The 67740-nt window shown below is 41.3% G+C and overlaps 4 protein-coding genes across 15 annotated transcripts in view; 3 read left to right on the top strand and 1 right to left on the bottom strand.

The window, feature by feature from the left end:
• Nucleotides 1-7439: 7439 nt before the first annotated feature.
• LOC308073285 (G-protein coupled receptor 183) lies at nt 7440-9217 on the top strand (the record flags this gene model as incomplete). Its single annotated transcript, XM_080412163.1, has 3 exons — nt 7440-7797; nt 8307-8821; nt 9053-9217. The coding sequence occupies 3 exons, from the start codon at nt 7440-7442 to the stop codon at nt 9215-9217; spliced, it is 1038 nt and encodes a 345-aa protein (XP_080268289.1).
• A 22350-nt stretch (nt 9218-31567) lies between these two features.
• gpr183a (G protein-coupled receptor 183a) lies at nt 31568-37523 on the top strand. 2 transcript variants are annotated; one of them, XM_080456646.1, is made up of 2 exons: nt 31568-31723; nt 35670-37523. In XM_080456646.1, the coding sequence occupies exon 2, from the start codon at nt 35694-35696 to the stop codon at nt 36804-36806; it is 1113 nt and encodes a 370-aa protein (XP_080312772.1). In that variant the 5' UTR covers nt 31568-31723; nt 35670-35693; the 3' UTR covers nt 36807-37523. The 2 variants fall into 2 exon arrangements, with proteins under 2 accessions (XP_080312772.1, XP_080312773.1); XM_080456647.1 differs by lacking the exon at nt 31568-31723 and adding an exon at nt 32587-32686.
• Nucleotides 37524-40677: 3154 nt separating this feature from the next.
• On the top strand, nt 40678-45736 carry gpr18 (G protein-coupled receptor 18). Its single transcript, XM_080412674.1, has 3 exons — nt 40678-40889; nt 42485-42526; nt 43156-45736. Exon 3 carries the CDS (start codon nt 43163-43165, stop codon nt 44180-44182), a length of 1020 nt encoding a protein of 339 aa, XP_080268800.1. The 5' UTR covers nt 40678-40889; nt 42485-42526; nt 43156-43162; the 3' UTR covers nt 44183-45736.
• A 14734-nt stretch (nt 45737-60470) lies between these two features.
• The window catches only part of dachd (dachshund d), a 133441-nt gene continuing 126171 nt past the window's right edge, over nt 60471-67740 (bottom strand). For 9 of the 11 annotated variants that reach the window (XM_080412554.1, XM_080412553.1, XM_080412548.1 and 6 more), the window contains one exon: nt 60471-63334. In XM_080412554.1, the coding sequence (XP_080268680.1) occupies nt 63297-63334 (38 nt within the window). In that variant the 3' untranslated portion in view covers nt 60471-63296. Of the gene's footprint in view, nt 63335-63628; nt 66163-67740 lie in introns of those variants that run through there. The other 2 variants (XM_080412549.1, XM_080412552.1) reach the window with 2 other exon arrangements.

Raw genomic sequence — 67740 nt, 5'->3', positions numbered from 1 at the left:
AGTCTAATTAAAGGATATTTATTAAGAATAATGAACTGGAAACACAAAGATAAACTGGGAAACTAAACTATACTGGGAAACACTAAACTAATGACATGTAAACAGAACTGGACAGACACTCACAGATGACAATAACTATAATCTGACAAAGGGACACTGAACACAGGGAGGTTTAAATAGACACAGACTAACAAGACACAGGTGAAACATAACTACAATCAACACAGGGATTGGCTGGGAGACTAACAGGACACAGGTGGAGAAACAAGTAATCACAGGGAGGAGAGACAAGACAGGTAGCAAACACTAGGGCAGACCGGAAACACTAGGAACAATACTACACAATAAAAGTACAAGGATATCAGGAAATTATACACAAAATACAATGATCCTGACACTTTTAATGTATAAATGTACACATCTTTTTCTTTTGACCTGTTTCTTTCCAATGTTTTCTCCTTGCTCTCCCTCTCTCTGTCCCCCCTTTTTCCTGAGAACTACGAATGATGGAGCTTGCACAAAAAAACATTTCACCCACTTCGTCACCCCTGTAAACCTGTGATGATCATGTGACAATAAAATTATTCTGATTTTTTCGCCGTGATAAGTGAAAACCACCATTGCGTTTACATCTTATAGTTCTAGAAGAATCCAATAAAAACCTAACAAAGAATGAGTCAATAATTTAATATGAATAATGAAGGTAAATAAATGTTGACTGTCTTGGTAGAACAGTTTTATGCACATCAAACAATAATGGTAGATCAAAAAGAGGTGATTCCCCTGGTGTTGCTACAGTATTTCACAAAACATTAAGATGCTCTGTAAGTTTTTATTCATTATTTTGAGTATTATAACAACACCACTTTTCTGTGCTGCAGTAAGAAATGCACTCATAACTCTGTTTGCATCAGCAAAAATTCTCAGAAACTAAGGACGCTGAAGTGTTTTTGTGTTTAATTTGGTGGTTGGTGGTTGAGAAATAGACATGTCTTCGCACTGTCAATGATTCATCCACACATCACAGGATTGTGACATTTTCCACAGCGCTCTATAGCAACACTTCCTCCTATCTCCCATCAGATCCATCTTGGGCCTGCATGTACCTTCTCATCCACTGTGTGCATATCTTGTGAACCCACAGGCACCAAATAAAACCACAGACTTTATCGCTCACTCATTTGCTGTAACCTTTCTTTTCTGAAACAAGCTGCTCAACATTTCTGTGGAACAGTCCAACTGCATATTTTGCAAGTACTATGAATTGGAAGTTGCGATATGGGTTTGGTTGATTGAAAATAAAGATACTACGTGCATTCCCTTGGGGGGTGTGTGTGTGTGTGTGTGTGTGTGTGTGTGTGTGTGTGTGTCCACACAGGTCAAAACATTGTACTACTGTACTTAATAAATCGCACTTTGAGGGCGCAGAAATCAGTGATAATCCTTTCTTTTCTGGTACTATACATGCATTCCCTTGGTGTGTTCAAGCCAGACGCCACGTGTGTGTGTGTGCATGACATGTAGGTGCGCGCGTGCGTGTCTGTGCGCGTGTGTGCGCGCGTGTGTGCGTGTCTGTGCGTGCATGCGTGTCTGTGCGTGCATGCGTGCATGTGTATTTCTGTAGTCTGGAAAGCTGTGAGTCATACAAGTAATATGAATTACTGGACCAAAGCAGTTTGACCTGACCAACATTGCTATCCTTATGACTATGCACTCTGAGTCACTACTAGTGGGGCTAAGAATTAAAAGGAAAAAAGAAATGGCCTTTTGGCCCGAGGATGCTGCTACATGAAAGGCCATCGGGTCACCTAAATCACGGTTCATTCTCCAGGGAGAAGTTAGGCAAGTTTCATGGCAATCCACCCTTTTCATATTGAGATATACATTTATTTATTTTTTTTAAATATAATTTTTATCCCACGATTTTGTAACCCATATTTTTTCACCCAGTGCCAATTGCCAATGTAATCCTGGGCACTACTCTCCCTCTGCCAGCCTAGGGAGAGCCCAAGCTGAAGCTCATGCCTCCTTCAATGCATGAGGAGCAAGCAGGCCGCTTCTTATCACCCGACAGGGGGGAAAGATATACAGTATTGTATGCAACTACAGTAGATATTTTTGTCAAAAGGAGGTGCTAGAGGAAAGGCCATGTAACCAAAAGCAGTAGGGGCTGTCATGGGAACCATGAAGTCTCCACAAATTTCATGGCAATCCAGTTAGTAGAGGCCCTAGGAGGGGTCCACGCACGACTGCTTATTTTTTTTTCTAGTTTTGATTTTTGGCATCCATAGGACCTCTAATATTGGGATTTTGATGATCCCAAGAAAAAAAGTGGTCCCAAGTGTGTTTTTTTCAATGTTTTATTACCCCTATGAGACCTGGGAGATGGCTGGCTGGAACGCCGGCGAGAGTGTCTTTCGGAGACTGTGGAACGCTCAAATTTAGACGTAGCCCAAAGATAGAGATACCATTTGATTCCAGACAACCTCAGGTTTCCAATGAGACCAACCTTTTCATGCTACCTTGTCGGGAAGGGGGCTAAATACCTAATGATTCAAAGTTAAGACAACATTTTGGCGAGGGAAAAACGACCATCACCATTTTCCAAATGGTCCCTTGAGCTGTCACCTCAATATATGTGAATGGAAATGGGTTAAATGGATACCTACAAGCCTCCCCTGTACAGAAATGTCAAATGTATGCCAATCTCATGCAGTTTTGGGCAAGAACCATGCAGTGTTTTGCATGCAGTACAAATATGTAATTTCCGCCTATTGTAAAAAGGAGACCACTTTACTGCATCTATAGCTGTATGAGACCACTGTACTGTATCTATAGCTGCATGAGACCACTGAACTGTATCTATAGCTGCATGAGACCACTGTACTGTATCTATAGCTGCATGAGACCACTGTACTGTATCTATAGCTGTATGAGACCACTGTACTGTATCTATAGCTGTATGAGACCACTGTACTGTATCTATAGCTGCATGAGACCACTGTACTGTATCTATAGCTGTATGAGACCACTGTACTGTATCTATAGCTGTATGAGACCACTGTACTGTATCTATAGCTGCATGAGACCACTGTACTGTATCTATAGCTGAATGAGACCACTGTGCTGTATCTATAGCTGCATGAGACCACTGTACTGTATCTATAGCTGCATGAGACCACTGTACTGTATCTAGACCACTGTGCTGAATCTATAAACCACTGTACTGCATATATAGACCATTGTACTGCATTTATAGACCACATACATTGACCACTGTACTGTATCTAATATAGACCACTATACTGCAACTCAACACAACTTAAATCATTTATTTATAAAGCACATTTAACATGACCAGGTCACCCAAAGTGCTGCACAGGTCGCCACGAAGGCTCGGTAGATGCAGTACAGTGGTCCACAGATGCACTAGAGTAGTCTACAGATGCACTCGAGTGGTCTACAGATGCATTATGGGTGTCCACAGTGGTCTACAGATCACGACAGTGGTCTACAGATGCACTAGAGGGGTCTACAGATCACAACAGTGGTCTACAGATGCAGTATAGGGGTCTAAAGATGCACTAGAGTGGTCTACAGATGCACTAGAGTGGTCTACAGGTGCACTACAGTGGTCTATAGATGCACAACAGTGGTCTACAGACACACTAGAGTGGTCTACAGATGCACTAGAGTGGTCTACAGACACACTAGAGTGGTCTACAGACACACTAGAGTGGTCTACAGATGCACTAGAGTGGTCTACAGACACACTAGAGTGGTCTACAGATGCACGACAGTGGTCTACAGACACACTAGAGTGGTCTACAGACTACAGACGCATAGAGTGATCTACAGATGCACTAGAGTGGTCTACAGACTACAGACGCATAGAGTGATCTACAGATGCACTAGAGTGGTCTACAGACACACTAGAGTGGTCTACAGACGAACTAGAGTGATCTACAGACGCACTAGAGTGGTCTACAGACGCACTAGAGTGGTCTACAGACACACTAGAGTGGTCTACAGACGAACTAGAGTGATCTACAGACGCACTAGAGTGGTCTACAGACACACTAGAGTGGTCTACAGACACACTAGAGTGATCTACAGATGCACTAGAGTGGTCTACAGACACACTAGAGTGGTCTACAGACTACAGACGCATAGAGTGATCTACAGATGCACTAGAGTGGTCTACAGACACACTAGAGTGATCTACAGACGCACTAGAGTGGTCTACAGACACACTAGAGTGATCTACAGACGCACTAGAGTGGTCTACAGACGCACTAGAGTGGTCTACAGACACACTAGAGTGGTCTACAGACGCACTAGAGTGGTCTACAGACACACTAGAGTGGTCTACAGACACACTAGAGTGGTCTACAGATGCACTAGAGTGGTCTACAGACACACTAGAGTGGTCTACAGATGCACGATAGTGGTCTACAGACACACTAGAGTGGTCTACAGACACATTGTAGTGCATATGTAGACCATGTACTGCATCTGTAGACCACTGTCGTGCATCTGTAGACCACTCTAGTGCATCTGTAGACCACTCTAGTGTGTCTGTAGACCACTCTAGTGCATCTGTAGACCACTCTAGTGTGTCTGTAGACCACTGTCGTGCATCTGTAGACCACTCTAGTGTGTCTGTAGACCACTCTAGTGCATCTGTAGACCACTCTAGTGCATATTTAGACCCCTATACTGCATCTGTAGACCACTGTTGTGATCTGTAGACCCCTCTAGTGCATCTGTAGACCACTGTCGTGATCTGTAGACCACTGTGGACACCCATAATGCATCTGTAGACCACTCGAGTGCATCTGTAGACTACTCTAGTGCATCTGTGGACCACTGTACTGCATCTACCGAGCCTTCGTGGCGACCTGTGCAGCACTTTGGGTGACCTGGTCATGTTAAATGTGCTTTATAAATAAATGTTTTAAGTTGTGTTTAGTTGCAGTATAGTGGTCTATATTAGATACAGTACAGTGGTCAATGTATGTGGTCTATAAATGCAGTACAATGGTCTATATATGCAGTACAGTGGTTTATAGATTCAGCACAGTGGTCTAGATACAGTACAGTGGTCTCATACAGCTATAGATACATTACAGTGGTCTCATGTAGCTATAGATGCAGTACAGTGGTCTCATGCAGCTATAGATACAGTACAGTGGTCTCATGCAGCTATAGATACAGTACAGTGGTCTCATGCAGCTATAGATACAGTACAGTGGTCTCATGCAGCTATAGATACAGTACAGTGGTCTCATGCAGCTATAGATACAGTACAGTGGTCTCATACAGCTATAGATACAGTACAGTGGTCTCATGCAGCTATAGATACAGTACAGTGGTCTCATGCAGCTATAGATGCAGTACAGTGGTCTCATGCAGCTATAGATACAGTACAGTGGTCTCATGCAGCTATAGATACAGTACAGTGGTCTCATGCAGCTATAGATACAGTACAGTGGTCTCATGCAGCTATAGATACAGTACAGTGGTCTCATACAGCTATAGATGCAGTAAAGTGGTCTCCTTTTTACAATAGGCGGAAATTACATATTTGTACTGCATGCAAAACACTGCATGGTTCTTGCCCAAAACTGCATGAGATTGGCATAAATTTGACATTTCTGTACAGGGGAGGCTTGTAGGTATCCATTTAACCCATTTCCATTCACATATATTGAGGTGACAGCTCAAGGGACCATTTGGAAAATGGTGATGGTCGTTTTTCCCTCGCCAAAATGTTGTCTTAACTTTGAATCATTAGGTATTTAGCCCCCTTCCCGACAAGGTAGCATGAAAAAGTTGGTCTCATTGGAAACCTGAGGTTGTCTGGAATCAAATGGTATCTCTATCTTTGGGCTACGTCTAAATTTGAGCGTTCCACAGTCTCCGAAAGACACTCTCGCCGGCGTTCCAGCCAGCCATCTCCCAGGTCTCATAGGGGTAATAAAACATTGAAAAAAACACACTTGGGACCACTTTTTTTCTTGGGATCATCAAAATCCCAATATTAGAGGTCCTATGGATGCCAAAAATCTAAACTAGAAAAAAAAATAAGCAGTCGCGCGTGGACCCCTCCTAGGGCCTCTACTAAGTAGTTTTCAAGATGTTTCGGACCAAAGTCAATGGTGCATTTATATGCTTTTATCCAAAGCGCTTTACATAGATAGTGCATTACATTCACCGATTCACACACACGTTACTACACCGATGGTGGAGGAAACCATGCAAGGCACCAACCTGCTCATAGGGAGCAATTTGGAGTTCAGCGTCTTGCTCAAGGACACTTCGACACTAAGAGGGAGCCCGGGATCGAACTGGCCACTCTACTGGCCACTCTACCCCTGAGCCACTGCCGCCCCCACTGACTATAGAGATACCGTGGACCGATTTGCGAAAGTATTGGATGGACAGACTGACCAACACAGCCATCCTCAGAGCCCCTCGCTAGGGTGGCTCAAAAGCAACTACAATCTATACTGTAAATAATAGATCTTTAGAAATCAAATTATAAAATGAAGCATAAACTATTTATTCTAAAGGTAAATGAAGGCTCACATTTTAATGAAAAGACTGGTGCAAGTGTGTTAAATTTAATGTCATGTCATATCTAACCCAGCAAGCACAGTCAGGACCCGGACCAATCAGTGACGTCTCGATTGGGGCTAGATCAAGTCAAACCAAGACAAGTCAGATCTGGCCCAGAATATCACCTGATTTCAACCAAAATTAATCCTGACCACAGGACGTCCAGGACGTCATCTAACTTCCAGGACGTCTTCCAGGACGTCATCTAAACACATTTCTCATCACCCAAAATTGCTGTCCAAATGTCCATATGATGTCCCGGTGATGACGTCCTGTAAATGACGTAAAGATCATCCCCATATGGGCTGTGATCTGGCCTAGTCCTGAACGTCACCGGGGTGATGACCGGGCGTCATCATAACGTCATCATGACGTCATTGTGCTTGCTGGGAAACTGTGTAAAATAACCTCTGCAGAAACCTGCCGGTACCTTATCTGTATCTACAATATCTTACGTAGACACTCCAGTGTCACACATCATGTGCGGGGGTGGCACTTGACACACTTTAGAATAATTTCAGGTGTCTCAAGCCTCCCAGCTCAATTCAGCATCAACACTGACACGTGTTGACAACAAAAGAACACAAACAGTGCAGCCTGCACCGTAGTACCCTCTAGTGAAGTGTAGCACCTACAGCATATCTCCTGTGAGTATGGTTACATTACACTATGATCTTACACAATCTTAATTTACAGATTGCCACAGTACTCTTTCTCAGCTTCTTATTTACTGTACTGAACAACTGTGCTGTTCACTCTTCTCTTCAGTATGTATGCATTTGCATTTACAGAGCTTATTTTCTTAAATGACAGGAGAAATGGCTGGAGACAACATCACACGGGAGGCCATTTATTCACATGGCTCTTCAACCAACGAGAGCAACTGTGATGTGTTTGTCTACCAGAGTGCTGCAGTGGTCATCTTCCCCATTTTCTACTCTCTGGTGTTCCTCATCAGTGTCTGCGGCAACGGCCTGGTTCTCTATGTGATCTGCCAGAAGAGGCAAAAGTTCAACTCCACATCCATTTACCTGCTCAACCTGGCACTCTCTGACACCCTGTTCACTCTGGCGTTGCCAGGCAGAATCATATACTACATTCGTCAGTTTGACTGGCCCTTTGGTGACATGCTCTGCAGGCTGACCAGTCTTCTCTTCTTTGCAAACACCTATGCAGGTAAAGTTAAGGTTATGCTTTGTCTCTGTCTGTTTCTCCACCTATGCATGTTTTCTTTTTCTCTGAAACTCTCTCTTTGTGTGTGCTTGCTTGTCATTGTAATGTTACATGCATGCATTGCAGTGGTGTAAAGTATGCATTGCAGTGGTGTAAAGTAACCAAGTACATTTACTCAAGTACTGTACTATAATTTTGAGGTATTGTTTTACTTTACTTCCAATTTTCAATACTTTTACTTCTACTCCACTACATCTCAGAGGCAAATATTGTACCTTTACTCCATTACAATTATTTGAACACTTTAGTTACTAGTTACTTTGTAGATTACTTTTGTACTTTCACTCAAGTACATTTTGAATTCCGGACTTTTACTTGTAACAGAGTATTTCCATATTGCAGTATTGATACTTTCACTTAAGTAAAACATGTGAGTACTTCTTCCACCACTGATGCATGGTAGCCTACAGTATATATTCGTCAAGTCTACCGTGTGTGTCTGTCATCATCAGGCATCGCCTTCATGACCTGCATCAGTCTGGACCGGTACCTGGCCATGGTGCATCCAAATCGGCTGCAGTGTCTCCGGAGCGTGGGGGTGGTCCGGGGGGTCTGCTGCCTCGCGTGGGCCCTTGTGTCACTGGAGACGGCCCCGCTGCTGTTCCGCAGCATGCTCCACGAGCGCCAGGGCAGACGCACTTGCATGGAGTACCTCAACTTCGATGGGTCCCCTGCCACCCCCTACCTCCTGCTCCTGGCCTGCACCATCTCCTTCGTCTGTCCGCTGACGGTCATCCTGAGCTGCTACGCCAGGATCAACCTGACACTTCGAGCCACGGCCAAGAAGAGCTCTCTCAGCGGCCGCTCGCGGAGGAATCACAGGGCCAACACCATCATCCTCCTCATCCTCCTCACCTTCGTCGTGTGCTTCAGCCCGTACCATCTGAACGTGATACAGTTCATGCTGAGGAAGATGCACCATCAGCCGACCTGCCGGGAGCTGAGGGCTTTTAAAGTGTCCCTACAGGTAGGATCCTTGAAGGGGTTCCAGCAGGGGGTCCCCAGCAACATTGGTTAATATATCATCAAAATCATTTGAACCACTTTAACCCTCCCTATTTTATCCTTCGGCCATTCAAAAATAGCCGATCTACAAGCTTACAACACGTCGCTTGTAGAGCTTGTGAGCTAGTAGATCTGCTATTTCTTAACATTTCTGAAAGATTTTGAATGATTCTGAACAGTTTTCCTCCTGCAGGTGACAGTTTCATTAATGAACATCAACTCCTGCTTGGATCCAGTCATCTACTTCTTTGCCATTAAGACGTACAAGCAGAGGGTGTTGAGACTGTTTAAGGGCTATCTGTCTCCCTCCAGTGCCTCCACCAAGAACACCACAGACAACAGTAGCAGCAACACCTGAGAGAGAGACACCACGGCTGAACTCAACAGGAGAAATGTACTACAGAAGCCTAACTGAGCCGTGGCCTTGAAAACAGCTTATTCCAAGACACGCCAAATGTGCTGTTTTGTTCTTGACTGGGGTTTGAAGACAATTGTGCCGCAATCGTACAGTCAGTCAGACAGACATTTGTTTTCGGGTTAAACACAGTAATGACTAATATACAGTAGATGTCTATAGCATTTTAATTTAAATAGAATTGTAGACGTGTAGACGACAATCTTTAGATTAAACTTGGGAAAATATGTGTCACATTATGTAAATACTGACAGGGAGTGGTGGTGATTAGAGATGGGTAGTATTTTCAAATACATGTATTTGAAATACATATTTCAAATATGTTTTTGTATTTTGTAATTTGTATTTGGCTGGGATGGATTTTTTTTTAAATGTAATTTGTAGCAAGATACTTTCAGATCTTGTATTTTCTGTATTTTAAATACATAAAACATATGTTATGTCATTTTATTCACAAATTGATACATTTTAAACATTTACACAGGTTTATACTGTGGAATAAATAAATAAAACACAAGGTGAGATCACTTCTACTGTTCTACTGCTCTAAGCCTTGACAAATCCAACAAATTCAACCACAAAGGAGAGGCAGAGTCCATATCACCTTGCCTCAACTGGCAAATGAAGCCTCAAGGAATTTTCCTTATGCATTAAATATATCCTGGTCAGTATCCTGGTGTCTGTGAAGTACAGGTGTAAAGGAAGCTCTAGGATTGTGTATTCAGTCTCATGCTATAGTTCTTGTCTAGCTTTTGACGATAACAAGGTCACTCTGGCCTGCGCTCTCATACACAGTGGTACATTTAGGCTGGCAGAGATCACATTCAGCATTTTATTTGACACGGACCTATTGAGTATGTCTACTTGGCAGCGAAACTTGCTGTCAACAGTGTATTTGTGAAACCATGGCCATTAAATAAGGTCGCCTACAATAATGGTTGTTTTTCATTTGGTGTAGAAATGAATGTGTGGGCAAACTAAGGCAAGCGAAAACAATTATACCCAGCAAAGCATGTAATTGGATGTCATTAGTTTCTATTTGGACACTATAAATACCCCTTATTTTCAAAGAGGGATAGACCGCAAAGTCAGACATAATATTTTACGATCAAACACGGCTTCCTGAATATCAGCGTAAAGGTGATTGTGATTGGTGTGCAATGTGATGTGATGATTACTCAGTTTGGGGTAATTAAACAGCATTGCACACACACTATCAAACATTCGCGTCCCCACAGATGTCTGTCTGGGAAAAGATGTGGAGACCGTGGCTCTGTCTGCATCTATGTTAGAGAGTGGTCTGTGTCTGTCTGCGTGTCCAGAGCTAATCTTACAAACAACCGCTGGACGGTCCGATCAGCAGTCAGCATTCAATGTCTTGTGCACACTGCCAGCAGGCCATAGAAGTACCTTCACTAATGTTTCTTTCACACATGTTTTATACCAGTGGTTCCCAAACTTTTTCAAGTCAAGGACCTCCAAATTGATATGTATTTGGTTGCGGACCCCCATCAGAAAAGGTTGTGCGCCAGGGACCCCAGAGAAGATTTTTTTTTTTAAATCAAAAATAGCAGGTGAGTTTGTACATCTGCCGTTTCTAAATAACCAACATAAATGGATAAAGTGATTAAAATTATTGTGACGCTATACTAACTCCTTTAGCTGGGGACCCCCTGGAACCCCCCCCCAAGGACCCCTGGGGGACCCCACTTTCAGAACCACTGTTTGGAATATTTAACTTTACTTTTATCATAGAAGTTAAAAGGGGTTGTAACAGGCTGAAACTTTGCCCAAGTTTGAAGTCATACGTCACTCATAAATAGACAGTTGACATCACAGGCTGGTCACATGAAGTCTGAGATCCATCACTGGAGCCACTCCTTTCCCCTGTGGATCCCGAGATCCACATGATTCGATTTTTAATACACGCATTTACTGTACATATCACCAACGAGTGTGGGTGTGTATGCATTGTACATGAAACCGCCACCACTTCCTCACCCATTTGTCCTACTCCTCCTCACACAGGCCCCATTCCTGCTCACTTCCACATCTTGCGGTGCGCTGCTGCATGGTCTAAGCAGGTGCACAGTGTCAGTTACAGTGCACTGTGTATCTCTGAGCCCCATCTCTAAATTTAACCCTGAACACATCCTGAGTGGGCGGAAACACTTTTTCCAGTACTTACTAAAGTAAAGTGTATGAAAACAGTAGTGATGTGGTTGTACAACAATACTGCAGAAATTTGCTGAAAAAATCTTATTTTTTCATATTACATTACATTATTTACTGAACATTTTAAAGATTTGTAGGCCTACTGTAAATGGTGTATCCTTCTTCAAAATGTTTTTAAAAAAAAATCTAATCCACAAGTTGGTCAAACCTACGGACCTGTTCTAAAATGTCACTCACTCGGTTAACGGTTAACGGTTATCGGTTGGCCATCACTAGTTACTTTCTACAGTCAGGTTACCAAGTCTACTTATTATTGATTCTCTCTGCTCACTAGTACCAATTATGAGAACTTCTGTTTTATCCTCATTTAGCTTAAGAAAGTTCTCACTCATCCAGCATTTTATACTGGACACGACAGACAGGTCAACAATGGGTCTAGAGCACAGGGGTCGTCTGGAGCTACAGAAAGATATAGCTGGGTATCATCAGCATAGAAATGGAAGTTCACTCCGTGATCGGCGATGAGTTCTCCCAGAGGCAGTATATACAGGGAGAACAATAAAGGACCCAGAATTGAGCCCTGTGGAATACCAGAACAGATGTCGTGTTTGTCTGAATCAAAGTCAGCTAGACTGACAAAATAGCTTCTGCCTGTTAGGTAGGAGTAAAACCAAGACAAGGCTGTGCCTGACAAACCAATCCAATACTCCAGGCGTTGTATTAAAATTGTGTGATCGATCGTATCAAAAGCAGCGGTTAAATCAAGGAGTAGGACAACGGATACATTTTTGTCGTCAGCGGACACCCTAAGATCATTAATAACTTTTACAAGTGCCGTTTCTGTGCTGTGACCTTTCCTGAAGCCAGATTGGAATTTGTTATGAACCTTATTGTTCTGTAGGAACACCAGCTGATGAAAGATTTTTTCTAAGACCTTGCCCAGGAAAGGCAGATTAGAAATTGGTCTATAGTTACCATGCACCGATGGATCAAGTTTGTGTTTCTTGAGTAAGGGCCTGACTACAGCCGTTTTCAGTGAGTCTGGAAAGACCCCCGATTGCAGAGAGCTGTTTACAATTTAAGGTGCATGATATATACATAGGGTGTGTGCTTAAAAATAGCAGTGGAAAGAGGCAGTTAAATAGCAGATTTAATAACAGATATGCATCGTGCATTTATAAATATTTTATAGTTCACCAAGGTTTTTGTTAAGAAAGAAATCAAGAGTTCTTCGGGTGACAGAATTTTAATTGAAAAGTGTCTTGGTGATATTTACATACTAGTCCATATAGACAACAATATAATCTGATTAAAAACATAACAAGTATATGGAAATGACTTAAAATTTGAAAAGTTACCCATAACTGCTGGAAAAAGCAGCTTTATGGAGAATCATGACATCATGTGTGGGGGAGTTAATGTATTGGTTGACTGTACTTATATTATACACACCCATGACTCATTCTGAAGCTTAATACAACCCTTGCCATGCCCCGAGCTTTGCGACCAGCATAACACGCAGTCTAACTAGCAAAATTGGCGTGGATACACCCAATTTGTGTTTTAGACCGTGCACCTACAGTAGATTATCTAAATAGAGCCCTCTGACTCTGAAACCAACACAGGTCAATAGAGACTCCACTTAATGACATGAACAGAGCATTGGAGCAAACCCTGCTGGCAAGTGACTTCATTAGCATCATCCATAGCTTAAAGGTTAGAGAGTCTGGTAAGAAGAAAGTCACAGATTCGCCTCCCTATTCGCCTCCCAATCACCGGTTCACCTTCTTCAACCATGTGTCGAAGTGTCTCTGAGCAAGACGCTTAACGCTTAACAGCACTCATCATGACCACCTGGGCAGCCTTCCCCCGCAGGATTAACAAAAGTTTCTGTTTTCTTTCCCTATCATTGAAACAGTAAGCATAACAGTAACAACTAGAAAAAGTGCTCCTCGGAGCACAGGTCTCCGCCAGGTCAGGTAGGTTATTGTGGGCCAACAATGTTCGGAATTTGCCAATCAGGATGGAATATGAAAAATCGGACAGAACCATCTTGATCACTTGACTATAGAGATAATGGGTACCGATTTGCATGATGATTGGACAACATTTGTACGAGTAATACAACAAAGAAAAGTTTTGAAAAAATCGGCCTCCTGGTGGCGCTATAATAGGGCAATGTTAAAGGGTGGCATTTGTTCTTCAACTTAGTGCGAATGTGCTTGTAAAGTGTCACCTCAATCGGACGCTGCGTTCATGATTTGTGGCATTTTGTTCAAAATGGGCCACTTCTGCAAACTTTAGATGTCATTGTTAGCCTAATCTCTCAAGAACAGATTCTGCACTGCGTTGGAATCTGTCGGGGAGGTTCGTCATAACGTGTGCGCATTCAGATCAGGAAGCAGGCCGCGCTTTACCCAATCAAATGTAGTGGGCGGGATTCACATGTCCGTCGATCTTTCCCCCTCGAAACAAACCCAAACTAATTTAACAATAGCGTCCGCGGAGCAGACAAAACCACGGAAAGATATTCACATTTTAACTTACTCTTTCATCATAGAAACAAGTGGGCTTATAACCAAAACGATCCATGTTCTCTGGGAGAAGTGGTGTTAGTGTTCCGTGTAGAAATATTGTTAGTGGGAATGAAAACATAGTGGCACCCACCGGAAGTGAAAGCTGAAGGCAGACCTCTAAACCCCGGTTTCCTTGCGCACTGGTGTCACGTTTTCTTCCGCCCAGAGCCAACAGACATAGAACAAACAGCAGAGGGCGCTGTTTTTCATTTTCAGTTGGCGATGGGTTCCCAGATTGTTGTTAGCCAATCAGGATGAAATATGAAAATCAAACAGTTCCATCTTGATCACATGACTATAGAGATCATGTGTACCGATTTGTGTGAAATTTGGATAAAATGCTATAAAAGGCAAATGTGAAAAATGCAGGGCGGATGTTTTTCCTTGGCCTCTAGGGAGTGTGCGTGCAAAGTTTCACGCAGATCGGTGCAGTTAGTTAAAAACACAAATCAGCCTTTTATAGCGCCACCATGAGGCTGATGTGAAAAATATCAGGTGGCATTTCTTCCTCTACCTAGTGGGAATGTGTTTGTGAAATTTCACGGAAATCACAAGCTGCGTTCATGATTTGAGGCATTTTGTTCAAAACGGACCAATCCTGCAAATTTTGGAAGGCAACCTTAGCCAATGAGGATGGAATATGGGAAATCGGACAGATCCGTGTTGATCACATGACTATAGAGATACTGTGTACCGATTTGCATGACGTTTGGATAAAATCTGTAGGAGTAATATAAAAAATGGGTTTTGCACAAATCGGCCTCCAGGTGGCGCTATAACAATATATTTGAGGCAGAGGTTCTGAATTGGCATCCAGGGAGTGTGTGTGCACAGTTTCGCAGCAACCGGGCCAACGGTGCCGGAGATTAGCTGGTAACACACGGACAGGACACACACACGGACACACGGACGGACGGACGGAAGGACGGACAGGGGGTAAAACATACTCTCTCGCCATGCCTTTCGGCCTGGCGGAGACAACAAAGATGCTTATGTACATAATAGTCTGAAAAGTGTTTCTTAGCTTTGTTTTTAACAACTTTCAACCTAATATCCCTATTTTGGGCAAGTCATTGAAAGGTTTCAAAAACATTTTTTTTAATGTCAACAAATGTAATTTTTTACAAAAATATCATACGTACAATCCCACGTGTTGCAATGTGAGTTTGAAGATGTGATATTTACACTATTCGTCGTACAAATTACATGGGGATTAAGTGGTTAAACATATTTTTGCACACCACACCCATGTACTCTAACTGCATTACACACGCATGTGTATTATGGCCTTAACATTTTACATTTCATCGGTTAATTAGAATCTTATCAGCCACGTTGGCCAGCTTAAAAATGGCTACTGGAAACTTCATGAAGCTTTCACTTACTGTTCCATTGTAAAGTTGCTGTTTTAAAAATATCTTTGTCTCATCGAGGATTCTGCCAGCCCTGCTATGTTTTACCCGTTTCAGACCATTATTCCTGACCATCTCTGCCTGCACCTCCAAAACGTAAATTTAGATCGTTTTAATGGTGACTTTGCAGTTTGCACTGCTGAGCTCCATTTTCATTTTAACTAAAGGGTTGTGTGTTTGCCAGTCAGTTCCATAATGGCCAAAAACTTGCCTTTTTTGTCAGACTCCTCTGATTCATGGTGGTCATGTCGAGCAATGTTTTGTGTTGCTGTGCACAGTAGCACATCAGCAACTGTCTTGACATACTTTCTGTTTGTTTAAGTAAGGATGAGTTGTTGTCAACACCCCTTTTAAACTCATCCCTCCATCGCATTAAGATGGTGCTCTGCTTTGGTATGCCTCTAGAATCCTTCACCTTTTTCTAAAGCTTTTTTAGGCCTATCAGAGGCGTTGTCTCCAGAGCAGAGGGCAGTGAAAACGCCTGCACAAAAACAATCTGTGGCATTCTGGCTTTGAGAATACTCATGCCAATTAAACTGCCTTTCCTAGAGGGTTTTTTTTCCTGCCATGTCCCTACTGACTTTTGGGGAAGACCTTAGGGCAGGTTGTGCAGTGTCTACAGCTCTTTTCTGAAAAGTGTCTGTAAATTAAAAAAGATTCAAAATGAGTCTGTGTTAACTAATCTTGACCTACTCACAAGGTTTGGAAAGAAAAAGTGAACTGACCTACTGACCTACTTTTACCAAAGTTCTCGGAACTTTGGTAAAAGGGCAAAGTTCAGAGAAATGTGTTGAGTTGGTGATTATGAAGTGAGATTTCTCCAATTTAATTTGGTGCTGTAAAATGTTACCTAATGTTTACCAGTGATAGATAATAACCTTCTCAAATGGTTTGAAAAGAAAAAGTTAACGGACCTACTGGGGTATTTCTCTGGTTGTAGTTCCCTCTTATGTAATGATCAGACAGTCAGCAACACGTTCTTAATATTACTGGTAGGATTTATTCCAATCCGGACCGTGAGAACTGAGAAAGTGATACAAACATAAACAAAATGCAGAAAATCACAGATCAAACAATAAACCATAAATCAATATCTACTTGTCTTAGTGTTAAACAAATAAACGTAATCACATACAAAACACATTAACCTTAGCAAAACAAGTTAGACAAATAAACGTAATCACATACAAACATTTGGTTGGCAATTTAGCTACCTAGCTTGGGCCTATAGCTGACAACATGGGTTAAAGACGGGGTGCCGTGATTTTCAGTGATTCCCCCCCCCCCTAAAACATAATCATCAGGTATTATGGTTATACTAGGAGGAAAAAGTGTACAGAAATTGTTAAAATTATGTTTTTATGTGGACACGCCTCCAGTTCATTAAGTATACCTGGTTCTCACCTTAGCACCTCCTCCACCACCTTAGCACCACCCACCTGTCCTAGTCCCTCCTCCTCCTCATGCCCACACCTGTTGTGTTATGATAATGAGGGGGAGGGCATGTTTTTACTATGTCACTAAAGCGCTGTTTTTCTATTGGCACGTTTGACCCTCAAGGTTTCAGCCTCCAGGTAGAAACTCAAAATAGTCAGAGAAGACATAAAACACCATAAAAACACCACCAGGGGGCTTAATGAAGTTCTATCAACCTCATAGACACATGAAAAACAGAAAAAGTGCAAAGCCATGGCACCACCTCTTTAACATTACTTAACACTAAAATCAAAGTAATTCTCATTTGCACAAAACAACACAAAACATCATCATACTGTACCTTATTGGCTGCATTACAAAACAAGAGGAAATTAGGGGAACTTTGGGATCTTCTTGATAACACTGTAACATTATGACAACAAATCCGCGGAGGATATAAAATGTCCCCGGAAACACTGATAATAGGAACAAGTAGTTCCGCCACCATTTATTTAGCAGCAGGTTAACCTCGCGTCACCAGTCTTTCCACCTCGGAGGAAAGCCTGGTATGCGTTACTAAAGAGTAAAGACCCATGTGATCCGGTCTAGGCCACGCCTACTGAAAAAAAAAAAAATCTCTTTCCGGATTGTGCCGTTCCGGTTTTGCGGAGCCGCTTTGTTTTGGTTCCCCAATCCTTATTTAAATGGAATCGAATTTCCCCGTGGGATAATGCAGACGCTAAATAGTCTCAGAAAAGTAAACTAACATTTATATTTAAAAAATACGCTAAACTACGCCGCATCAAGGATTTTATTAGGACAGACCTATTTTGGGGTGAAGTCTTTCTAGATTTGCAGTTCCGGCCACCTGATGACGCGGATGACGCGCCTGGTGACGTAGGGTTACTTCCGCTCCCGACCGGATCATAGACCGGAAAAGGTATGCTTCCCAGGCTAGCAGCAGGTAGGTAGGAACCAAACTCTGATAGGTACCAAAAACTTAAACTGAACACAGAGGCAGTTATACTGGTGAAAGGTCAAAGTTCATAGTACGCCAACTATAAAGAAAAACATCACATGGATGCGCCTGGGACGTATCATCAGTGTTATAGCCTGGGGTCATAGGGTGTTTCGGGTCTCGCAACAACATACACCCTCGCCCAGGTGACCAAGCCGGGGTTGATCAAGCCCCGACTTACGTCCCAGTACCACGGTCAGTCCTATAGGGTGTACCAACGTCGCGTCACCAAACGTTCGCCACGCCCCCTTTTCGACGCTACAGCCCGTGAGGGGTCAGACTGTGCATAGAGACGCGCTTAAGACTAGAGAGTGACGGTGGTTTGTGATGGTGAAAATTAACTTCTTTGCCGACTACATAGTGATCAGTGCACACTGCACATGTGTGGCTGGTCTATGAGAAAGCTGTTCACATGTCGCAGCTCTCCTCTTCAAGATTGAATACAGTGTGAGGCTAACAATGTATTCAAGAGACGTAGTATGGCTTGGATCTCAGCTGTACCACACAAAGATTTAACGTTCAACAACCTACCCAAGTACAGCCGTGTTTGTTCACGTCATTTTCTCAAAGGTACATTTTTACCAAAATGGCCACCGCTACCAAGTTACACATGTTGACGCCCCCTTTAGGATTTTTTGGTATCCAATCCAATCCAATCCACTTTATTTATAGAGCACATTTAAAAACAACAGTGGTACACCCTATAGGGAAAGACAGGGCCACTCAGTCCGCTTCTCCGGAACTACTCTGCCGGGACTCGGGGAGGCTCTGGCACGTGGAGGGACTAGGCTATGTGGTCATCATCAACTATCATCAATTATCAACTACGGTTTGATAATACTTTTTATTATAACACCACCACCATTACACTATTAATGTCATGCACCCCCTAGAGGCAGCTTGCAAATCCCTGGGGGATAATGTGTACCGATTTGTGGGAATTTTGAACAAAATCTATAGGAGTAGTAGCATAAAGTGTGTTTTGAAGAAAACGCTTAATGACGGATGGAAATGGGAGTGGCATTTCGTGCATTTTCAGAGCCTATTTTAATCATGAATCAATCGATTGTGTTCTGGCTTGGATCGATGGAACGAGTAGTATAATTTAAGTTGTTATTCATCTGTATCACAATGAAAACACTTTTTTAGGACGGCGCAGGGGTAAAGTCCCTGCCCACCACCACGGAGGTTGTGGGTTCGAATCCATCCGGCTCTGTCGGGCGTCTATGCAAAGTAGGACGAAGTAGGATGAAGGTCCTATACGTCCTCCCGGTGGGGGCTCCTCACTGGCAGGTGAGTCAGTAGGATACAACAGAAGTGACAACACATAAATGTGTGTGGGGAGGAATTCATTGGCCTAACGACTAAATTGGGGAGAAAAAGGGGGCACAAATAATTGGCTACTCTAAATAATGTATACCTTTGCCAATGCCAATACCTTTGCAAGACTATTATTTGTAACAGAGTATTTTAATATGTATTGCTAGTGCTACACACACACACACACACACACACACACACACACACACACACACACACACACACACACGCACACGCACACACAGCACACGGCACACTAAATACATGTCATATAATAATGTCATATAATATTATATTAGGATAATACTGTAATAATGACACCTTCATACACTTTATAACTTGACATATATTTGTGTTGTTAAAACATTCAATAATGCAGTAGCCTATTAATACATTATTAATGTGTAATTAATCATGAACTGCTGTCCCTTATAAAGAGTAAACCCCCATCCATATTTGGGTCTATAAGAAACAAGAATCACTTTATTTGTCACTTTCCCCATGTACTTACATACGTAAAGAATATGAAATACCGTTCGCCCTCAGCCACTTGCAGTGCAACATAAAACATCAAGCCTATCTAAGAAGGCTCATGTTGTAAGTGGATAGCTATTATTCTATGTCTTTGAAAAAGGCACCTGCCAGGCTGCCACTGAACCGAGGTAGTAAAGGCACTACTGCCATCCGGTGTCTTACTGAGGTTACAACACAATTACCAATACACTGCAAGTCATGGGGAAAAAAAGAGGAAAAAAAGAAAGAACGAAATTGCAGTACTTGTCTCCTGCCAGCAGATGGAACTATATATTCAATTCAAGATGGTTTATTATTCAGGATCATACAGAAGTGAAATTAATATGGTACATGATGAACACGAGGAAAGAAGACTGTGATTTATACCAAGATTGTATTTTAAATCAACCTACTGTTCAAAGTAGTTCCAAAACTAAATGTTAAGTACAATTTTAAGATTAAGTTAAAGAGTTTGATTTATCGTTTGAAGAGGCAGAGACGTGAGCCGTGAATATGTGGAATGTGTTTTTGTATTTGTACAGTAAAAATACACATGTACCGTATATAACACTATAATAATAGAACCTCTCAAGAAGGTCTAATGATAAGTTAAAAGATGCAGAGATTGTAGAATGATGTTTGCATTCAAACAGATAACCCATAAAGTGTAAACAGTATGGAGATTTTGATAATTCATTCTGTTACTCAACCTGTTGAGTTTTGAAGAAGTCAGTGAGAACGAGGGAAGTTTCCTGCACTTCTGTTGAAATGTTATCTTACCACAACCACCACAGCCATGGCCTCTCCTCCACAAGTGTCAGCATATTATTTTGCTGCCATGTTGCATACATTATCCAGTGATTTGTCAACAACTATTACCGTAAAATACAATTCAGTGTATCCAGAAATCATGATAGATTAGATGAGTTAGCTGTTAACATCACATCAAACGTGTGTGCCATTATTACCTTGGCTGCAAAACCGTATTGTTTCCTTGTGGAATCTGTTCCTTGAGGTTTTCATCTTGTTACGTTATTCTGAATGTACCCATCGTTATTGTTCAAATAACCAATCACTTTATAGGCTAGTTGTCATCAATCCTTAGATATGAGAATAAACATACAGTATACAGTATTAGTAGATGTAAGTGTATTATTTTAACACAACTATTACAATAACAGCCCAATAAAAGTGACCTCTGCTATCTGCCTCTGGTGTACTCACTATAAACAGTTGCTGCTTAACACATGCAGTCACACATCAACAAGCTGTCAGAACCTTCGCTAAGACATCCGGGACAACGCTCCACACGTCCCAGACTCTTCTCCCTTCTGGCTCCCAAACTATGGAATGAACTCCCCATTGCAATTAGAACTGCAGACTCACTCCCAATCTTCTGCTGTAATCTGAAGATTCACCTCTTCAGACTCCACCTCAGCCCCAGAGTGTAGAAGAGAGAGTAACGTCACACTTTGATCTCGCCGCAAAGCGGGCCTCTATGGGCTATAGTTCCAAACATTGGAACTATGTCATTGACGTAGACAGAGCACTTCCGCATTCCATTCTTACAATGGGAGTCGACGCTACTGTCATTACTCTCTTTCTAAATTACTCTGCTCAGCCCGTAGCACTTACCCTAGCCTTGACGACCGTGCAGGATTATGCAAAGGCTAAAATGTAACTTAGATAGCATGTTATGTAGACAGATGCCAGGTCATTGTTGACCTGGCATCCTATAGTGTGTATAGTTTCAATGTAGGCTGATGATAGGTTCATGGTTTACGTATGTATTAGTTATTATTAGATTATTGGTTTACTTATGTATTACTTTATTATTAGATTACTATTTATATGCATTTGATGTATTATGATGTATAATCTTGTGTCCTTGCTTATTGTAAATCGCTCTGGATTAAGAGCGTCTGCTAAATGCCTAAACTGTAAACAACGTTTCTCATCTTTCACACATCAGTACATTTCAACATACAACTGCTCAAGAGGATATCCTTTTTGAAATTTCTCCTTCATAACTTCCTATCCTATGTACAATAGCAACTGTGAATAGCTCCAAATGGTGTCTGAGCAACAACACAATAAAAGTGTTAACATTCTACAGTATGAGCACAAAACGTTTGTCAGTGCTGATTCAGTTTATCCTTTAGAGACGCACAAAAACTCTAAACAGCTTACAAAAATGTACTTTCCAATCTACTTTTAAGCGGAAACTGGTATAACATACTGCACAACAATTAGAGAACACACAAGGGTTGTGAGTGACTGATTCTATAGTTTTAGCCCCTCTGTGTCCTATGAATAGCCTTGGCAGAGCCCCATGTCGGTTGTCATTCGGCCCTGGGTGTGACCTGAGTTCCAGTGAGTCAGACCCACAAGGTCGGCACATGAGGAAGTTAGAGCTCTTCCCCTACCACAAAACTATTTGTTGTTAACACTTACAACTACTCCCTACTGTAAGTGTGAACTGGGTGCCATGAATAATAATAATAATACTACATACGATTTATATAGCGCTTTTCTATGTACTCAAAGTCGCTTTACAGAAACAAGATATAAAAACAACTTTATTAGAGAGAACTAGTTAAAAAAAAGGTTAAAAAACTATAAAAGAAAGAAAAAAGAAAAGAAGAAAAGAAAGATTTCATGTAGGGAATGCGAGTCGGAAAAGGTGGGTTTTGAGTGTGGTTTTAAACGTGGTGAAGGTGGGGGCAGTTCTGATGTAATAGAAAATGCATTGTAGAACTCGCTTTTTGTCATCGTTCATTGAGATCATCCTCAACGCTTTCGGATATGTTCACATGCATCCTTTAATGGCATACTTAGTACGGAAAACTTGAATTAGATTAACCAGATTTTAATTTAAGAACAACGGATATACACAAAATTATGCATATTCTACACAAGCCAACGATTGTAATTACAATATAAAAAATAAACAGATCAGCACCTAGCAGAAAGAGCAAGGTCAGACAACAAGAGGGTGCACTGCACAAGCCATGTAGCCAGTTATCACATTAACTATGACTGCGTTTACATGGACAATATTTATTAGTTCAGAATTAAATCATTCCGATCATAGATTCCAACGGTATGGTACTGTAACTGTTGGATGGATAATACATACATGGATAATAATGTATGTATAGTAAAGTACAAATAATAATACAAAAAAAAAGCAATCCTCATTTACATGCCTCAAAGCATTTAATCGGAATATAACTTTTGACATGCACAAAGTGGTTCTGCCTGTTATTTCTGTCAACTTTCTTGATGGACTCACACCGTGTCCTCGGCTATTTGTGTTTCTGCTGTTCTTTCTCACTAAGCAAATGTCCGAACAACACACGCAATGGTCATTCATGAAATTCTGCACGTAAGGATAAACAGTCCAAGAGGAGATGACCAAGAAGAACTCAAGTTATCATGTAAATAGGGCATAGCAGTGGTGGCCATTTTGTTGTTCCACAGATAGAAAGCCCATTAATTTTCCCCATAGAGATTTCCGAACCAAGCCATCCAGGCTCCTGGTGAATCATGACCATAAAACATTTTATTCTCTGTCAAAAAAGATTTGAATATTTTATTATATTATATACTATATTTAATAAATACCATTTTTTGTTTTCTTTCTCTTTTTTTGACACAGAATCAAATGTTTTATGGTCATGATTCACCAGGAGCCTGGATGGCTTGGTTCTACGCTTAAAATAATCAATATATATACCCTAGGTGGGGTTGGCGAAAGGGCCTACTCTGTGTGGAGTTTGCATGTTCTCCCCGTGTCTCCTAGGGTAGTTAATACCCTCACAAAAACATGTAGTAATCCTGGTCACTATACCGCCTCCCCCATGACAGCCGGGGCGCCTGATGGAGGGGAAGGGAACTGTTTGGAATATCGTGTTCCTTCCACGCGCTACGTCCAACCAGGGAAACTCCCCCCTGTCAGGTGACAAGAAGGTCAGTTGGCTCTCATGCCTGAAGGAAGCATGAGCTCGGCCCTGGCCTCCCTACTGTGGGGGACTGGTGTAATGCTGGTGTAGGGCTGGTGTAGCGCCCAGGATCACTTAGGAAATTGGCACCGGGTGAAAAAAATGGGTTACAAAAATCGCGGGATAATTTTTTTTTTAAATAAAATAATCAATATAAATATTTTAGAAGTCTCTATGGGGAAAATGTATGGGCTTTCTATCTGTGGAACCACACAATGGCCGCCACTGCTATGCCCTACATTGTGAATGTACTCTATGGGACTAAGGAAGCTGTGTTATACTGACTATGATATATTATTCTAGTAGACTACTTTAATTTTACATTATTAACAGACATGCAGCAATGCACAAAATAATGAAGTAATACCAATCAGAGAGAAAAGATCGGAGTAAGTATAAATATTTTCCCGTTGATCTGAATATCAAAAGGTTTACATGAGGCATATTTATTCTGATTGAGCTATCATTCTATTTATAAGTGTAGGGCAAGAATATTAGGGTCCATGTAAGCATGAAACTCACTTTTAATGCTCCAAACATTATTCAGCAGCAGAAACAGAAACAACTTTTTCGACCTTGCAGTCTTCTATAGGTCCATGTCAACACAGTCACTGTTAGGAATTAAATATGGGCACATACTGATGACATCAGGGATCACCAGGTATGGACATAAAAGGGACAAGGACAGATATAGATATCCCCATATTTGGGCATAAACGAGACACAGACATACAGACAGGCATATGCGCCGAGTGGGGGGCTGGTGTCAGAAGGCCTGAATCACTGATCAGAAATTCGCCAAAGCGACTCGCCTGGTTTAAGGAGTACCAAGGCAAAGACGCACCGTCTTTGAGACTGTGCCCCACACGCTGCTCTGTGAAAACGGCCTCGTTAAAATCCATTGATTCTAACTACAATGCAATAATGGACTTTCTAGAGGACCTGATTGCACGAGAGAAAAGTGATGCAGGATGTAGCCGTCTGCTTTCGCACCTACAAAAGTTTACCACCTTTTTCTCTTTGCAACTGAAATTTGTCTCGCGCAGAAAGTCTGGGAGTGCATAAACAAACTGACAGGGAAATACTACAAACAGAACAATAATAGCTTAGAACTACAAATAGACAACGCCCTGGTGAAAGATCCCCAAACCCTTGCTAGTACCCTAATTATGTTTTTTCTAAATTCTGTTAAAGAAATAACACAAATGTTTAATCCATCAAAGTTTGTACCCCGCCCTGTCCAAAAAGACCTCCCCATCTTCAATCTGGAGGAAATTACGGAAACCGAGGTGGCAAACATCATCAAATCACTAAAAGCATCAAAAGCCAAGGATGCCTATGGGCTCGATACAAACTTTTTAAAAACAAATGCAGATGCTCTGGTGGCACCGATCACACATCTGGTAAATCTGTCCATCAGACAACGCACTGTTCCTCCTCAATGGAAAGTTGCTGTAATAACACCAATCTACAAATCTGGTGCTAAAACTGAAATATCAAACTATAGACCCATAAGCATCCTACCAGTTATATCAAAGGTGGCTGAAAAGTGGATTGTCAAATCTATCATCAAACATCTAGACAAAGGCTACACCCCACTGCATCCCATGCAGTTTGGGTTTCGGGCCTTTCACTCCACTGAATCAGCAAACTACCTATTCATAGAAAAATTGAAATGTGATTTGAACAGAGCTCCCTGTGCAATGGCGGTGTTCCTGGACTTCAAGAAGGCGTTTGACACCGTCTGTCACCAGGTCCTCCTGTCCAAATTAACACATTTTAATTTTTCCCCAGAAGCTATACAATGGTTTAGTTCCTATCTATCCACCAGAAAACAGTGTGTAAGTGTAAACAGTGTTAAATCCCCCTACCACACCTGTTCGGTCGGTGTCCCCCAGGGCTCAATACTGGGTCCAATTCTGTTCTCACTGTACATAAATGACCTACCTGAAGTATGTAATAAACTACATGTCCAGATGTATGCAGATGATGCCGTTGTACTTGCCCATGGTAAAAGCTATGCAGAGGTGTCAATAATCTTAACCTCAGCTCTGACAAGCATTCAAGACTGGCTTATAGATTCATGTCTGCTCTTGAATGCCAAAAAGACAGTCTGCATGGCCTTCTCCAAAAGACCAGTTGTGTTGGAGTCCTCAAATGTGTTTCTGGGTGGGGAGGAACTTGAACTTGTCCCAGAGTTCAAGTACCTCGGAGTCATACTAGACTCAACCCTAACTTTTAAAAAACATGTGAAGAAAGTCACAAATACGATTAAATTCAACCTTCAAAATTTTAAACAAATTAGACCCTTCCTGACAGTTGGAGCTGCCAGATCGTATCTTCACTGTATGATCCTATCACACATTGAGTACCAGTGGCGGAGCGTCCGGGGAGGCCAGGGAGGCGGCCGCCTCCCGGCCCGCGACCCTCGCGGGCCCGTGCCGTCAGATAATAAATCGGTAAAATCAGGCAAAAATAAGAATTAAACAACATAACCCTAACCTAACCCTATACCCTAACCCTAGAACCGAAATAAAGTGACAAAAAGCCCCCCAAAAAGTGACCGAATCCGACCGAATCCGACCGAATCCGCACGCGCGCGGGATGTGCACCCACGCACGCTGATTTGATGTTTTCTGATGTTATTGTTTTTCTGTTTTTCTGTTTTGTGTGAGGACTGCGGATGAAAATTAGCATATTTGCTAAATCCGGTGTATTTACGTTCATGTGACGTTCATTAATATGCTCTGTCCTGTCTAAATAAACAAATAAAGTAAAGTAAAGCATGGAAGCGGTCAATGCTGCACTCCAAGGCCACCAGTTGCACCTTCAGCAAGCAAGCTAATAAAGTTGTTTTTATTTGTTGTTTTCTCATGCCCCCCATGTAAAGCGTCTTTGGGTAGAAAAGCGCTGTATAAATTTGAGATATTATTATAATTAATAATAGTAGTATTCTATTAACCAAATTATTCTATTCAAGTCATGTTGTAGGAATAATCATGATGTGACAAAGATAGAAAACAACTGAGACGTGTATCTTACACTCCCATCTTGAGATGTTGTATTAGCTGTGTGCACATGTACTAGGGAAGGGCACATGCAAAGGTGTGAAAACCACAGAGAACATCGCGTGTTCTCTCTCTGCAATGAAAAACAACTAGTTTATTCAGCTCACAGTCATCAGCCAATAATGCTGCTGCTTCATCAGGAACAACTGCTGTACAACAGTTGTACAACAGTTGCTCATACAGCCTTCATTGGGTTGATGCTAATTTGGACAGACAAAAGAAAGCCACATTATGAAATGTTTGGTCATACTCTAGCTTAACAAGAAGCTGGGAGATTTCAAGGCACACAAAGCAGCAACTGTTGCTGTTGCCCTTTCACACTCTCTCTATAGTGTTGTTCCTCTTTGACCTTACATAATAAAGTGCCATCTAGTGTATAGTACGCTGAGTACAATTTGCATTTGTTTTTACTTGGAAGCATGAACATTCAAATTGAGATATGAGATGCCTTTAAGTGATACATATTTGTATTATTGTACATACTTGCATATTGCACATACAGTATTTACCCATACCACTGGGGATTATTCACATACTGTACACTTTGACTACATCTACATCTATACCTGTTAATATCTCATACACCATGCAAATCCCAGTCTGTCCAAAGTGTAGATGGCCGGGCAAGACCTTGACTAAATCTCCTTTTTATTTCTAATCACTGTACTGTATGTTCCGACTTGTTTACTCCTTTCTTATATATATTTTTTTACTCTTGAAGCTTACAGTAGATGTATATCTGTACCCCTATCTGTATCTGTCCTGTGTTTCATACTGCGATCTATCATTTAATGTAACATTTTATTAATCCTTCCTGATAACATAACATAAAACAGGCAGTCAGAGTCCCATGATACAAATCAAAACAGTACATGATTTTGAACACTTTACGAGTATTTCCTTTCTGTGAGCAATTTCAAAACCACCAAAACAAGTGTTACTGTAGGTACTGCAGGTACTGGGGCAAAGGGGAACTTCCTCATTTGCAGTGTCTCATAGGTTAAGGCAAAGGAAACATCCATGCTTTACTGAAATAAAACTATTATTTCAATCAGAAGGGCCGAGATAGAGATCCCTATAAACCACCTGGTGTACGTCACAGAAACCACAATATGACATTTTATGATGTTAAGGGAAAGACTGGATGGCACGCATGTGCAACTGAGCCACTTCCTCCCACATGGCACATGGTACAGCATGTTAATAAACTCTGAATGACAATACAAATGTAAAAACAAATGTGCTGTGAGCTTGTAGATCTGCTATTTTCACTATATTTGAAATATGGCTTAAGAAGTTAATTCATAATGTACTTTTTCCCTTCCTAGACATGTAGTGTAGTAAAACAAAAACAATTATATTAAGTATTCAAAGTCATTAAGTATCCAAAAAATACACAAGTTAAAGTACGGATACTGAAATTATTTTTTACTTAAGTGCAGTACTCAATTGAATTTACTTTGTTACTGTCCACCATTGCCTACGGTACAATAATATCATATCATATATCAAACTATAGACCCATAAGCATCCTACCAGTTATATCAAAGGTGGCTGAAAAGTGGATTGTCAAATCTATCATCAAACATCTAGACAAAGGCTACACCCCACTGCATCCCATGCAGTTTGGGTTTCGGGCCTTTCACTCCACTGAATCAGCAAACTACCTATTCATAGAAAAATTGAAATGTGATTTGAACAGAGCTCCCTGTGCAATGGCGGTGTTCCTGGACTTCAAGAAGGCGTTTGACACCGTCTGTCACCAGGTCCTCCTGTCCAAATTAACACATTTTAATTTTTCCCCAGAAGCTATACAATGGTTTAGTTCCTATCTATCCACCAGAAAACAGTGTGTAAGTGTAAACAGTGTTAAATCCCCCTACCACACCTGTTCGGTCGGTGTCCCCCAGGGCTCAATACTGGGTCCAATTCTGTTCTCACTGTACATAAATGACCTACCTGAAGTATGTAATAAACTACATGTCCAGATGTATGCAGATGATGCCGTTGTACTTGCCCATGGTAAAAGCTATGCAGAGGTGTCAATAATCTTAACCTCAGCTCTGACAAGCATTCAAGACTGGCTTATAGATTCATGTCTGCTCTTGAATGCCAAAAAGACAGTCTGCATGGCCTTCTCCAAAAGACCAGTTGTGTTGGAGTCCTCAAATGTGTTTCTGGGTGGGGAGGAACTTGAACTTGTCCCAGAGTTCAAGTACCTCGGAGTCATACTAGACTCAACCCTAACTTTTAAAAAACATGTGAAGAAAGTCACAAATACGATTAAATTCAACCTTCAAAATTTTAAACAAATTAGACCCTTCCTGACAGTTGGAGCTGCCAGATCGTATCTTCACTGTATGATCCTATCACACATTGAGTACCAGTGGCGGAGCGTCCGGGGAGGCCAGGGAGGCGGCCGCCTCCCGGCCCGCGACCCTCGCGGGCCCGTGCCGTCAGATAATAAATCGGTAAAATCAGGCAAAAATAAGAATTAAACAACATAACCCTAACCTAACCCTATACCCTAACCCTAGAACCGAAATAAAGTGACAAAAAGCCCCCCAAAAAGTGACCGAATCCGACCGAATCCGACCGAATCCGCACGCGCGCGGGATGTGCACCCACGCACGCTGATTTGATGTTTTCTGATGTTATTGTTTTTCTGTTTTTCTGTTTTGTGTGAGGACTGCGGATGAAAATTAGCATATTTGCTAAATCCGGTGTATTTACGTTCATGTGACGTTCATTAATATGCTCTGTCCTGTCTAAATAAACAAATAAAGTAAAGTAAAGCATGGAAGCGGTCAATGCTGCACTCCAAGGCCACCAGTTGCACCTTCAGCAAGCAAGCTAATAAAGTTGTTTTTATTTGTTGTTTTCTCATGCCCCCCATGTAAAGCGTCTTTGGGTAGAAAAGCGCTGTATAAATTTGAGATATTATTATAATTAATAATAGTAGTATTCTATTAACCAAATTATTCTATTCAAGTCATGTTGTAGGAATAATCATGATGTGACAAAGATAGAAAACAACTGAGACGTGTATCTTACACTCCCATCTTGAGATGTTGTATTAGCTGTGTGCACATGTACTAGGGAAGGGCACATGCAAAGGTGTGAAAACCACAGAGAACATCGCGTGTTCTCTCTCTGCAATGAAAAACAACTAGTTTATTCAGCTCACAGTCATCAGCCAATAATGCTGCTGCTTCATCAGGAACAACTGCTGTACAACAGTTGTACAACAGTTGCTCATACAGCCTTCATTGGGTTGATGCTAATTTGGACAGACAAAAGAAAGCCACATTATGAAATGTTTGGTCATACTCTAGCTTAACAAGAAGCTGGGAGATTTCAAGGCACACAAAGCAGCAACTGTTGCTGTTGCCCTTTCACACTCTCTCTATAGTGTTGTTCCTCTTTGACCTTACATAATAAAGTGCCATCTAGTGTATAGTACGCTGAGTACAATTTGCATTTGTTTTTACTTGGAAGCATGAACATTCAAATTGAGATATGAGATGCCTTTAAGTGATACATATTTGTATTATTGTACATACTTGCATATTGCACATACAGTATTTACCCATACCACTGGGGATTATTCACATACTGTACACTTTGACTACATCTACATCTATACCTGTTAATATCTCATACACCATGCAAATCCCAGTCTGTCCAAAGTGTAGATGGCCGGGCAAGACCTTGACTAAATCTCCTTTTTATTTCTAATCACTGTACTGTATGTTCCGACTTGTTTACTCCTTTCTTATATATATTTTTTTACTCTTGAAGCTTACAGTAGATGTATATCTGTACCCCTATCTGTATCTGTCCTGTGTTTCATACTGCGATCTATCATTTAATGTAACATTTTATTAATCCTTCCTGATAACATAACATAAAACAGGCAGTCAGAGTCCCATGATACAAATCAAAACAGTACATGATTTTGAACACTTTACGAGTATTTCCTTTCTGTGAGCAATTTCAAAACCACCAAAACAAGTGTTACTGTAGGTACTGCAGGTACTGGGGCAAAGGGGAACTTCCTCATTTGCAGTGTCTCATAGGTTAAGGCAAAGGAAACATCCATGCTTTACTGAAATAAAACTATTATTTCAATCAGAAGGGCCGAGATAGAGATCCCTATAAACCACCTGGTGTACGTCACAGAAACCACAATATGACATTTTATGATGTTAAGGGAAAGACTGGATGGCACGCATGTGCAACTGAGCCACTTCCTCCCACATGGCACATGGTACAGCATGTTAATAAACTCTGAATGACAATACAAATGTAAAAACAAATGTGCTGTGAGCTTGTAGATCTGCTATTTTCACTATATTTGAAATATGGCTTAAGAAGTTAATTCATAATGTACTTTTTCCCTTCCTAGACATGTAGTGTAGTAAAACAAAAACAATTATATTAAGTATTCAAAGTCATTAAGTATCCAAAAAATACACAAGTTAAAGTACGGATACTGAAATTATTTTTTACTTAAGTGCAGTACTCAATTGAATTTACTTTGTTACTGTCCACCATTGCCTACGGTACAATAATAATTCAATTCATTTTCTGAATTCTGCCATCAATGTCTGGATTGTAAGCAATAACAGCCCAGGAGAACATTCATAAATAGAGTGAGTAGATATATATATGAGAGAGAGAGAGAGAGAGAGAGAGAGAGAGAGAGAGAGAGAGAGAGAGAGAGAGAGAGAGAGAGAGTACAACAGGAAATGTTGTCTCTATGGTTACAGGCAGCCATAGCACAAGAGACTTGCGCGTCTGTCACACTACCCTCAGCAATGCCAACGTGGTCATTGCTATCAGCCCAGATACCGAATCAAAAGTAACCCTCATAGGAAAAACGTCATGCCAAGCGGACCGATACAACTCAGATTACATTGAAGATCATTACACTGCTTGCATCTGGTAAGTTCTCTCTCATAAGCATGCCTTTAATTGATCTTTGGCACAGATGAAAATAGGGCTGGAAAAATTAAAGATGAAATGTCAAATATATGGTCTAGAAGAAATCCTGCAGAACCTTAAATTATGACAGTTATGACAGGTGACGATACAAAATAAGTAAGTTGTTGTTGCATAACATATCTTTGGCCGGTTGCACAAACCCGCTTAGTTTTTCTGCTCACCATTTCACATACTGTAAGTTCATATTGAACATAATGTAAGCAAGATATTTATTCTAAGGGCATCTAAAGTTATTTATTTTATTTTATGGAAATGTTTGCTTAAGATACCTTCATGTGACTGTCTGTGACTATCCTCTTATTTGAAGTGCTTTGAAGAACTCAGTTCCAAAATGAACCAATAATTTAAAAAAAAATGCAGTCAATCCTTTTTGAATCAGGGTTTATCAACATGTGTTTTATTTGTCAGCATGATGACACTTTTACAGGTTGGTTAATCTCTTATAGAGATATTGACAAAGATGTAATTTTCATAATTGATTTAATATTTTAGAAATGTATAAAAGTCAACACATTACCACAGTTGGATATATCAGTTCCAGGGTTCTCATTTCAAAAGGAGCCCTTATCCATAAAAAAAAAAGTCCATAAAGTATACTTGACATGGCATACTATTCTAATTATATGAAAAGAAAATAGTCTTTCTTTGAAAGAAAGATGTAAAAATATTGTTTTGTGATATGCCCCAATGAGAGTCCTTCAATAGTGTTAATGAGTCAGGAAACATATTTTTTTTCCCTCTGCCTGTGCTCCAGCAGATTGCTGTGTCTGAGGTGGGTCATGATTTAGGCCAAGACAATATAACTTTCCTACTGACGACGGTTCTATCATAGAGCACCCCAGGGAAGCCGACTTCCTCATATACAAGGCTGTCGCTCAACACTCTGTTTTCTGGGGTGTGAGAGTGAGTGTTGCAGCTGTATTCATAATCACAGCAAAGCCCTGGAATTGTTCACAGACTTCCGTCATGGCACTTTTAGCTACAAACAAGGCCATGGATGAACAGTTATGTCCTGTAGGCAGACATAAGTCAAATAGGTTAGTGACTGTACAAGGGCTTGGAAATGATGTATGGTCATCTCTCCTAACCAGACTAATGCTCACATCATAATTGATTTCCTGTTATCATGTCTGACAAGGTATAAAACAAGTTCAAGTCAGTTTTATATAATATTTCCCAATCTGTATGTTGCCACATCTTAAAACAGCAGACCAAAGAGTCTTGAGAAATGAGATATTTAACAGCTGTTGATGAACTGATGAGAACATTACTAAGGAAGTCAACATCAGCTGTTATGCAGTCTCACATCAGATATTAGTCTATAGCAGGTGCACCTTACTGACTTGTGGAAAATATACTGTTGTTGCAAGGCTTGACTGGTAATTTAATGGGCTAGTCTAAAACAAGGGTATATGTAATAATACAACAACAACAACAACAACAACAACGAGACATTTATTTACATTGCAAAAACAAAGTTTACAAAGTGCTGAACAGTAATATACTATATAATAAAACAATGCATGTTTTATTTATTGTACAATTGCAATAAAAAAACAAGTTAAGTTAAGTTTTTAGAAAAGATCCGTGATCTACAAGCATACAAAGATTCAGTCCCTATGATCCACACTTATTTGGTGGGACAACTAAAAGACCTTGGTCTGACATATTTAAGTAGGGTTTGGAAGCCCTGCCATGCAACTGATGTAGCCATTGTGCTCCTTAATTCCTTCTTAAGCAATTAAACAATTGTAAAAAATTATTCTAAAACATACTGGGAGTAAGGAGGCTAAAATAGCAGACCTCCTACAGTAGAGGAGTCTGGCAGCAGCATTGTGGATGAACTAGTCATAAAAAGGCTATTATAACGTGTGGTGCTTACTATTTCGCCACAAGATGGCACTATACACCATGCAGCAGTATTCATTTGCAGACATCCATTTAGAAAGCCAAATGACCTTTATAGTTACAACAAAATTATAATAAAAAATAACAATAAAAATAAAATAATATTAATAATAATAATAATACACTCCGTCTATCCTTTGAAATGTACTTTATTTTGTCTGTACTTACAAATTAGGGCATGGAAAGTGTTTCTGTTTCTGTTACAGTAGCCTTTTTATTCTGTATATTGCAGATGTCTTTCTTTTTTACAGAATACTACTGTACAGTATATCATTTACAATTTTGGCATTTAGCAGACGCTCTTAATCCAGAGTGATTTACAGTAAGCAAGGACAACACAAGGTAATACATCAAATGCATAGGAATAGTAATCTAATAATAAAGTAATACATAAGTAAACCAATAATCTGATAATAACTAATACATACGTAAACCAAGAACCTATCATCAGCCTGTACAGTACATTGAAACTACTTACACTATAGGATGCCAGGTCAACAATGACCTGGCATCTGTCTACATTCAGCCTTTGCATAAGCCTGCAAGGTCGTCAAGGCTAGGGCAAGTGCTATCAGGCCTTGCTGACATGTGAGCAATAGGAAAATAACTCAGAACATAATAAGTGTGACTGGAAGTTTTTGAACTTCCCCATTATAACCATTTGTAGCAACTAATAATGTAATAACGGTTCATAATGTAATAAAAGCTCATAATACAATAACAAGCTCATCATGGTCAGTATCAAGTCAGTATCAAGTCAGTATCATGGTCAGTATAATGTCAGTATTATGGTCAATATCATGGTCAGTATCAAGTCAGTATCATGTCAGTATCATCATGTTGAGTATAATGTCAGTATTATGGTCAATATCATGGTCAGTATCAAGTCAGCATCATTGTCAATATCATAAGTATAATGTCAGTAAAATATAGTCTCAGCCTCCCAGCCTTTCACCTTGGCGGAGATAAAAGTGTTTACGATGTAACACTTTATTTATTTATTTATAAGTATAACCACGGGAACATATAGCCTCAAATCTACAGATTATTACAGATAAATGTTAAATGAATCAACATTCAGATTGGCAGTTCAATTACTGATGTTTCTTTTTAACAAACTTTTTAATATAACATTTAAATGTACTTCTCCCCTGGCCCTGCTAAGAGAAAGGTTGATGAAGAGAAGACAGAATGAGGCAGCGCAGTAATGATATATTACTACTACAAATGAACAAACCACATTTAACCTACAGTATATGCAATGTCTCCACACACCACCAAACCACAGCAAAGCACTGCGAATAGATATGTGCCACACCAAAGAAATAAATCCAGTGCACCTCCTGGCTGCCATACAAAGAGACAGAAGAAACTATCAAAAAAGGGCAGCCTAGAGTACTGGTTTTCCTTTCCATGTCAAGGACCCCCAAATGAATATGGCTGTGGATTGCCATCTGATAATATTTAGTGCCAGGCACCCCCCTACAAGATTTGTGTTAAAATGTTTCAAACACTTACTTACTTATTTACTTACTTACCCTTGGCTAGTGCAGATTCCTCTTTGACTGAGAGGTAGATGTTGGGTTTACCACACAGGACACCAGAGTTTAGCGCTACTGAAGTAAAACCACCGAAAGTGTGCAAGTCTCACAAGAGCGTCAACAAAAGCCTTCCTTTTTCATCGAGTAGTAGGGGAATCCTGCTATACCAGAGGTTGCAGCACTCATTTGTGTACATGAATTGTCAGCTATATTGTCAGCTATCTAGGTCCTAATAGGCCCACCACTACTTACAAAAAGCAACACTCCAGTATCAGACACAGATTAGGAAGCTTGATGAGAATCAAATCTGTTCTTTAATAGTAAAAAAAACCTGATTAAAACGATCTCGATGTGCCAAGAAAGATCTCCAAGAACATCAACTGAAGTAAAATGCATTAACATTTACACTTTTGTGTTTCTCTCTCTCTCTTCTGCAGTTACTGCACCCCTAAATACCAAAAATGGAGATGACCTCTTCTATGGTACCTGCAAGCGTTACCCCTACACTCACTACCAATGACTCTGCCATGAACAAGACGTTGTGTCTCACTCTGTACGCCCATAGGAAATACGCTCAGGTCCTCATCCCTCTTTTCTATTCTATTGTGTTCGTTGTGGGGCTGCTGGGTAATGCCCTCGCTCTGTATGTCATCCGTCCCAATCTGAGGAAGATAAACTCGACCACCATGTACTCCCTCAACCTGGTCGTTTCTGACATCCTCTTCACCCTCTCCCTCCCCTTGAGGCTGGTGTACTATGCTCAGGGCTTCCACTGGCCCTTGGGTGACGCACTCTGTAAGATATCCGGGATGATCTTTTACATCAACACCTACGCCGGGGTCAATTTCATGACTTGCCTCAGTATAGACCGCTTCATCGCCGTGGTCCTGCCGCGCTTTAACCGCTTCCGCAACGTCAGTCACGTGCGCTACGTTTGTGCTGGCGTGTGGCTGCTGGTCCTCTTCCAGACCTTACCCCTCCTTGGAATGCCCATGACCAATAAGGAGCACGACGGCTACATCAGTTGCCTGGAGTACCCCAACTTTGAGAACGTGCCCAACATTGCCACCATCCTGATCGGTGCCGTCTTCCTGGGTTATGTGATCCCTTTGGTCACCATCCTGGTGTGTTACTCCATCCTGTGCTTCAAGCTCCAACGCACTGCCAAGAAAAATGTTATTACCGAAAAGTCCGGACGTAGCCGCAAGGTCATCGGAGTGATCTGCTGTGTGTCCCTGGTGTTTGTCATCTGCTACAGCCCGTACCACATAAACCTCCTGCAGTATATGATTCGCAAGCTGGTGTCCGAGCCCAGCTGCATGGAACTCACTGCATTCCAGGTGTCTCTGCATATCACAGTGTGTCTGATGAACCTCAACGCCTGCCTGGATCCCTTCATCTATTTCTTTGCCTGTAAGGGCTACAAGAGGAAGGTGCTGAAGCTGCTAAGGCGGCAGGTGAGTGTGTCCTTCTCCAGCGCTGTGAGGACCTCGGCAGACGGCAACTCCAGGGACGTCGTCGACGGCAATAGAATGCGCCTCAACAGCTCCACAAGGTCCACACACAATCAATGAACAGGGGAAGAGCAGACTTTTCTGGGCCTGCATGGGTCACACAGGATCAGAGAGGATTTCATCTCTGAGAGGCCACCATAATCAACACAACTTTGGTGTTCTTGATATCTCAGAAATAGAGGACCTTATTTAATGGAGGACATACTCTAACCACTTTGGATAAGGTGACAATTATTAGATCTCCCTAATATTCAACACATTGGTACAGTGACAGAGACTGGCACCCAAGTCAGCTTTTACATAGGAATGTATTTTTCTTCTCATGGAAAAGGACACTGAAAAACACACCACTCTCCCCGTTCGAGGCGTAGCTGAGGTGCTGGTAATAGTTCCTGAAAAAAGAGCATCCACACACACTGTGCAAAAGTTGTTTAAAAGCTGATCTTGAAGAGGTTTGAATGCTGTAAATATGAAAAAAGATGTTACAGTACTTCCTGTTTTTATATATTGTTTTTATATGAGGATAAAGACTGTTTACAATTTATATTTTTTGCATTATAGGCTACTGTCAAGCTAACAATGCAACATGTCACATTGTTATTGCAGGTTATATGATAATAAAGTATAAATTTGGCTTTATTGTATGCAATATGCTCTGGAATACAACTATAGAAATGGAGAAGGAAGTATACTGTTTGATAAAACAGTATTGCTATTATCTGTAGATAGTTTGAGAGAACACACATGGGAAAACTTTCATCTTAAAATGTCCCATCATATTCTCTTTATTTGGAAATTAAAAACTCAAGTGTGACTTAAGTTAGGCCTACTTTTTGTTGATCGTGTGGAATTTGGTTTAATTGAAACAATCAGACCTGTCTCACTGCCTATTACTAAAGGTCTAAATATGATATCCTGCAGTGATATGTTTCAGCCTCCAGAGGACAGTGATGCACTAAAAGACCAAAAGACTGAATTAGTACAAAAAAAGTCACCTGGATGCCTCACAGGAATTGAATTAATATAATCCGGTATATACTGTACATACAATAAAGAAAAGAAATAACAAAATAATTAAATTATGCCTTCGCCAATAACTATGAAGTTGTACCGAATAATTTTCTCTAGCAGATGAACTGTGAAATTGCACAGATTAGATAGAAGGCAAGGGAAATGCAGTAAGAGGCAAAATAGGAAGTCACTCATTACGACATTGTCCCAGACCCATAAGGAAAAAAACATTCATTTATACTGTGGAAGCCACACTCATTATGACAGGCATCGTCCCAGACCCATAAGGAAAAAAAAGTCCATTGCTATACCGTGTATGAGACATGATTTGATTAATAAAGACCAGAGGTTCATTATGGAGGGGAAGCCTTACAGAGGCAACTGCATGATGGGTATCAAAGAGACGAAAACATCACACAGACTGTTGTCATAACAACATATTGCGATAAACACAAAGTGCCATCTGGCACTGAGATTTTTAAGACACATTGAGAGGACGAGCAGATAGATAATTATTTCTCAGGAATAAGAATTAGATTAAATACACGGCTTCCATGCAAGAGCTGTGCCAATAATACCCCATGTTTTACAGAGAGAGTGAGACAGATGCCATCTACTTATTGACACTACAATGAAGCTCTTCGAACACAATGCATCAACTAGAAAAGTGCACTCCTCGGACTGCAGATCCCCGCCAGGCCAGGTTGCCTACACAGGGGCCGCAAAGTTTGGAAGGCAGTCATAGCCAATTGGAATGGAACCTGCTAAATCTGACTGATACATCCTGATCACATGACTGCAGATATAATATGTAGGCCTACCGATTTGTGTGATGTTTGAACAGAATTTGTAGGAGTAGTAGCAAAAAGTGTGTTTTGAAGAAAACGTGAAATGGCAGAAATCTAGTCCGGCACAAATGGCTGGAGCCTATATGTGGAGTTGCGTCATGATCCAAGGAATCCAGGGGAAAAAATATTTTGATTGTACAACCTATGATTCAAGAGTTGTAGGCCAAAACTTGAAGTGGCTGTTATAGCGCCACCATCTGGCGTATTTGAAAACGTTGGCCTACAGGCAGTTTGTGAGCAAAGTAACCTTGAATCACCAGGCTTTCCACCATGCCTGGTATTCATTCTAAAACTGAATCGTGTGATCCGGTTTAGAAAAAATAAAAAAAGAATTGGGTTGGTAGGTTCAGGTTGGCGTCACAATGTTTTTGTTCCCCATATAATAATTGGTTCCGGTCGTGTGTTCCGGCCACCTGATGACGTAAAATTATTTCCGCTCCAGACCGGATCAGAAAACCAAAAATGGTATTGATGGCAGGCTATGTGCAAAGTGTTATGGCAATCAGACGCTGCATTCATGATTTGTGACATTATGTGCAAAACGGGCCCCTCCTGCAAACTTTGAAAGCCAATCGTAGCCAATCAGAAGGGAATCTGAGAAAGCTGACAGACACATCGTGATCAAAGAGATTATGTGTACCGTTTTGCGTGTGTTTTGGACAAAATCTGTAGGAGTAGTATAGTAACAAGTGTGTGCGCAAAGTTTGGAAGGCAGTCATAGCCAATTGGAATAGAGCCTGCTAAATCTGACTGATACAGCTTCATCACATGACTGTAGAGATAATATGTACCGATTTGTGTGATGTTTGGATAGAATAGCAAAAAGTGTGTTTTGAAGAAAACGTGAAATGGCGTAAAATCTTGTCAGGCCATTGTGGGAAGTTGTGCCGTGATCCAAGGAATCCAGAGGAAAAAAGAATTATCTACCACCAGATCTGATATCATCAGGAATGTACCCCAGCTAACCAACTGAGAAATCTGGCTCATCAAAACAAAATAGGTGACAAATAGATGTAACCTTTGTGGAGATGAAATGGACTGTGGAGAGCAGTCACATGGCACAGTAGGGGAAATGTCAAAAGGTCGGGGGAAATGTGACAGAGTTTGTGTGCAGAAGACAATGTTCTAGACTCTAGAACTAAAAAAGATTAGTTAACAGAGCAACCATGAATTTATGCTGAATTCAGTTTGGCCTTTGCACCTTATGTTATGACTGTAATTCATAGCTGTTCGCGCACACACACACACACACACACACACACACACACACACACACACACACACACACACACACACACACACACACACACACACACACACACACACACACACACACACACACACACACACACACACACACACACACACACACACACACACACACACACACACACACACACACACACACACACACACACACACACACACACACACACACACACACACACACAGTAAGTGTGATTGCACCACTGTATATGTACCCACGACACGTACGTGCTTTCCATGCACCCACACACATCATGCATGCACACAATCATGTGGAAGTTTGTGCGTGGACACACGTACAGTACACACAAACAAAAACAGACGCACAAGCACTTTAATCTGTATTCAATCCAGGTCCGGTGTGACCTTGAGTGTTTCACCTGAGGTATGCGCTTTGCATCCATTAAGTCGACGCGGTGTAAAAACCATCTCACAGCATCAGCGTGAAGTGTCTATTACCACCGTCTTATTTCCTGTTTATATGGCAACTGCCTCAACATCCTGTTTTTAATTACTTCTCTCCGGCAGCAGATGCTTCTCACAGCAACCTGCTGTGGATTACTCCCCTGAGAACTAATGTGCTGTGACAGACCCCACTTTTCCAATCAATAACTCGCCCTAAATCTGCCATCTCTCTGCCTGCCAAACACACTCCCACTTCTAATGGCACATCATTTTCTTTAAGGGGGTGTAATTGCAGAATGCGGAAAGCTGTAGCACTTTTTTGTGTTCTACTTTGCAGATACTGTGGGTGCACCTATAGTATACGCCACTGAAACCAAAGAATTGTCACGAGTGTCACACAGGAAGTACTGTGAGAGGCTTCAGTCTCATTCTCCATCTCACCAACTCTTCCATCAATAGAAATCATCTAAACAAAGCTTTCAGTTCCTCCTATCTGAACAAAAGCAGAGAGACGGCTGCTGGCCCATGCCACTTTTTAAACCTATTGGTGAGGGCTCGTTGTCAGGATTCTGATCACTAGGAGATGATACAAAATAAAAACTAAATCTTTGTGGTAAGTGTGGTTATTTATTTGTGTAAGCAATGCTATCTGATCTCTTTGATTGCTGAGATGAAAAGCAATATTTAAGCACGTTACATATTGCATAGCCAGTACTTTGAATGATATTGTCACACTGAGATTGGGATGAAATGTGTGTGAGAACAACAGGTTCTTTACTTAATTTTAAAATAATTGTAAAAAAAAATATTTATAATTGTTTTGGCATGGTTTCAGTAATTGTTTTTAAACATTCCTCTACATCTAATTACCTAAAACATACATACAGAATTAAATCTGTATACATCTTTGTATGAAAATGTGCTATATAAATCAAATTGACTTCCACACATAATATTTAACATCCTTTCTCAAAGCAAAAGTGGAGGCATCAAGCTACTTGAAAAGAAGTCATGTGATTTCCAATAAAAGATGATCAATGCTGCTAATTTTCACTTCACTTTTATTTTGTACACTTCCCATCTTACTCACTCTGTTCTGATTCACAGTAGACACAGATTCAAATAATGTTTAACATGCCATGATCAGATATCATGGACATTCTTGTTTCATACTGAGCTTCAGCTGAGGTAAAACATTCAGACAGAAATAGACGCACAGGTTTCCGCCTTTCAAACTGCAGCTGCACATTCGGAACAAAAATAAGTATTCAAATGACTTACCAACCAGGGGGTTACGCAAACAGCAATTTATAGACACATCCAGAAATACCCCTGGCCATTTTAACATCATCTCTCCATGAGAGTGTGTTTGTACATATTCCAACCAGTGGTTTAACTTGTTTATAGCTGGCACAGTATACCAGTGGTCAATCGGACCCCTTTATTGATACGTATTGGGGCACAGACCCCCATTTGAAAATATTGTGTGCCAGGGACGTCCATAAGAGAGGCTAAGGTTGTGGTTCTTAGATTATATTTAGTATAGCTACTAAATATACAATTCTACAATTGACTAATACTGTTGGTAAAGAGTTGAAAGCTATAATCTGAATAGTCATTCTTATACATGTTCTCATTAGTCTAACATTTAGCAGATGAAATAATAGTTAAAGTAAACTGAGGATCACCTGGAACCCCCTCAAGGACCCCTGGGGGTCCCCAGACCCCAATTTAGAACCACTGGTCTATACAAATAACACTGGCCTTTTGCCTACAGTATAGCCACAGTAGGGAAAACTGGCATATACTGTATGTGGAAATGCCTGATGCCAGTGCAAATTTGTGTTAAGCATCAGTTACTGTTGTGTGACCAGAGCTTGATCAGCGAGAGAGAGATAGAGAGAGAGTGAGATGGGGAGGGAGCGAGAGAAGGAGGGAGACAGGGAGGGAGGGAGATTGAGAGAGAAGGAGGGAGAGTGTGAAGGAAAGAGGGAGCCTATTTCACCTACGCAAGCTGAACACACTGATCGGCGCGTTGCAAAGCGGCATATTATCAGCAAGCTTCTGCTTGTGTGTGGGCATGTGTGTGAGGTGACAAGGTAAAACTTTCCAATATAAATAGTCACATTATCCCTTTAACCTCTATAGGGAAAATGCTAGTGTTACTGATTTGGGATTCTCACAACTACACTTTCTCTAATATTTCAGACACAACTACAACCCATGTCAGTATACATTGGATCATGAAAGGTATTGTATACAATGTAATTATTGTAAGTTAACTGCTCCTTTTGAGCATCATATTTATTAGGTGTGTGACTTACATAATTTAAAAACCTGCTGAACGTAACTTCAGTGTCATTTTTGTTTTGTTACAGTATGTCTCATACATACGGTTTATATAAAGGAGCAAATGATGCAAAAACATATTTTTTTTCCCCCAACACAACTTCTAAATCAAGGATTCCAACTAAGATCACAACAAAAAAATCAAATGACACAGATCACAGATATTTATCGATATAAAAATACAATAAAAAAAGCAATTTCCTTTAACAGGTTATTGACCGAATCATCATGACAGCACCACAACCAAACATTTATTTCCAGGTCTACCGACGTCAGCGTCGCATTGGAGCAGTATTACTATTCGTTAACCGTATTTCTGGAAGAACAGGACACTTATATTGTTATTGACTATTAGAAATATATGAATTTGCTATAAATATCCACAGGTTGACAGACTAGACATAGCTAATGTTCTGGACACTTTATTTTATATTGTGAAAAAACATCCATTTACAAACATTCAAATATTCTGATCTGGTCTATAGTGATTCATGTAATAAATACTCTTTTCTCTTTGCTACATGTGGAAGTTGCAGTATGAACGTGGATTTGAAGATCTCCAATATGTCCGTGGAGCCCAGTGCAGCCCGGTTGGAGCAGGTGCCCAGCGAGTACCGCATGGCAGGCCTGGTGTTCTATGGCGTCATCTTCACCATAGGAGTAGTAGTCAATCTCACAGCATTGTGGGTGTTTGCTCTCACCACCAAGAAGAGGAACTCAGTCACTGTTTACATGATCAACGTAGCTGCGCTGGACCTAGTCTACATCACACTTCTCCCTTTCAGGATGGTCTATTACCACCAAGACTACTGGCCATTTGGGGACCTTTTCTGTCGGGTCAGCGCGGCTCTCACCGTCTTCTACCCCTGTATGGCTCTGTGGCTGTTTGCCCTGATCAGCGCGGACCGCTACGTGGCCATCGTGCAGCCAAAGCACAGCAAAGAGTTGAAGAACATCCCCAAGGCCCTGGTGGGATGCGTAGGGGTGTGGATCATGACACTTGGCAGCACCGTGCCCCTGCTCTTCCCTGGGGATGACCCCGACCGCGCCTCCAACTTCACAACCTGCGTCAAGTTGCGCGACATCATCCACCTGCGCCACGACAACATTGTCAACTTTGTGCGGCTCATATTCTTCTTCCTGGTCCCCATGGCCATTATGATCATCTGCTACATCATCATAGTGGACAACCTGTTCCACGGACGCACCTCTAGGCTCAAGCCCAAAGTGAAGCAAAAGTCCATCCGGATCATCATCACACTCATCGTTCAGGTCTTGGTGTGCTTTGTTCCCTTCCACGTGTGCCTGGTGGTCCTCCTGCTGATGCGAGGTGACGGAGGGGTCTACACCACGTGGGCAGCATTCACCACATTCCTAATGAACCTGAGCACGGTTCTTGATATTATTCTGTACTACATTGTCTCCAAGCAGTTCCAGGACAGGGTGATCAGTGTGATTTTGTACAGAAACTATCTGCGCAGTGTCAGGAGGAAGAGCAGACGCACGCACACGGGCAGCATACGATCACTAAGTAACTTGCCCAGCACAGTGATATGAGTTATCTGATATGTCTCAGTACCTGGACTGTACAGAGCAAATTCTGGCATAGTGTAACTCTACTGTACACATGTGCTCATTATCAACTGGATCAAAAACTGTAATTAATTTCTGAGATGGAAATTCACACTCACAGTATGGGAGCATTGTTGTTGTAGCACCAACATCTGCGTTCTTAGCTGATTGACTCACCCATGAGAGTTGCAGCAGCTATAATTTCAGCCTATCTCTGCACTGGCAGACAAGGCATCGGCATCTCTAGTTCAGGTGTAAGTATATGAAGGCTAACAGAAGGTTTGATCATTTGTTAATGTACTGTAGCCTTCAGCGTGGAAGTGGTTGCTAGCGATTGTATAAATATAGAACCCAACCATCTATCAAGGTGAATGAACTAGAAAGGTGTTACCAACACAAAACCGCGGTGATGTCTTTAAGGTCACTGGCTCTTGTTGTGTCTGTGCATGTGTTCAGGCTTACTTCCTGATAACTACTGTACGTCATTTGTATGGTGTAATTATAACCACCCATAGTGTGCACTGCATATAAATGGCAAGTTAAGCCATGTTTGCTCTGTTGTATGTTTATGCATAATGGTATCAATTCACAGAGAGCAGTGGTTATCAACCCCAGTCTACTGGGAACCCAGATCTGCTGGTTTTCATTCTACTTCTTTAATCAGTGACTCATTTAGATTTCAGACACCAGCTACAGTAAATGCAATTAGCTGAATTCTAGAGTACACAATTAGAAGCTGCCTTGGTGTCAAGGGCAGGAGTTGTGGAACTCTGAAGCTTGATTTAAATACTCCATCATATGATGGTGTCACTTGTCGAAAATATCTGATTTTCAAGCTACTAATAACGTGTCTTGTCAGCAAGCGACAGTCGTGCTACAGAGTATGAATTAAGCTTGAGTCAGACCCCAAAAATGAGGTGCCTTCACACAGGAAATAATAGCTACTGTACAACCTTCTTGAAAGCTGTTGTTCCTGTCATGACCAGTTGATGGCAGCATGTCACAGAAAACACAAATCTCAAGCCTGTCTTCCTGGACAAATGGAAGTTTCTCATCTGACATGTCCTTGTGATCATTCTAGAGTGAAAATGTTTAAGTTTTGTTGGTTGCATGATGTCATGGTGTACTTGTTTCAATAACTGTCATTATACTTTTGAGCTGTGTAGCCTACAATGACTCCTCATGAAAAACTATCAGATGTTCCATAAAATAATCATGATCCCTATCTTCTTATGTAAATAGCATTTTATCACATAACAAGATGTGTTTTACGAAGCAAATGCCAACAGTTACTGATATGCTGTGAAATGATGTGCACTAATATCCTGAGAAGATATCAGCAGAAGCACAGATAGATTTAAAGGTCCTATCAATCAATAAAATATATATTAATTTTAGAGGAAATATTATATATCTTGACATAAATTTCATAATTTTATGTCTCTAAAATTAAGAAGATCTGGGTGCTAAAAGTGTTATTTGTCAACCAAGGACTTTAATTACCCACTGCCCTTTAAAAAGGTGCCATAATTGTTTTCACATTGCCCTATCAATCATTGTGTAAGAGTAGGTGTCACTTTTTTCCTTATGGTGCCTATCTCGCTTAGTAATGAAGCTGTTTACGTAAAGACACCTTAAAATGAATCCCCTTTTATTATTATAACTCCATATCAGGTGAGATACAATGATTTTTTTTTAAGTTGGAGCACATAAAATACGATTGCCAAGATTATATTGTTACAGTAAGACCTTGTTTGGCTTGTTCTCAGGTTGAAGAAGGTGACTGTAGAAGCATTCAGTTTGCAACGGTCCTGTCCCTTTTAAGCACCAGACAGACAGCGGTTATTCCAATTCAAATGAAGAGTAAAAAATCATGTTTGACTGTAATAGTCTGCATAAGTGTCCTGCATAAACATCACACGGGCTATAGAGCACAATACACCAATGCATGGCAATCCTGTGTACTGTAGCTGCCTATTGCTATAATGAAGGGGGTTGAGTGAGTGTGTGAGTGTGTGTCACATCTACTCAGTTCTAACTGGCTTAGACAGTGAGTCAGTGTCCCAGAGTGACTAGGCAGTGTCTCATGCGATTACAGGGTCATGGTTCTCTGTGGTGGAACCATACGCAGCATAGCTGCTCTCTGAACTGTTATGGTATGGCCTCAGAGGATGCACACTTTACAAATAGGACAAAATACAGTATAGCGTTGCTGTTGGGCAGAAACCTTTTGTATATCTCAAATGGTACCTTTCAGGAAATGGGGGAAAAAAGCTGTTTCAATGGATCCAATGTAGTTATTTAGTCATAAGCTCTTGTTAATAGTTTCCATTGGTTAAATATTTATAAAACCCACACAGACAGACTTAACCACTTTCAACCTGATGTCACTATTTTGGGTATGTCATTATCAGTGGACATTTTCCTAGATTTTTCAAAAAGAGGGGAAATAGCAGAACTACAAGTTTATGATGCATCACACCGCAACTCTTTGTGACACTGTCATTAGACAAAGTATAAAATAGGACATTGATTTATGAAAGAAAAAAACAAAAAGATTTTCTGTCCAAAGCAATGATATGCAGCATGGCTGCTGAACTGTTATGGTATGGACTCAGAGGATGCACACTTTACAAATAGGTCCAAATACAGAATATACCATATGCTAAATACACAGTAAAATCCTCAGTGTTAATGTAACTTCAAACACTGGATTTGACTGTTTATAAGCTCCAGTGCTTACAGAACTCAATCGTACTTAAAATACCACCTCATGTCCTATGTCTTTACCTGAGCTAGAATCATAGTAAGATTCAAATCCTTCACTTACAACAAGGAAGCTTTAATGCAATGGCAGAAAGGACCGCTATGTATAGCAAGCAGAGGTGGAAAGTACCAAAGTACATTTACGTTCTGTACTGTACATTCTTTTATATTTGTACTTACTACTTGATGTAATGGCTATTTTGTCGGCTCCAAACAGCTCACCAAAACCCACTGATGCACCTATGGCTTGTTTTCAACGCAGGCGAAATAAAACATTGTCCACAGGTTTGTATTATAGTTTGCGTTTCTATACTTCTTCAAATGTGCATAGTAGTACAAACATCTCAGTCTCATGGCATTGTTCCTGTCACACTGGTAAAAACAGTTTGTCCGCCCAGGTGCATGCCCTTTCCCAATCACCCAGGCCTACATACTGCTTTCATGTCAGTCAATCAGTTAGTTAGTTAGGCCTGGAGAGGCGTGCCCTTGGTGCCCACAAATGATCTAAAATGAACAATAATCTATCAAAACTAATAATTCCAAATAATAACTACAATCATGATAATAATAATAATAAATAAATAAATAATTGGGGGAAAATGTCATTTCAATACAGCAAAGCATTGATATTAAAAAGAAAAATAATGTACTTTGTAATTTGTACTTCTGAATACTTAAGTATTTATAAAATCAAGTACTCTTAAATACTTGAATATTTTTTTCAAACTAGTACTCCAGTACTTTATCTCAAGTACAAATTTGACTGAGCAAGCTTCACTTGTCGTTGAGTAATATTCTACCAGGAGTGTATACCTTCAGTATTGGGTTGAGTGCACTGATAGCAAGTTCAATAACAGGTGGTTAGTGAACTGGGCAGAGTGCAGGATGATGTAGGGCAGTGGTTCTCAAAGTGGGGTCCAGTGACCCCCAGGGGTCCTTGGGGGGTTTCCAGGGTGTCCCATGCTGGGGGCCGCACGTGGTCCCTTGCACGTGGTCCCTAGTGTGACTATTCTCATACCAGACCCCTGAACAGTGTTTGTGCAAAGTTTGGTGCAGATCAGAACAATGGTGCGCCTAGCAAGCCGTCCATCCATTAGGCAATTTTAACTCTCTTACTGGCAAGAACGACTTATGATGAGACATCGTCATGATGCCCTGGCTGGGGGGGGGGACGTTCAGAGCCCAAGATATCGTGATCCGAAGATTTGGTGCTCCATTCACTTCTTGGTTAAAGGGCAAGACCACTTTGGTAGAGGTTTGGGTTGTGTAGTTACCTTGCCATGATGTAACTCTAAAGGTGGACAAGAAATCAAAAATAATTGTTCCATTGTTTAGAAATTGATAATTCAAAATATGCTCCTCATTGACTTACATTGTACGGTCAAACAGCTCTCAAAGTCACTCTTTTAGCACATAAACGAACACAAACAAAGCTGATTCAGACAATATAGAACATCACCAAACCCAGTACTGTTTTTTCTTTTAATAAAAATTTTAACTTCCTGTTGATTTTGCTATTTTTATAAAGAAGAAAACCCGGACTGGATCCACGGATCCGGATCCGGATCTTCAAATAGTAAAATCAACAGGAAGTTGACATTTTTATAAAAAAAACAGTACTGGGTTTGGTGATGATCTATATTGTCAGAATCAGCTTTGTTTGTGTTCGGTTACATGCTAAAAGAGTGACTTTGCGAGCTGTTTTACCGCACAATGTAAGTCAATGAGGAGCATATTTTGAATTATCAATTTCTAAACAATGGAACAATTACTTTTTGATTTCTAGTCCACCTTTGGAGTTACATCATGGCAAGGTAACTACACAACCCAAACCTCTACCAAAGTGGTCTTGCCCTTTAAGTTATTACTTAAAAGGGCTGTATCTCTGCCCCTTTTTTTTTATTTTTTTACTATGTATTTGTGGCCGAGACATGCTATTTTCAAAGGCGTATAAAATTGAACGGGGAGGTCGCGATTACATTTTTTTTTGCGGAAGCACAGTGAAACCCGCTGTGATTAGCAACCATCAGGGGATCGATCATACTGGAGATAAATATTCTGTGACTACTTGAAAAAGAAAATTGAAAAATCGCTGGCAGTGGGTGCACGCAGCCAGAAATAAGTCTGACAGTAAGAGAGTTAATATAGGATATTGAAAAATCTTGTATGGGTGCCCCTGGCAAAAAATATTTTCAGATGGTGGTCCAGGTCCAAATACTTTTAATTTGGAGGACCATGGCATGAATGGATGGAGGGATCACCACGACATGTGGAATTCTGGGTACTGCAGTTCATCACACAATGATGGGTTTATTGGCCGCTGGACTACAAGAGGATTTATAAGGGAGAGGTTAGAGGTCAAATGAAACATCAGAGGGTCGTCTATCTGTCCCACCTGTTAGACATCAAAGAGAAACCAACCACGCTCCATGCAGCAACTGGCATTTAAAACAATTAAGTCTCCTGTCAAGTCCCTGTGATGAATTATCCTGAAGCTTTACCCGCTGTAATTCTAAATCTTCACAACAAGTGCCTTTGTTGTAGAGAAATTAATGAAAACAAGATTGTCTTTCATAGGAGCTGATCTAACAGCGCGACAGCCAGCTGCTCTTCTTTGGGAATAAAAAACAGTCAGCATTAAACAAAGCAAGGAGAAAATACTTTTTTTTCTCCCCCTATCGCTCGTGTGGAAAACAAATCAGGCAGCAAGCGCAGTGGCCATCTGTTTTGTTATTTGATATGTGTGAATACATGTTGTAATGACTTTGTTTGTGAATCACTCGCCGCGGCGGAACACACGAGAGCTCTCGAAGTGCTGGAGTGTTCAAAGCTAATCATATAATTGGACACAATAGTCGATGACAAATGGAGACGCTCGGAGCCAGCCAGCTGGGAAAGTGAATATGTAATCATTGTAAAATCATATCATTTTTGCATATTTGAAGACAGCTTAATAGAGTTTGCATGTCAGCATACCATCAAATGATGATCAGACACAGTGTTGGTGTATTTGTTTTCCAAACAGTGCGTTATTGAGCACATTTGTCTTTCATTCCATGTCCTCAAAGTGTGTCTCAACATTTCCCGTCGCACCTGTTCTCGCAGGTTCTGTGCTCTCCAAAGGGTTAAGGAGGATCTGGCAGTACATCCCTCTAGGTATAGCTAGTAAATGGGAACATGGTGGTGTTACGGTTCCCAGCCGTGTTTATGCTACACCAATGAGACCACATCATCTGCCATCTGCCGAGAGTGAAGTATCATAGCCTAGCCGGCAACGTCAACGTTATGTCATGAGAGCATATCAGGCGCATGCAATGGATATGCAGTTGCATGACATCAAACACACATAACCAAAATTGACAAGAGTTTGTGGTGACTGAAACATGTTTGTTGTGTTCCGAACAACAGTTTGGTTTAAAAGACCGTGCCCTACACCATAGCATTAGTCTTCATATTGTTCCCATTAAAGCACATGAAAGAGATCCTATAGTAATTATATCCTACAGCCAGCCTGTTGGTCCGTATAGTCCAGCCTCGCCTGGGCCTCTCCATCTACAGTATGGCATTAGCAGCAAGCAGCTGCCTGCGTTTAGATCATTTAGCTTTTCTCTCAGGGCACTTTAATACACAGACCTCTCCCGTGGTAAACTTTACAATAGGATGTTGAAGGATACTCCTGGACTACCATAGGAAATTAGAGGCACATGTGTGTATCTAGTGGTGCAACGGTAGCCCCGCCCCATCCACCCCCTGTGAAGCTCTGTTTAAGAGCTGTGCCCAGTGTGCAGTGAGAACACAAATGGGTTCCTTTTGTGCACTAAACTAGGTTAAGTACATGAGCTATTGTTCTTATCTGTGGTAGTTGTACTGTACAATACATTCTGCCTGGCACTGGCTGCTCTGCAGTAGTGACTTTTAGGGACAGGAAACCGTGTGCGGTGCTGCACAGTACAAGACATATTTACCTACAGTAGCTCAGTGGAGTTAATCTTTTCCTTCGGCAATGGGAATCTATGCAGCATTGTCTTTTGTCTCCATTAGAAGAAGATAATCTACTGCAAGGGTTTCCAAACGCTACAAAACTGACTCCAATTGACCCCGCTGTTAGCGGAGGACGGCAGAGGGAGAGGAAATGCATGGCCTTGATTACAGCTGTGTGTCTGTCTTAGCAGATTGTTCTGTTGCTGATACACACACACGCACACGCATACGCACACACACACACACACACACACACACACACACACACACACACACACACACACACGCACACGCGCACACAAACACACACACGCACGCACACGCACGCACACGCATGCACACACACAGCCGGTCACAGCACCATTAGCACGTATAAATAATGTAAGGCCCCTCTGCTTTTTCAACTCTCTACTCAGCTAAGTGCCAGGAACCCTTAGACTCCTCTCGACAGGTTCTCCATAGATTCGTATAAGATTTATTTTAAGTCCGCGGAGAAGTGTGTTCTAGACAGTCTTCGACGGGGATCGAGTGTTCCGTCCGGCACATATGCGCATGTTTTTAATTGTAGGCCTATCATGTGGAGTGGGATGGGGGTGGGTGGGGCGATGGTGTGTGTTTGTGTGGGGGGGTCGTCTATGGCAGGGACTGTCAGGTTTTGTTAATATTTAATCCAGTCTCTCTTTAGTTTCCTCTTGATCCATGGTATCATAACGGCAGAGCGAGAGGGCTACATTACAACGTAGCTAAAGAGACACGAGTTGAGACACAGTAGCTTCCCAAACAAAAAAAAAGTGCTCCTCGGAGCACAGGTCTGCGCCAGGTCAGGTAGGTTATTGTGGCCTCCTGGTGGTGCTATAAAGGCCATTGTGAAAAGGGTGCCATTTCTTCTTTAGGCCTTGCACGGCAATCGGACACTGCATTCATGATTTGAGGCATTATGCTCCAAAAATTTGTTTTTCTAAATTAGACTGGCTGGTGGCGCTATAACAGGCCAATGTTAAAAGGGTGGCATTTGGAGGGACAGCGAGTGCATTTTCCGGCAGCGGCTGCTGCCTCGGCAGCTCCGCGGAGCTGCCGGCGGCGACAGCTTTGGGAGTGTGCTGCGTTTGTGTAACGCAGTCCACACCAATATTATTTACGATTCTGTGCCTATCGGTACATAACTCGGACGGCGCTTAGTCGAATAGCAGACCATCGGCCGGTCGTCGCGGGCACTCGCGCCTGGAGGCGCTCGGGCGCGACTCCTTGGCCTCAAGGTCTGCTGATTCGGCGCGCCTCTGTCATGGTCCAAAACTATACTTTATCGGCAGAAAAAATAAGTTGACTGCCGCTCCTCCACCGGCAGTTCCGCTGCTGCCGCTCCTCCACCGGCAGTTTCCGCGGCAGTTCCGCTGCTCCGCCGGCAGCTGCCGCTCCACCGCCGGCAGTCACTGCCGGCAGCTGCCGCTCCTCCACCGGCAGTTCCGCGGAAGTTCCGTGGCTGTTGCCGCTGCCGGAGAATGCACTCGCTCCTTCTGGGCATTTGTTCCTCAACATAGTGTGAATGTAAGTTTGTCCGCAATCGGACGCTGCGTTCATGATTTGCGGCATTTTGTTCAAAACAAGCCACTACTGCAAACTTTAGATGTGAATCTTAGCCAATCAGGATGGAATATGAAAAATCAAACAGATCCGTCTTGATCACATGACTATAGAGATCATGTGTACTGATTTGCGTGAAATTTGGAAAAAATGGGAAGGAGTAATATAAAAAAAATTGTTTTACATAAGTCGGCCTCCTGGTGGCGCTATAAAAGGCAGATGTGAAAAATAAAGGGCAAAGGTTTTTCCTTGACCTGTAGGGAGTGCGCAAACAAAGTTTTACACAGATCGGTGCAGTTATAGGTAAAAACACGAATCGGCCTGTTACAGCGCCACCATGAGGCTAATTTGAAATCCTCGGCATAGTGGGAATGTGCGTGCAGAATTTCACGGAAATTGCATGCTGTGTTCATGATTTGAGGCATTTTGTTCAATACGGAGCACTTCTGCCATTTTTTGCCAATCAGGATGGAATATGAAAAATCTGAAGACTTGTTTTGTTTAATGATAGGCTACTGTGTACCGATTTGCGTGATGTTTGGACAAAATCTGTAGGAGTACTGTCAAAAAATGTTTTGCAAAAAGCAGCCTCCTGGTGGCACTATAACAGGCCCATGTGAAAAATGTAGGGCAGAGGTTCTGAATTGGCATCCAGGGAGGGTGTGTGCTCAGTTTCGTTGGGATCAAGCCAATGGTGCCGGAGATTAGCTGTCCACAGACAGAATGACACACACACGGATGGACGGACAGACAGGGTGCAAAACATACTCTCGCCATGCCTTTCGGCCTGGCGGAGACAAAAAGTGTAAAAGAGTGTTAACCACTCAAGCCGCATTTTCAAAGATAGCAAAAATTGCTCGTCTAAAAGCTCACAATGTGTCGTGATGCCTTGTGAACTTGTAGATCTGCTATTTTGGAATTTCTTTGAAAGATTTCCGCCTATATTGACATGCCCAAAATATGCCAGGTTGAAAGTGGTTAATTTAACTCTCTGATAGCTTGCTGTGTAGTGTGTGAAGATACAGTTATGGGATTTATCATGGAACAATTTTCTGTCTACATGTCCCTACAGGGACATATAAACATTAACATTATTTTTCTTTCAAGGATCAAGGTCTTCATTCGGCACCATGAAGAAGACCAGCCATTACTGGTTTTATTTCACCTGCTGTGCATCTAAAGCAAACAAGACTGACACTCAATTCCACATAAGACAGGGAAGAGAGACTGCAGCAGTTGCCTGCACTTGAAAAAATGGAAGACACTATATTATGTGAATCTGTGGTGTATTTTAAGAGGAGAGACACACAGAGGCAGAGAGAGAGAGAGAGAGAGAGAGAGAGAGAGAGAGAGAGAGAGAGAGAGAGAGAGAGAGTGGGAGAAATGGGGGTGGGGGGGTTACTTCCTCTGCGTGCACATCACGTCCCCTCTCCCTGAGCTCAATTACAGGATTGATACTCGGAGAGGAAACTTCATCATGTCGTACAGATGTCTTCACTGGGAGACAGAGGGAGACAACGCATGTTGTCATTTAGCTTGACATGGTCTGCATTCCCCCCAAACAAACAGAATTAGAAACAGTTGGACTATAGTCTTCATTATGCTAATAATGAATATAGCCCAGTACTGGACAAGAAATTGCAAATAATGGAGGGAGGGGGGTGAGGAGGCATTCACAAGCATCCGTGCACATGCACATCACATTCACATGCACATATGGGGTGGAGATTTAAGTGGTGGGGTCATGGTCATGATTGGACCTCTATAGAGAATTGAAAACATTCGTCTAGGTGAATTAATTTAAAACAATAATATGAACAGTAAACAATGATTTCTCTTGCAGCCAGCCACTCGACTCCATCATTGTAAACATTGCTTTACAACCTAAACAGCCCTATAAAGTGCTTTAGGCATCATCAGGCAGAGCCGTCATTAGTCAACGCCTGCGTGTAAATCTGAATAAACCTTCTTCGTTTGTGGCGTTCCGCAAGCACACGTTGAGGCCCGTATATTCTGTACTTTACAGCGTTTCTTTTTCGAACGTGACACAGCCAGTGAACACACTCCACAACAATAACCATGTTTTGCTTTAATTTGATTAGGATTTGTCTCAACAAACGCCAAGTCCTGTTTTGCCTCAAGAACACAACACATCTCTTAATCACGTTCCATCCAGGCAGCGTCTTTCATCTAATCTCACTGCCGTGGCTCACGCCCAGCTTTATTTTGCCGAAAGGTAGAAGAAAAAAGTACACATGCATGCACGCCACACACACACACACACACACACACACACACACACACACACACACACACACACACACACACACACACACACACACACACACACACACACACACACACACACACACACACACACACCACAAGGGGAATACAATGACAAAAGCCTAGCTCCTCATCTCTGTCACGTGAACTGATGTTTTGTGTTTAGCTGTGTGTAATAGTGTGCGTGTTTTTGCTGTGAGTGCTTGTGTGTGTGTGTAAATGTGTGTGTGTGTGTGTGCGTGCGTGCATGAGTGCATGAGTGCATGTGTGTGTGTGTGTGTGTGTGTGTGTGTGTGTGTGTGTGTGTGTGTGTGTGTGTGTGTGTGTGTGTGTGTGTGTGTGTGTGTGTGTGTGTGTGTGTGTGTGTGTGTGTGAGTGTGTGTCTGTGTGTCTGCGGGACTCACATTCATGTTGTTTGGTTTGCTTCTCCATTAAGAGAGCTGTAAAGGAGAGGGAACAGATGGCGGCTGGCCCGCTCTGTCCTGCATCCTCTCACAACTGCCACACTTCCTGTGCGTCCATTAATCTTCTCCCACTATTCCTGCAGCACAACTTTATTAAAACAACTCAGGAGAGAGCGCACAACAAGCCCGCGCAGCTGTCAGGAGGCAAAGACAGAACCATCCGTCCACAGAAGAACAGCACAGGGCTTCTTCCTCCACCGCATCTGTAAAACAGCTCGAGCAGAATTCTCGGTCGTCTTTGAACTGGCCGCTATAAAGAGCAAGCCGTGGCGGGGACACAATAAGTGCTCATTAGAAAACAGCTGGAACTGATGTTGTTGCGGAGTTCATGGGCCCAGTTTGTCAAACTCACACATGTGAGGGAGCTGTGCTCCCCCTTGCGTAGGCCCGACTACCGTTTACCCCCCCCCCCCCCCCTGGCTCAAAGAGCATGGGAAATGTTCTGTTATGGTGATGTTTGGACAGAGAGACTGCACTGATTACTGCACGGCTGCCCCCCCATCAAGGCAGAATGTGTGTTTTTTATCAAACAGACCACTGGAAGCACGCCTCCATACGTCTGGGCACATAGCTAATTAGACACTTGGTATTTCAGAATGAAAACACGCACACGCGCGCACACACGTATGTACTGTATGTATGTGTACTGTATGTACTGTGATGTGTGTGTGTGTGTGGGTGTGTGTGTGTGTATAACACTAGGTTTGGGCACTCACACCTACGTCGCACCACTGATCCGACCAATACTGTATGTCTGAGTCATAGTGTCGGGGGCATTGTCAGAGTACCCATATATATATATTTATCCTATATTAAAATTGGCTTAAGGGAGGACGGTGGGCCGGCAGACCACATTGTCACACTCATGTCACTATGACACACCATAACCATATAAGGAGTTCCCAATGCAGCTACGCCCAAATATGGAGTGCGTTGTCTAACCTCAATGTGTCATGGTATCAGGCGCAAATAAATCGCTTAAGTAATACGTCGCTTCATATATGGGCACAAAAGGGGGCACGCACATATATGGGCATACTGTATACTGATGACATCAGGGATCTCCATATATGGGCATAAAAGGGACAAGGACTGACTGATCTCCATACATACAGTATATGGGCATATCGGTCGGATCGGTTGTGTGACGTAGGTGTGAGGGCTGCGTAGCGGCCCAAACTCTAGTGTATACAGTATATACACACACACACACACACACACTCACACACACACTCACACACACACACACACACACACACACACACACACACACACACACACACACACACACACACACACACACACACACACACACACACACACACACACACACACACACACACACACACACACACACACACACACACACACACACACACACACACACACACACTGTATATATTATATTAATGCACTGCATTTACTGTTAAGTGGAGGAAGTAGCAAAGAACTACATAACAGAGGGACAGACAAAGATACTGGGTCTGCCTTCCTTTTCTCACCCAGTAAAATCCTCTGTATTCATCTATAGACCAAAATGGACTCTTTGTACACTCTTTGGAGTTAAATGAACACAGAGGATGTCATTGTGTACACATCCCAGTGTGTGGACTGTGTGGAGCAACAGACTGACACCATGATCACAAGGGGCCCAAATCTGTTGTCCTGCTTGATTGCTTGAGCAAGAGGAAATGCATTACTTGAGGCCCCCCGCAAATTTACACGTACATGCGCTGCCATGACAAATATTCCAGGAACGCAGCTCTATTTGGCTCTGTGCTGTGTGTCCGTAGCAGTCAGCGGCTAAATTGAAAAATCAATTCCAATTTAAATTATTGGAATAAAGAACTCCAGGAGCCGGAGATAAAAAGACCTTCTTCTCCTAGATCCCCTTTAATTGGAAAGTCATTTCTTCAGGGTATTCTAATGGTTCTGAGGGAAGATTGCAAAATAAAGTTGATGAGCTGGAGGGGAGGTTAATAGTGTGTGTGTGTGTGTGTGTGTGTGTGTGTGTGTGTGTGTGTGTGTGTGTGTGTGTGTGTGTGTGTGTGTGTGTGTGTGTGTGTGTGTGTGTGTGTGTGTGTGTGTGTGTGTGTGTGTGTGTGTGTGTGTGTTCGTGCGTGCATTTGACTGACCCTGTGTTTTCTTTTCTCTGCCACGCAGTACTCAGCCCTCCCTCCCTTATGACAGAGGCACCAAATGAAGACTAATCCTGTGAGCTCAGACACACTCCCTCATGCCGGTGGTCACCAGTCTCATCCATCTGCTATCTGGGGGAGCGTTAGGGCTCTTTGGTCAAACTAAATTAACTATCCCTACACTTGCACTTGTAAAAATGTAACTGGCTAATATATGCGACACCAGCACTCTAGAATGATACTCTGGCTGTGAACAAATTCTTACAAGATTCCACACAAATCTTCAGATGTCATAGTAGAATATTGTATATACTTTAGACTCTACAGTGTAGAGGATGTGAAAATCACTTTGACTAAATTAAGAAATCTCAATCGGCGTAATCATCATTGTGTTCCTGTCAATACTTGGTGGTAAAGATGTCATTCAGAAGATTTGAGTCTGCTTGCCTACAGTGCATGTCTTCACAATGCATTGGGACTCATCAAACATCTCACCAGACTGCCTCTGCAGATGGCAGCGTAGGTTATGCTATGATGCTATGATTCCAAAGCTTTCACAAAGAATTTAAATTGGGCTTCCACTGCAGTGAAGTGAAACAAGACGGCAACAGCTGCAAAACGGTTATTTAAAGTACTCTGTTGCAGATTTTTGTAAAGTTTTCCACATTTTAAATAAAATTAAATAATTGTATATTAATTATATACTAATTATTAGGGCACTAATTAATATACACAGTTTATCACACTTGGCATTCTGTAACACACCACATACAGTATCTCACTTGCTGACTGTAGAATGTGTATGTGAATGCAAACACCCTTTTCACCCCAACACTCCTATTGTGTCACCATTATCACCTCAGCTTAGCACATAGCGAATACAAGTACGACTAAACATGTCACCCACATCAGGGATCACCACATCTGCCCCTGTACAGAAAATAAAAATAAAAAAGAACAAACAGTACCAGCAAACAGTTGATTCTGTCTAAAACAGTATAAACAACACAGTACAATCCTGCAAGCGTCAGTCTTGTTTCTTCTGTTTTGCCCTCCCCAGTCCTGTTCCAATACTTCACGGAGACCTTTCTGTGTTCTCTTCCTGACATTAAAGAAGCACTGTGCGGAGACATTTCCATCCCAGAAACTTGTTGACACAGTTATCAGACATCAAAGAGCGTTGTGTCATTTTCAAAAGGCCTTATGAGAGTAATGGGGATGTTAAAGGGCGTGTTAGCTCAAATATCACAAAAGGATAAGGGGATATGAACAAGCCTTGACTGAAAGAGTGAAAGCAGCGAGAGAGCGATAAAATACTCTGAAATACAGTCTCCAGAGAGAGAGGGAGAGAAAAGAGGGAGAAGAACGCTCGGCTCCATTTCCGCCTAAGAAGCGCAGAGTTAAAAGGTGGCCCCTGTACAAATGAAACTCAATTTCACGCCACATTATCCCTCCCTGTTCTCTTTCCTGGCTTTCATTTTCATTAAGACCAGAGACAATCATAAATTAATAATTACTGCCGAATGTCTAAGCGCAGGCCGCATTTCTGTAGCCTTCCCCTTCCCTCTGTGCTTCTCCATGTTCACGCTTGCAAAATGTTAATTTAGGTAATGTGGTCTGGCCCTTGTCCGATAAAACTGTTTTGTAGTTTCACTAATACATAATGGTCTATCTGATTAGGTGACATTAAGGCCCATCTTTCAGCTGATCAAGCTGCACCTTCCTAATGTCTCTCCATAGACTCAAGGCACCAAGTTATCAAGAGACATGCGGCATGACTCCTCTTCCTAAATGGCCAACCCCTGATCACGATGATGATCGAGGAATTAACTCAACTGAGGTTAACAACGTGTCTGACACTATAGCGGGCTATTGTATAAATACAGGCTTGTTTCGAACTTGGGAAACTTTTTATGGTTTGAATTTTCATCATGGTTTAAAGGGTGAAGAAAGTCTGCCCGGTTGTCAAGAGACACTTTCACACTTTCACACTTTTGGCGTTAAAGCAAGCGAGCACAAAACAACATCAAATTGAGCAATGTGAAGCTGGGCAAGAGAACAGCGAGACGCAGATAGGATCATGCAGAATAATCATCTCTGGGTGATGTCTTTATGAGTGTGTCTTCATTCAAGTCAAGCCAAGCAAATACAGCACACACAGACACAGCTCATGTACACAGACGCTGCTTTGAATATGCAATCACCATTCTGCTTCACACACTACAGTGCAGTAAAGTACAACATAACACAATGCATGCACATTTGGTATTTAAAGTCTTTGTGCCTCATGGTCATATTTGTACTGAATTGAATTTATTACAAAATGTGCACTGATATGAAACATGTACTGTAGCTGGGGGGCCTCTTTCCTCAGTCGTCAGAGCAGAACAAGGCATCAAATAGAGAAATAAACAGGATATCTGACTAGTAGCTGTGACTGGCCCACATTTCGCAAACTCATTGAAAGTGAATGGAGTGAATCTTTCACTGCAACGAGGGGAAACAACCAAGTCACTGAAAGGATAAAGTGGATGTGATCTCATCCATTCTTTCACTCCAGATTAGCCCATAGTGCGAGTGGCAGAAGTTCTTTAGTCTCAATTCTGAACTCAGGAGTTTTGTCGCATGATTGATTGCTCATTGTGTGTCATATTTGTTCTTTCAAGGTTGATTGAAACTTTAACCTCATTTTTAATAAAGAGAACAAAAGCTTGAAATATTTCAGACCTTGAATTTTCACAATGTAGTATTGAATTATGCAGCAATCAGTCAATTATTCATCTCTGTGGCTGTGTTACGGCCATGCTTTAAAAAGCATGCAAAATGGGAACAGGACCAGCAATGCTGTGTCAACACATTTCTCTTAGAATTGCTTACTAGAGAGATTTGTCTCTCAAAGTCGATTCCATATATTTTCTTACAACTTAAAATGACTGTACCTGTTACCGATTGCTATGATCTGATCCCTGCAGAACTTTATAGCACCTTTATGGCAAAACGCATGGTCATTCAGCATTAAAAGTCAGCACCAATAATCATTACAAACACACAAGAGGAAAAGAGCAAAGTCTGTATGAAAAATCTCCAGTTTTTTCAATAAAAAGAAGTGCCACAACAATGGAGAATGTCACTGAACAAAACAAACATCTTAATGAGTTTAGAACATCAACAAAGCATGTCAATATTAACAAACCCTCAAAATTTTGGTTCTGAAGGGAAAGTGAATAATCATCACACTGTGTACAGATACACTGAAGGTGTTCAAAAAGAAGAATACAGAGCTGTTCATTTATCAGTGAAATATGTTGAATTAGTGTCGTACACTTGCACATCAAATTACACATGAAATCATCTATTTACATTGAAATGAGTTTGAGCTGATCCTCATTTACGCATTTTATTCTGGGATAAGACTATGAATATAAAGCGCACACACATGCACGCACACACACGCACACACAGACACACACACACACACACACACACGCACGCACGCACGCACGCACGCACGCACGCACGCACGCACGCACGCACGCACGCACGCACGCACGCACGCGCATTAAAAAGAAAGCAGTACTTATACAAGATATTCTCGTCATTTGATTATTCATACAATTCATTTTCTACCATACATTGTACAGAATGCTGGGCTCATTAACCTTGCTACAGTACAATATACAGTACCTGCATGGTTTTACGTCATACATAATAAATAATTCAGAAAGGGTAAAAAGACTCAACTTCACTGGACTGAGTTCAAAATGCTTATCTTATAAAGTAACAGTTTTTTTCTATATACCAGAAACATGACAGTGACTTACAAGGATAAAAGAAATAGCTGCGCCCTATCTCATCTACACCTGTATTGGCATATCTTAACAATCAGATGTATTTCATGCCAAATGACTGATTTTATCAGTGGTTGTGATATACAGTATACAGCCTAAAGTTTATCTTGGCACACTACAAGTCTATTTACATTTTATGCCAAGCTACTGGCCTTTTGTACTCTCTACACAGCTAAATCTGGAGTGTTAATTTAACACTCCAGATTCAGTATGAGAATGAATCCAGTGACTGACGACTCTTTAGAGCAGGCTGTTCAGTACACAGTAAAAGCCTGAGTTTTCATTTAACTAAGAGTGATAAGATGGACCCTTTGTTCACTCTCAGTTATATTAACACATAAGACTTTACTGTATATACATACATTATTAAAGAGTGTTCATTGAGGCGCTGTACAGTTTGTTTCAAGACCGTTGAGCAACATAGTTAACTCACATTGCGTATCATCAACATGTTAACTTTATTTGAATTTGAAGTACAAGAGATGATTTGAGAAGCTATATAAGTTATCAGTGACAAGTTGACAACAGACCTAGACACTCCATCAAAAATAAAAATAAAATATAAGCAAACACATAGTGAGCATGGGACACTGATTCTCACCTGATTGTATCACATAAGTTCTAAAACTGTTCTCGTTATACTGTATGAATATGACATCAGCTCGTCTAGAGAATAAAACTTATACACAGATGCTTAAGCACCAAAATTAGAAAAGTATTGTCCGCAGGGACAGTAACAAGCAAATAATTACTTATTATGGGATTTATTTTTTTCCTCATTAGGACATCATGAATGGCGTTCTAAAAGAAAAAGAGTTCATCTGTGCTTGTGTGTGTCACACAGGAATTATGTCATTAAATGGCATTTAGTTGTGTCAAAGTTGCGTCATGAGTGACTGATTGTATATAATACACAAGCTGACACGTGGTCATTAAGAGACAGGATTTAAAAAAGGAAAAGCCTTCTGAGGCATTTGTTTAGAGGGTGTTTCATGATAAACAAAATGTACATTAAAATCAAAAGTACATTACTCTTCTTACAAAGATTACAGTACTATTGAAAGCGCAGTCTTCATTTTGAAAGTGAACTTGTTTGATAAGTATGTTTCAAAATCATATGGGCTTGAGAGAGTCAACCCTAGTATTTGTTCAGCACAATATAGGATTTATTAAATATCATAATTCCAGGACAAACATTTACATGCCTGCATGCTTTCTCACCAAAATGGCAGCTATTTGAAAGAATGATGGCTCAGAAATAGAACAAAACAAAACTATAAGTTTATATAAATGGCGGTATTGTTTGCCTAATAGCTCTACTGCATACACAATACCTCTTAACGTTATATACACATACCTTGTCAATCCACCCCGTTTCTGATAGAGTGAGTTTCTCCTTTCGTTATCATCAGATCTTGTATATACAACAATGGTAAAAAGGAAACTTGATTGTATTTTCATCTAATTTAGAAAAAAAAACATTAAAATCAAATATCATTCATCTCTTTTTGATCAACACATGGATAGATTCACATTAGTTTTTCCCCCCTCAAGGTTCATGTCCAGGTGTAAATTTTTCAACATCTTGAAATCAATTTGAAATACAAAACAAACTTCAGTCGAATTGTTTTTTTTTCGAAGCTTTCTCGCTGGTTGAAATACAGTATAAAAAAATCTTCAGTGCTGTGAATTTATACGAGTTATTACCAACTGTGTACCATTGGTACATTTAACTGTGCTCAATATATTTACTTATTTTTTTCATCCTTCAGTTTAGCCAACTGACTGTGTCCAGACCTGCTTTCATCAAACTATTTTCTGTTGACATCTGTGAGAAAAAAAAGACTTAATTCTACAATCAGACACAACGTGACTCCAGCGTTTGGCTGAACACAGCACTTCCATTGAACTTCTACAAGCAGCTTGACTTCTTTCCCCTACTAAATCAGCCTGGTTAAGGGCTCTTGAGAATCTTCATGGGTTTTCTTATTCTTTTCATTTTTTCTCCACCCCTCCAGCTCTCCTCTCGGCCTTATCAGTACATCACTGTGGTTTTCAGGAACAGTCTTCCATCTGCAACAGATGACACACGGCCAGGGTTAGCCCACATCACCAGCCAACACCAACATCCTACTGATACGAATGCAATTTAATCATGATTTACACTTCGTCGTACGATCGTGTCCCGTGCTGAAAATAGCTGATCTACAACCTAACAACGAGTCGCATAATGATGCGGTGTGAGCTTGTAGATCTGCTATTTTCAGCGCAGGACACCGACAACTAAGTATTTAACAGGTACTTGTTGAAACACAACTTTTAAGGGCCTCAAAGTTGGCCCTTAGTTGTGTAATTTTAGCTGCTTTACAAGAACAGATAAACTAATGATGGTGGTTATGATCAAGCATGACATACTGCACTGTATGTCAGTCTGTTCAATGCAAGTATAAGCAACAATACTAGAACTTATTTTTTCATTTCTTTACAATCATATGTCCTATGGTGAAGTAAAACCATTTCTACCTGTTTATCTATGATGACATTTAATATGTCATCTACATTCAATAATGATCGTAAAACTGCATTCATATTTGATTACCCAACAAAACACAAATATCTGAAGAGCAACGGCGAGAGCCGCACTCCCGGCCGCCAGAACTGCATGTCACATGTGTTTAAGACATCTATCCAGATACGCCTGTTTGAACATAATATTGCACTCATGATGTAAACGCTTTATAAGTGACATTTCCTGCAAGGAAATAGTGTTTATTGAAAGCGGCAGACATTCCTCTCCGATGCCATCTCCAGACACCTGCAACCTAACGAGCTTTGTCCATTTCCAAAGAACACTCTTGTCTGAGTGTACGCCTGAGTGAGCAGCGGTGCTCTGACGCTGAGCTGGTAAAAGCATCTGTTAGGCACAGCTCAGGAGCATGTTTGACGTTTATTACCCTTGCATTTCCTCTTGCCAGAGAATGCAACATTACTGCGATTTAAGCAGCAGCCTCCCCTCTCCGTGGCAGTGTACCTAAATAATTCAACGTTAAAGGGAAACGCACGAGGATAGACAAAGTGGCGATAGATTTAAGAAACAGCAAACGTGTCGTTTGCAGCCAGACATGACAAGCAGAGCGCCGGTGACAGAGGGAACACAACTCCTTAGAATTCCATGGAGATGTGTAAGGTACACCTCGTGTATTTCCATGTACTTCATGTAGGCAAACTAATTTTACCTTCAGCAGTATTTCCTCCATTAACCACTTGGCCCTATTATATAGCTCGGTCGTCATACGGCGGTGTCGCGAGAAAATGTTCGCTATTTTTTGAAGATTTCAGAATTTCTTTTAAATACATTTTGCCTAACGACATGCCCAAAATAGGGATGGCAGGTTAAACATCGTTCAATAAAAAATTAAAAATTAAAGCACTCATTTAACATTTCAATCTATTGTTCTTGATGATTTTTTTAATCCGATACCCAATGTACTCATTGCGTTATCAGTTCTTCATCAATTAGTCCATTGCACTAGACTGAGCTCATTCCCAGCCTGTGGTTTATGTATTGTGATGCAGGGGGAGAGGCGAGAACAAAGGCTTGTTGTGGGGGGGGGGGAAGACAAACACACAGGCTAATTACCCAGCAATGCCGTAGGTCTCAAAGGCATTGCACTCTGGCCGCCTCTATTCAAGCAACACCACCGAGTTATGTGTAAAAGTCATTACAGCATGAATGCAACGCTAAAAATAAAATCAACCCAAGGAGGGGGTGCTGGGGGGTGTTGAGAGTGTGCGACGGGATCCACAACTTGACACAGATGAAACACACAGCTAGCTCAGCTCACTGATACTGTATGTCTGTCTGTCTGTCTGTCCATCTGTCTGTCTGCCTGCCTGTCTGACCAGCTTCACGGTTGGAGCTGTTTATAGGTATGTTAATCAAACGACAGCCAGCTGATTCCTTGATAGATGACGACAAGTAATAAGTTGCGAGGAGAATGTCAGATATTGTGTCGTGGCATTTTATGCTTTATTTCAGATGTCAGTGTAGTAGAAAGACAGGAAACCAAAGGCAGAGAGAGAGTAGAGTCATGCGAGACAAGACAGGGGTCGGATTCAAACCCGGTTCCTCGCTCTCACAAGGAGCATATGGTCTGTGCACTAACTGGCTGAGCCACCAGGCACCCCCATGTCAGATATTGTGGCATTGTACACGGAGGAGATATAAAAATTATCACAAACGGCTGGGAATCAGCGGAGACCCTTGATAAGCAAATCTCACTAATTCAAATCCGCTGCACAGGGCGCCAGGGTGCAATATTACTGCAAATGTTGAAACATCTGCTTTGCATACGCAAATAAGAAAAAGAAGAAAAATAAGAAAAGAAAAATTATGAAAGAATGTCTCATCAAAATATGTTAAAACTTTAGTATTTTTATATTCAAATCAAGATGAAAAGTTCATTAAAGAGGATAAATATTTCATTAGATGCTAAATAAAACAAAGGGAATTTTTGGCTTCTCTCAGCATAAAATTCCTTTGAAAGATTAATTAATACATGTAAATTATGCAAATTATGCCCATGCAAATATTTTATGAAGACAATTAAGGGATCCATTAATTACAGTCTTTTTGCTTCACTGACATTCATTCATTTAATTTTAATTTCACTTTAACTGTTTTGATGTTTAATCTTGCAACAAAGAACTTTATCTCTGTGCACAGGGTCGTGTAAACTTGCCGAACACATGGAGTGGCAAGCAGGCGGGAACCAGAGAAGATACAGGGGGAAGATATTCATGTGTGCACCGTTGCCAGGCAGTTACTGGCGAGGTACAGTCCCAGTAGCTCGCCTGCCTGTGAAAACAGCCACGCTCCCACTTGGACCCGATTCAAAACACTGCGAAAGCAATTAATAAACACAGACTGTGTTAATATCGCAGAATTAGAGAAGTGTGACAAAAGACAAATAGAAATAATTAGTTCTCTAAAATTATGCTCTCATTAATTTTTTTTTCTCTCTCTCTCTCCATTCCCCTCCCTGAGTTTGGAGTCGGGAATACAACAGGCATTTCTCTCTGCTTTCATGCGAGTGATAGGCTTGTTTTTTCCCCCCTTTGCTTGTGTAATTTATCAACATCATTTTTTGCCATTTGAGGTTAATTATACAGCGAGGCTTGCAGAGTAGAGCAGAGGAGACATGGGTGGCAGACAAATGCTTCTCTAATTGAACAGAAACACAGAATGTCGCCGGTTATTCAGTACCCCCCTCCTTCATGCCACTCCTCAGGGCAATGATCAGTGCTATTGAGAGACCACAAGAATGATATGGTCCATGGCCACATTATATCTCTCTATCACAGATGAGGGGCAACAAAGGCTTCCTCTATTTGCTTTCTTTTGTATAGTGATCTGTAGGTCCAATTCTGTCGAAAAATGTAAAAAATAAGGAGGAAAAAAAGAAAGAAAAGAATGCCTGCATGCATCAAATATGCGTGCGAGGCGAGGACGGTCTCTGGCAGACGAATAAGGAGATCTCGTGCTAACGAGGCAGTGTAACAACTTGAAGACGTTCAATTTGAAACGATTATACTACAAAGGGTGGAATTGCTCCACATTACTGCGAAATGTTAGAAATTAGAGTTGCTAAATATACTAACTTGGTATGAAATAGGGGGTAGAATTATAATTGGGCTGTATCCGGAAGTTATCTTTTTGGATAAATGATGACATATGGACTTCCTTTTTTTGGACGGCCAACCCCTTCAGATCCCTGCAGTAACGGAATGACATTTAATTAAGGAGGAGTCATCATTTCTTTATAGCACAATTTGCCTGATTATTTCTTTTTACGCTACTTTAACAACATATCAGTTCAAACATTAAAGAGTTAAAAGGGGGCCCTGGATTATTACAATTACAAAGATGAAAATTTTCCACTTTTCAAAGTACATTACATGGAGTATTTTCCAAGATAAATTAGGACCTTTCTTAGTGATAAGGAGAGTTCTGAGCAGACGCCACAGAGGCATATTAGAGGAAGAAGTTCTAATAATAATGAGGATGTTCAACCTCTGCAAGGTGTCTTGTATCTGGGTAAACACAGATAGCGGAGAGCCTACAGAGGTTATCGCCTGCACACCACCTTCCCCAAACACATACTGCACCCCCAAGGCTAACAAACAAACCGACCGTTAAAAATGTACACGGCTTATTCATAAAATGGATTGATTTGTTCCTTTTATTACTATCAAAGGGGGCATTTCCAATGCTTTTCATGGCTTTATGGCTCATTAATGCTTCTTGAGCTGTAAACAAAACATCTCCTTCACTCCATCTCTGTGATCATTTCCTCCGATTCACCTCTCTCCTATAGCCGTCTTTCTCAACTAAAACTATCTGAATTCAAAAGGCAGCACTGCCATTAAAAAAGTGTAGTCAAAGAACAATATTATGTCTGCAGAAAGGCAATGATCTT

This window comes from Gymnoscopelus braueri (assembly GCF_963280865.1).
Source record: "Gymnoscopelus braueri genome assembly, chromosome: 18".
NCBI lineage: Eukaryota > Metazoa > Chordata > Actinopteri > Myctophiformes > Myctophidae > Gymnoscopelus > Gymnoscopelus braueri.
Note: the sequence above shows the minus strand (reverse complement) of the source record. Positions and strands in the feature narration are given on the sequence as shown.

What these genes read in the sequence shown, in the direction of transcription:
- gpr183a (XM_080456646.1), top strand. Translation starts at nt 35,694, where the DNA reads ATGGAGATGACCTCTTCTATGGTACCTGCAAGCGTTACCCCTACACTC.
- gpr18 (XM_080412674.1), top strand. Translation starts at nt 43,163, where the DNA reads ATGAACGTGGATTTGAAGATCTCCAATATGTCCGTGGAGCCCAGTGCA.